The sequence below is a fragment of the Hibiscus syriacus genome, unplaced genomic scaffold (genome assembly GCF_006381635.1).
Source record: "Hibiscus syriacus cultivar Baekdansim isolate YM2019G1 unplaced genomic scaffold, ASM638163v2 tig00110864_pilon, whole genome shotgun sequence".
NCBI classification, from domain to species: domain Eukaryota; kingdom Viridiplantae; phylum Streptophyta; class Magnoliopsida; order Malvales; family Malvaceae; genus Hibiscus; species Hibiscus syriacus.
In genome coordinates this window covers 2,820,124-2,892,212 of record NW_024062893.1, presented here as the reverse complement: position 1 = coordinate 2,892,212, position 72,089 = coordinate 2,820,124, and the positions used below count along the sequence as shown (strand labels likewise).

Here is a 72,089-nt window from a genome sequence, read left to right as displayed (position 1 = left end):
GAGTGGTTTAGATTGGTTCTTGTAACCTATAAATATCTCATTTGTATTTGAGTTTTATCATCCAACAATCAAAGCTTAATTATAATCATTTGAAAGCTTTCTTAAGAGTTCTTCCCTTTTGCAATTTTGTGAGATTATTCTAAAGAGAGTTTTTCTTCTTCTCGATCAATTAGAGTTTTTACTCTATTTTGATTCAACAGTTCCCCAAGATTTCAGAGGAGGCTACTAGGATTCCCGAGGCTATGGTTACTAGAAAAAAGATTAGGGTAGCCTTTTTTGACATGAACACGTTCAAAGCTCCAGGCAAGGATAGCTTACACGCTTTGTTCTACCAAATCCAATGGGAAATGATAGGTAATTTGGTAAGTGAATGGGTCAAAGAAATCTTCAATGGTAAGCCAATTGGCCCCATTTAAAAAAAAAAAACTCTGATAATCCTTAATCTGAAAACTGATAACCGTGAAAGTTATGTGGACTTCCACCCTATTAGCCTATGTTTTGTGCTTTATAAATTAATTATGAAAATCATAACTAACAAGTTCAAAGCAATCTTCCCTAAAACTATTGCATCGAACCAAGCCAGCTTCATTGCAGGTAGAAGTATCACAGAAAATATTTTAGTGCCTCAAGAGACAGCCCACTCTATAAAGAGGAAGAAGGGAAAAACCAAATGGCTAGCGGTCAAAGTTAATATTGAGAAAGCTTATGATCGAGTCGGTTGAGACTTTCTATCGGACTCTCTACTCAATATGGGTTGCCTGACGAATATTCATTGCATTATTATGAAGTCAGTGACCTCTTCCTCCATGTAGATCCTTTGGAACGACACGCCCTCGGATGAATTCAAGACTTCTAGGGGAATTAGATAGGGATGTCATCTTTCACCTTACCTTTTTGTCCCCTATACGGAGCGACTTAGTCATAGTGTTAAATACGCTATGGACGCTGGCCTTTGGAAGCCAATCGTCATAGCGAGAGGGGCTCCCCCCTCTCACATATTTTCTTCGCTAACGACTTAATATTATTCTGTAGGACTAACCAGGACCAAGTTAATCTACTCGGGGTAATTCTGAACCAATTCAATAGATTTTCTGGTCACAGAGTGAATTATAATAAAACCAAAATTTTCTTCTCCAAGAATACTAATGAAGGAACTGCTGAGCAACTCTGTAGCTCCCTAGATTTCTAGTTCTCTCATGACCTAAACAAATACTTGGGAATGCCTCTTTTCCACAACAGAGTTACCAAGAATACCTTTCAGTTTATAATTGATAAAGTTTGCAAAAAGCTTGATAATTGGACTACTTCTAAGCTTTCTCTTGTGGGTCACGTGAATCTTACTCGAACTACCTTAATTGCCATTCCGAATTACTTCATGCAAAATGTCGCTATCCTGAAAGGAGTCTGTAATCAGATTGAACAAATCGTCCGACAATTCGTATGGGGTGGTTTACAAGCCTCCCCGAAAGCTTCTGTTGTTAAATAGGATACTTGCTGTCAACCTCAATGTCATGGAGGTATTAGAATCAGACCCCTTAGAGATCAAATTGATGCTTTTCTTGTTAAGCTCGACTTTAATTTCCTAATGAGACATGATTCTTTATGGGTTCAAATTATGAGAACCAAGTACAGGATCAATCAACCTATGCCATAACAAATCGAGGCTAAAAACGGTTCTTTCGTTTGGAAGTCCTTGTCCCGCTTTTGGAATTATATTTGGGATAATGTTTGTTGGTCCATTGGTAACGGTAAAGATGCCAAATTTTTGGTCGAATTCCTAGATTCTAAGATCTAACAATTTGTCGACTCTTGTTAATCCCATTATAATTGATGATCCGAACATCATGATTAAAGACTTTACCAGCGATGATGGAGCTTGGAATGTCCAAAAGCTTTAACAGACTCTGCCTGAAGATCTCGTTCTCTGAATATTAAGCATCCCTTGCCCCGATGATGATTTTGGAGAAGACAAGCCAACGTGGAACTGGGATAGCAAAGGTAAATGCATAGTGAAATCAGCTTTCTATAGGCTGAAGCATGAACATTGGGACCCCAAGGACGACACATGGAACCTCACTTGGAACTTCGACGGTCCTCAAAGAGTGCAATAATTCATTTGGCTAGCTATACGAAACCGTTTGATGACAAATGAGGAGCGAGCAAGAAGGGTTATTACGATTTATCAAAGTTGTCCCATATGTGGTGCGGTAGAAGAAAATACGTTGCATGTCCTGAGAGACTGATATCAAGCTCGTACCATTTGGAGGGGTCTAATTCCTAAAAGAATTGAAACGATTTTCTTGTCTTTCTAGTCCTTAATTGATTGGCTACACTTAATTTAAATAATGTTGCAGGTATATGTTGGATCATAAACTTGATCCATTATGGGAGCCTAAACCCAAACCCAAACTAAATTGATGTCATTACTTACATCATTTAATTAAAGATGTCATTGCTTATATCATTTAAGTAATGATGTCAATGCTTACATCAATTTAGTTAGGTGAGAGTTAGATATTTGTTGAATTTGTAATGGTTTAAATTAGTTTATTTGTGTGGTGTAAGATTGTTCTTGAGTAGTATAAATACCCCTTCCCATTTTAGTTTTAAGCATCAAGAAAATTAAGAGCTTCTAAGTGAGTGAAGAAGCAAAGTCTTATAAGAGTGAGTTGTAGTTCATGTTTTTGAGTGAGAGTGCTCTTGTAATATTTGTTTGAGTTTCAATAAAATTTGTTTGTGTGAGTGTTTTATTTCCAACAAAGTGGTATCAGAGCGAGTTAGAAAGATCGAAGGTCTCGACGAGAGGAATCCGATACCGCCATAATTTTTTTTCAATCTGAGTTCTGACACACCGCCACGCACCGCCAGAAGACTGCTGCTAGAAAATCGAGTTTCACTCACCGAGTTAGAGCCCCTTGACCGAGTTGTCCAAGTCCCTCCCAAAGTTTTTTTTTGGCGTTCTGGATTTATCCGTGCAATCGGATTTTGCAAATTCTCATTATATTGAGAGATATGGCAAATGGTATGGCACCATTCCAAGTTCCGACACTCAACAACAACAACTATGACAATTGGAGTATCAAAATGAAGGCACTTCTTGGATCACAAGATGTGTGGGATATCATAGAGAAAGACTATAACGAGCCTGCGGATGATGATGCTTTTGCTACTCTTACACCATATCAAAAGACAACTTTGAAGGATTCAAGAAAGAGAGACAAGAAGGCTCTCTACCTCATCTATCAAGCATTAGATGATAATGGTTTTGAAAATATTTCAAGTGTAAGCTCTAGCAAGGAAGCGTGGGAGAAGCTGTAAACCTCTTACAAAGGATCCGAGCAAGTGAAGAAGGTTCGTCTCCAAACATTAAGAGGTGAATTCGAATCCTTAAACATGAAAGCATCTGAGTCTATTTCAGATTATTTCTCAAGAGTAGTAGCTGTTTCTAATCAATTAAAAAGAAATGGTGAAAAGTTAGACGATGTGAGGATAATAGAGAAGATACTCCATTCGTTAGATCCCAAATTTGAGCACATCGTCGTGACGATTGAAGAAACTAAAGACTTGGAAGAAATGACGATCGAGCAACTCCAAGGATCATTGCAAGCATACGAAGAGAAGCATAAGAATAAGCATGAGTTTACTGAGCAACTCCACAAGCTGCAACTCAAAGATATGCATGAAAGCCAATGCAATGATAGAAACCAACGTGGCCAAGGCAGAGGTAGAGGCCATGGACGAGGTGGAACTCGAGGTAGTGGACGAGGCTGGAATTACAACAACAACAATTCTAACAACAACTATGAGAAAGGAGAAAGCTCAACACAAGGCCGTGAAAGAATCAATCCGAACTCAAGGCATGACAAATCTCAAGTGCGATGTTATAATTGTCAAAAGTTTGGGCATTATTCTTCAGAATGTAGAGCTCACAACAACAAAATTGAGGAGAAGGCTAACTACGTGGAGGAAAAGACAGATGGCAAAGAAACTCTTCTTCTAGCACGAAAGGAAACTGATGGTGGCCAAGCAAATTCCTGGTATCTTGACAGTGGTGCAAGCAATCACATATGTGGAAGGAAAGACATGTTCGAGGAGCTAGACGAGTCAGCAAGTGAAAATTTTCGTTTAGAGATGATTCCACAATAGCAGTGAAAGGGAGAGGTAACATTCTTATCTGTTTAAAAGATGGGAGACATCAATTTATTTCAAATGTCTACTATGTGCCCAATATGAAAAGTAACATCTTAAGTTTAGGGCAACTAGTAGAGAAAGGTTATGATATTCATATGAATAATTATAATCTTTCTATAAAAGATGATAAGAATAACTTCATTGCTAAAGTGCTGATGTCAAAGAATAGAATGTTCTTGATCAACATACAAAATGATGTTGCAAACTGCCTGAAAGCTTGCTATAAAGATGCATCATGGCTTTGGCATCTTCGATTTGGGCATCTCAATTTTGGAGGTCTAGAGCTGCTATCTAAGAAGGAGATGGTGAAGGGACTACCTCGCATCAACCATCTTGACCAGCTTTGTGAAGGGTGTCTAGCTGGGAAACAATTCAGGAAAAGCTTTCCAAAGAAGTCAGAGACAAGAGCCAAGAAGCCACTCGAGCTCATCCATACCGATGTGTGTGGACCGATCAAGCCAAGCTCTCTCGGTAACAATAACTATTTTCTTCTCTTCATTGATGATTTTTCAAGAAAAACCTGGGTATATTTCTTGAAACAGAAGTCAGAAGTTTTCGAAGTCTTCAAGAAGTTCAAAGCAGCAGTGGAAAGAGAAAGCGGTAGAAAGATCAAAGCCATGAGATCCGACCGAGGTGGAGAATTTACTTCCAAGGAATTTTAAGAGTTCTGTGAAGCAAATGGAATTCGTCGACCAATGACAGTTCCTAGATCCCCCCAGCAAAATGGTGTGACAGAAAGAAAGAATAGAACAATCCTCGACATGGCACGAAGCATGCTCAAAAGCAAGAAACTACCCAAAGAATTTTGGGTGGAAGCAGTATCGTGTGCAGTCTACTTGTCAAACCGATCTCCAACAAGAAGTGTATGGGGAAAGACACCACAAGAGGCATGGAGTGGAAAAAAGCCTGTCATTTCCCACTTGAGAACCTTTGGAAGTATAGCCCATGTTCACGTACCAGACGAGAGAAGAACGAAGCTTGATGATAAAAGCGAGAGTTTTATCTTCATCGGCTATGATGCTAATTCGAAGGGCTACAAGTTGTACAATCCAGACAATAAGAAGTTTGTGATTAGTCGAGATGTGGTCTTCAACGAAGAAGGAGAATGGGATTTTAACTCTCATACAGATGACTTCAATTTCTTTCCTCAGTTTGAAGAAGATGAGCAGACAATGAGGGAACAACTAGATGAATCTCAACAAGAGCTTGCAACTCCACCCACTTCACCAACATCAACCACTCAAGGAGACTCATCACCTTCATCATCGTCAAGCGGGAGTCAAAGTGAAAGAGTTGTGAAACGCACAAGAAGCCTTAGAGATCTCTATGAGGTAACTGAACGAAAAGATAATCTTACATTATTTTGTCTGTTTGCCGATTGTGAACCAGTAAGCTTTCAAGAAGCGGTATAAGAAAAGAAATGGAGAGATGCGATGGACGAAGAAATCAAGGCCATCGAGAAGAATGACACATGGGAACTTACCTCACTTCCCAAGGGATATAAGGCGATAGGTGTCAAATGGGTGTACAAAACAAAGCAAAACGCCAAAGGAGAGATTGAAAGGCACAAGGCGAGGCTAGTTGCTAAAGACTATAGTCAAAAGGCTAGAATTGACTATGATGAGGTATTTACTCCTGTTGCTCGATTGGAGATTATCAGACTAATAATTTCTTTGGCATCTCAAAACAAGTGGAAGATACATCAGATGGATGTAAAGTCTGCCTTCCTAAATGGAGTTCTTGAAGAGGAAGTTTACATTCAGCAACCATCAGGCTACGAAGTCAAAGGGCATGAAGACAAGGTGTTAAAGTTGAAGAAGGCTCTTTATGGGCTAAAACAAGCACCAAGAGCATGGAATAGTCGAATCGACAAGTACTTCCAAGAGAATGGCTTCAATAAATGTCCCTACGAGCACGCTCTATATATCAAGATCAAAGATGGAGATATTTTGATCATGTGCCTCTACGTGGACGATTTGATCTTCTCTGGAAGCAACCCAAGCATGTTTAATGAATTCAAGGATGTGATGATGAAAGAATTCGAGATGACAGACATGGGGCTCATGGCATACTACCTTGGCATTGAAGTTAAGCAACAAAAGGATGGAATTTTCATTTCACAGGAAAGCTATGCAAATGAGATACTGAAGAAGTTCAAGATGGAGAACTGTAAGCCAATAAGCACACCGAAAGAATACGGGATCAAGATGTCCAAACATGAAGAAGGCGAAAGTGTAGATCCAACATTCTTCAAAAGTTTGGTGGGAAGTCTACGCTATCTAACTTGCACAAGGCCCGATATTCTTCACGCAGTTGGATTAGTTAGTCGCTACATGGAATCTCCAACAACCACCCATTTTAAAGCTGCAAAGAGAATTCTTCGCTATCTGAAAGGTACAATTGACTTCGGCTTGTTATATTCAGTTTCTAATGATTACAAGCTTGTTGGATATAGTGACAGTGATTGGGGTGGAGACATAGATAATCGAAGGAGCACTATTGGATTCGTATTTTTCATGGGAGATACTGCTTTCACATGGATGTCAAAGAAATAACCGATTGTCACATTGTCCACTTGTGAAGCGGAATATCTTGTTGCTACCTCATGCATTTGTAATGCAATTTGGCTTAGAAATCTATTGAAGGAGATAGGTTTGATACAAGAAGAGCCTACCAAGGTTTGTGTCGACAACAAGTCAGCCATTGCCTTAGCGAAGAATCCAGTATTCCATGATCGAAGCAAGCACATTGATATTCACTACCACTATATAAGGGAGTGTGTTGCAAGAAAAGATATGGAAGCTAAATACGTGAAGCACAAGATCAAGTTGCTGATATTTTTACCAAGCCACTGACCAGCGAAGACTTCTTAAGATTAAGGAACCTACTAGGGGTCACGAGATCAAGTTTAAGGGGGGTGTCGGATCATAAACTTGATCCATTATGGGATCCTAAACCCAAACCTAAACTAAATTGATGTCATTACTTACATCATTTAATTAAAGATGTCATTGCTTACATCATTTAAGTAATGATGTCATTGCTTACATAAATTTAGTTAGGTGAGAGTTAGATATTTGTTGAATTTGTAATGGTTTAAATTAGTTTATTTGTGTGGTGTAGGATTGTTCTTGAGTAGTATAAATACCCCTTCCCATTTTAGTTTTAAGCATCAAGAAAATTAAGAGCTTCTAAGTGAGTGAAGAAGCAAAGTCTTATAAGAGTGAGTTGTAGTTCATGTTTTTGAGTGAGAGTGCTCTTGTAATATTTGTTTGAGTTTCAATAAAAGTTGTTTGTGTGAGTGTTTTATTTCCAACAGTATAACCAAGGGCAAATGGCAATGGAGCCATCTCTTCGACGTCCTTATATGAAAGCTCTGGAAAACCCGCAACGACTTCATCTTTAATGGTCGAGTTTGGGCAACTGCGGCCACTACCGAGCCAGCTAAAAACTGGGCAGGGGTTATCAAAAGCAATCAGACGCATGGCCCCAACATGGCGAGGGACAGAAGCAAGTTGTAGTGGCTTCCTCCTCATCCCGGGTATGCTAAGCTTAACACGGATTGCAGTGTTCACTCAATAACAATGAAGGCAACGAGTGGGGGAGTGCTTCGCAACGAGAACAGGAGCTGGTTGCAAGGTCACGCTCGAAACATTGGTCGTTGTTAGGCTGAGATGTGGGCAATTTTTGATGGCTTACAATTAGCGTGGGAGTATAGAGTGAACCAACTTCTTGTTGAAATAGATAATAGCCAAGTGGTAGATACATTCAATTCACCTTTATAGGAGTGTGAGCCTACTCTTACCGACGTGCCGCCAATCGCAAATGCACGGTTATATTTATATATACTCCTCGAGAAGCAAACCAGCTTGCTGACATGTTGACCAATATCGAACGAGGCATGAGATTAGGGCTATCGGTTTACCAACAACAACCCAACAAAGTTCAACGAATCCTTAGGCTGATCGAACACCTCTGAGTAGCAGAATTTCCCACTGTTACCATGGTGGTTCCTTTGTAAACCAAAAAAAAAGTATTTAGTTGGCTTATATTATAAATTAGTATTTAAAATATATTTTTTTCATCTAAGTACCCAAAATATTTTTTTAATCAAAATAAGTACCTAAACTTTATTTTTTTTTTGTCAAAATAGGTACTTAATGTATTTTATTCTTTCCATATAAATTCTAAAAAATTTAACAGGTACCATTTATTAAAGAAAATTTTAGGTACTTAAATTTATACTCTTAATACTCAAACTTTAATTTCATTTACCATTTTGATAATTTTAATTGATGATATTAACTTCTGATTATATAATAATGTAACACTACTAATTATTAATAATAATATTATTGTAAAATCTAAAAAAGTAATCGTAATGCAAAACTCAGGGTTTGTCGTGAACCCTAATACAACCGAGGAACATGCAGATCACCGAGCGGAGCTCTCTCCCGATCAGACGAATATTCCAAGAGAAGACCATGGGCTAGATGAAAAACAGATAATCCAACTTTCCAGGGTTCCAACGTTGGAGAGACCAGGTTCACCTTTGATGACAGCAGAGGAGAGGGAGACGAAGAAGGTGAAAAACAAAGATAAGGATATACAAATGCGAGAGCACGTCATGGATACAGATGAAGAGGGAACAGAAGACACAAACACAAAAGGGATCGAAAGTATAAAAGAGCTAAACCCTAGCTCGGAGGATACGAACAAGAAACCTAAAATATCGTATGCAGGAGCAGTCCGAAATTCTGGGAAAGAAACTAACCCACGAACTTGTATCGTTGCAAGTAATGGACGAAATAGTTTTGGAGGAAGGGGAATACCGAATATTTAACCGAGTCGATCCCTTTGATAGTCTTCTCAGAATCAGTGCACGAGAAAATTGATCATATCATGAGGACGGTAATAGTGCGAGTATTGGGTCAGAATATACACAACACTTCTGAATAGAATCCAGATTCTCTGGCAACCACGAAGAAAGTTTCAGGTAGTAGATCTTAAGAACAACTATTACCTGGTGAAATTCGAAAGCGAGCAAGACTATATACACGTTCTAAAGGATGGTCCATGGACGATTTATGGACGCTATCTGACTGTCCAACCCTGGAGCAGAACCTTCTCTACATCGGAGAATTATCCATCGCACGTTATAGTTTAGGTTCGCCTGCCAGGATTACCGTATAGGTACTATTCTAAAGCCATCTTCAGGCACATAGCATCATCACTAGGAAGAGTAATACGGACTGATTACAAAACGCACGCGGGGCGAACGGGGAAGGTTCGCAAGATTAGTGATCATGGTAGACCTCAACAACCCACTAATCCCTGAAATCAAAATCGACGGTTACATGCAAAAAGTGGATTACGAAGGACTTCAACAAATATGATTCAAATGCGGAATCTATGGACACACACGAGACTTGCAGACTCAATCTGACTGAAGACACAATTGTAGTAGGACAAACAGAAAAACAACATGACAAAGATAATAAGACTATTAAAAACAATGAGTCTATCTTTGGAGATTGGATAACAGTAGAAAAGAGTAGAAGAAAACCACGAAAGGAGAACAAATCATATCAACAGGGGACATCATGAACTAAAGGAAATAAGGAGCACAACCATAATAGGTTTGAGGCTTTGAACATAAAGGCAGCAGAATTACAAGACAAACATGAGGAAGCGATAACAGTCATAAGGAAGGAAACACGGGAGGAAGTTCTAGGACAGAAGATTAGCATCTCTATGGTTGAGAAAGTGGCGTCAATAGATAAGAAGTCAAACTAGATGAACAACAGGAGGGCTAAGATTAAAGAATGTGAGTTTCAAACAAAGGTGGTAGCAAACAAAGGGGGCGTAGTGTATGTCGCGATCGTCTTTCGGGTGGACCCGGAATTAGGTTTCGACTTAAATAAGTGGGTTAAAGTCGCCGCCGATCATTTAAATAAAATATTTAGGTTGATCGGACACCATCTTACCTGATCTACGTTTTACCAGAAATATGTCAGGCTCGGGAGTCGGTTACAGTGAAGGAAGGATTAGTACCCTTGAACTGCCCTTTCGATACCATTTAATTTGTCGATTGTCTTAATTGTGAAAATTAAAAATTTAAATTTAAATACCCGATTCAAAATGATTACCTTTTGTCGATTGAAATTACTATTGAAGAAAAAAAATCAAACAAAATATTAGATGACAAAATAAAATATTGAATGCTAAACAAAAAGAAAAAAATAAATAATATATTATCATTTCCTAATTCCTATTTATTATGACAAATGAACATGAGAAACACCAACATGTGAAATAAACACAACAAATAGAGAACCCATCCATTTCAAAACAGTCAGCGTTGGTATTTTATAAAGCAGAAGAAAACAACGATTTGTCCATTGCATATCATGGGGTTATCTAGCTCATTTTTTAAAGGCATTTAATATCCATCTAATTATAAAATTCCGCAAACAAACACGTTCTAAAACAACAAAAGCAATCTAAAAAAACCTTTCGAACTGCAAACGGAAATTAAAGTCCGTGTATTCAACTCAGCTACAAATCCTTAGTGTTTTTTCTTGCTTGCTTTTGCACCATTGGCCAGCAATATCTTAGCCCAGTCAAACTTCTTCTCGGGAGGTATTTTGGCAAGTATATCTAACGCTAAGAGTGAAGTTGAATATGCCTCTTGTGGAGCAATCTTTGTGGGAATGCAGAAAGTGATAACACTGATGGCATCAAATGCATCTTGGGGCCAGCTATGATCCACGAGACTCACATTATTATGGTTCTTCACCACAATTCCACTTAGTTTAAATCAAAACAAATCGGGGCTAAAACAAAACAACGAGTATAAGAGGACTTGGACACGGACTTTACGCGAGACGCTCATCCCCCATAAGGTGTGTTCGGCTTCCCCTTTTAAGCTTTCACTTCTGATCCTCGTTCAAAAACAACCCCCTCCTTGATTTATAGTGGTGGAAGGGTAGTGGTTGGTAGTGGACTAGTGGTGGAGTAGTGGGTTGTTGTTTTTCAACTTAGTGGGGTTTGAGCAAAAATCCTACAAAAATAATAATAATAAAAAATTAATAATAATAATAACATAATATAATGTTTTTTTAGACCCGGATAAAAACGGGTGTCTACAGCTGCCCCTCTTTGCACATTTTTGTGTTAACAAGAATAGGGCAAATACAAAAAAAGATAATCAGTTTTTGTCCGGTGTTCTCAAATGTGATTGGGCTTCCTGGAATTGGGCCTTTGTCTTCTTCTCGGTTTAAAGATTTCGGCTTGAAAACTTCCAGAAAGTAGTTCATTGTTGTCATCGAGCTGAATGAAATCGAACTTGTCAGATCTTTGGTTAGCAGATAACCCTTCTCGACTTAAGCTATGCTGCAAATGATGTGCCTTAGAGTTGAGCGTAGTCGAACTCGAAGGTCTTTGGTTGGAAAATAGCTTTTCTTGCCTTGAGCTATATTGCAAACGATATGCCTTGGAGCTGAGTGTAATGGAACTTGAAGGTCTTGGTTGGCAGATAGCTCTTCTTGCCTTGAGCTATGCTGCAAATGATGTGCCCTCGAAGCTGAGTGTAATCGAACTCGAGGGTCTTTGCCAGATAGACCTTCTCGACTTAAGCTATGTTGCAAATGATGTGCCTTGGAGCTGAGCTTAGTCGAACTCGAAGGTCTTTGGTTGGCAGATAACCCTTCTCGACTTAAGTTATACTGTAAATGATATGCCTTGGAGCTAGGCGTAGTCGAACTCGAAGGTCTTTTGGTCATAGATAACCCTTCTAGCCTTGAGTTATGTTGTAAATGATGTGCCCTCGAAGATGAGTGTAATCGAACTCGATGGTCTTTAGCAGATAGCCCTCCTCGACTTAAGCTATGCTGCAAATGATGTGCCTTGGAGCTGAGCGTAGTCAAACTCGAAGGTCTTTGGTTAGCAGATAACCCTTCTCGACTTAAGTTATGCTGCAAATGATATGCCTTGGAGCTGAGCGTAGTCGAACTCGAAGGTCTTTTGGTCACAGATAACTCTTCTAGCCTTGAGTTATGTTGTAAATGATGTGCCCTCAAAGCTGAGTGTAATCGAACTCAAGGGTCTTTGGCAGATAGTCCTTTTCGACTTAAGCTATGCTGCAAATGATGTGTCTTGGAGCTGAGCGTAGTCAAACTCAAAGGTCTTTGGTTAGCAGATAACCCTTCTCGACTTAAGTTATGCTGCAAATGATATGCCTTAGAGCTGAGCGTAGTCGAACTCGAAGGTCTTTTGGTGACAGATAATCCTTTTAGCCTAGAGTTATACTGTAAATGATGTTCCCTCGAAGCTGAGTGTAATCGAACTTGAAGGTCTTTGTTGGCAGATAACCTTTCTATCCTTGAGTTATGCTGCAAATGTTGTCTTTAAAAAAATGGCTTCCCTTCACATGTCTAAACCAGTCATAGTTCTTCAGGTGGTTCCTCTGAGCGGGTCTGAACCATGTAATGTGATTTTTGGATGACTCATCTTCACGGGAAAGCCCACTGATAAATTCTGTCAGTCGGATATCTTCTGTCGTGGAATTGAAATCTAACTTGAAGACATTAACTGGAAACATGCTGCTCATTATTGAGTTGAGCTGAACTGGATTTGATCTGAATTGGTTCTCAAACCTATCTGAAATTGATTCTGAGATCTGTAGATATGTCAAGTCGGTTGAGGTGTAGCTTCTTACTGCTGAATTAAGCAACCACCACCATTCTTTAAAGGCACTTTTGAATCGAGTATCCTTTATCCTAAAGTTGAAACTTGACTCTAAAAGCTGCAAAAATCATGTATGTTAAAATGATGAATGTGATGCACTTAAATATGTCTAAGATGCATGCAACATGAATGAGCTATGTTTTATCTCTCAGATGGAGTCTCGTGCTTTGTCTTCCAATCTGGTTCCTGGAATTGATCGTACCCCATTCTCTTTTCGAGCTTTGGCTTTACAGACCTTTCATATCTAAGATTGTTCTGTTTGAAAATGTTTTTCTCATTTTTCTTGTTTTAGGAGGGAAAAGGATAAAAATGTTGTAAAATATTGTTCGCAATTGAATCAAATTTTAAACGTGAGTTCAAAGAATATCAAAGGAATCAATATATCTTTTAATGCTTTCAGAGTTACAGTTCTTTGACAAATGTTCAAATGGATGAGTTGATTTTAGGTTGACCTAAGGTTTCAACCATAAAAGGTCATTTTTCGGTTATTGCAACATGTTTTTCTTTGGCTTGGCATTTTAAATGGATGCGGACAAAATGACGCAATTAGCATTATCAATTTCTATTTCGGTTCTCTGAAATCTTCCATTTGTTCAAGTTTTGTAAGCTCCTCTAACAAAGGTAGTGCAGAAATATCGGTCTAAAAATAAAATTCTTGAGTGCTAGTGTGTATTTGACTAAAACAGGTGTTCCTTAACTCCCTTAGTCCATTTTACCGAAACTCTTTATTTAAATTTGGCATTATCTGGCTAGCTGAATCCATAAAGCCGGGGCGTTTAACCAATTGCTCTAGAGGGACAGCTCAATATGTAAACACCTTTATTAGGTTAACTGAATCTTATCCATAAAGTCGGGCCGTTTAACCAATTGCCTTAGAGGGACAGCTCAATCTTTATTGTATAGTATAATCACCTTTATCAGGCTAGCCGAATATTATCCATAAAGGTGGGGCGTTTAACCAATTGCTCTAGAGGGACAACTCAAGCTTTATTGTATATATATAATATTATAATATGGGTATACGGATCCAATTTCTTAAGTTTGTCAAGAAGAACCTGTTATAGTCTAGGTGTTTTTTAAAGTTAAGGAATCTCATCTTTAGAGTTCAATTTTCGAGCAACTGACCTAAACTAGATTCACCTACTCGACTATTTCATCTGTGAAGATCGTTATCATCACTGAACGTATTAAACAAAAAGTATAGAAATGTCGTATGCAAAAGATACCACATGTTGTCTGCACCTATGCACATCTAAATATCAAGCCTCTTGTTCATACCCTGATGAGAGGATAAGGTTATATTGGTTCTTGTAAGTGACTGATATGGTGTTTGAGTGTATATTTCTAAAGTAAGATCAAAAGTCCTTGTTTTATCCGTTTTTGATCATGTTACGTCAAAGATCTGTAACTCTGAATCATTTATAGAGTTTTTTAATTCAGCTGATATTCAAAGAATTTCAAGTTGTAAATTTGATTCAGTACTCGGCACAAATTTATTGAAATGTCCTCATAAAAAGAAATATGTAAAAGTTCAAAAACAAGTTACAAAAATATATATGAGAATGTTAAAAAAACAAGTCCAAACATAAAGTTGTAAAATATAATAAATCCTCAATAGGATGCCCCACTTGCCCAAGGAGCATTCATTTGATTCAAGCCAGACAATCGTGAAATAATCTAGTCAACCAATAAGTCATGGTTCCTAGAGATGGAATCCAAGGTACATTTTTTATTTAGATTAATTTTTGTCCAGTTCCTTATGTAATCTTACCTTGTTCTCTCAAGTTGAGAAATCTTGGCTTCCATTTTCCTTTGCGTGAGTGTTGTGAGGAGGACACGTGTCCGAAGCTTGTGGAGTCCAATGTTTGTACCCCTTTGTTTATGAAAATCTTTTGTTATTTTGTGTGGATGCAATGAAAAAAAAAATTATGTGAAATATGCAAGAATGCATGATGCATGAAATGTTCGAGGCATTGATCCAAAAAATGTGTATGTTATTGTAAATAATTCTTATTGGGGACAAAAGTGTTACGTCTTAAGAGACAAAAAAACATTTTAAAAGTATAGACCCCGAACTACTTCTGACAGGTAGATTCATCTTCTGCCTTCTTTTGCCACTAGTTGAATACCTTGTTGAATCGTTCCGGCTTCTCTGGATAAGCCGTGCAAGTGACGAGCTGCTTGCCCCAAAAAGTCTCAAATGACTGCATCACCGGCTTTCACTCTGTGCTGAGCATGTTCCTTAATGGAAACGCCATTTGAGCCCTCCATTGTGAACTTCGTTTGCTTGTTTCTTGAATTTGTCATCAACGGCATCCAGCTCAGCTTAGGGTTTTGCCATCTTGTTCTCGTAATCTTCGAAATGACTATCCGGGTCAGTAACTTTTTTCTTGTCTTACCCCTGCAACCTTTGCCAACCCATTTTGGAAAAGTTAACTTTTGACGTGCTTGGTGCAAACCCGGTCCATTCTGAGTTTTTTCTTACCATAGCTGAACTTCTGAGCTTTTCATCTCTTGTATTATAACCCCTTTGTCCATTAATGCAGATTATTCACGTTTAACAAACACGTTTTTGGTGGATCAACACCTCTTTTGAATGAATGATGTAAAAAGATGAAAATAAAAATAAATAGAGAAAATAACCTCAGTGACCAAAAATGCCTTATAATATACGATTTTAACCAACTTTTTTTGGATTTGCCAAAATGACCAACTAAATCGCAATGCGATCGATAATTCGCAACGCGATCTCCGGTATCGCAAATCAGTTTCCAGATTCGCAACGCGATTCTGACCATCGCATTGCGATTTCCCAAATTCGCGTTGCAATTTTCCTAATTCGCAATGCGAATACGTAAATCGCAACGCGATTACGTAAATCGCAATGCGATTACGTAAATCGCAACGCGTATCTGTAAATCGCAATGAAAATACGTAAATCGCAATGCGTATCCGTAAATCGCAACGACAATACGTAAAATCGCAACGCGTATTCGTAAATCGCAATGCGGTTTTTAAAGCGCCATTACAATCGCTACGCGTATTTTATTTTCAAATTCCAAACACGGATATTAATTATCGGAACATTGAACCGTCCACAGTATATCCCGTAATCGCAACTCATAACCTAAAACCTAAAATCACAACTCAGTCCCATCTCCATCTCTCACTCTTTACGGCGAAATCCGTCCCCATCTCCGAAGATTTCCGTCCCCATCTCCGGCGAAATCCCTCACAACCAGTCACGGTCAGAAATCTCTCACAATCATTCAGAAATGGAAAATCAACCTCCGAGGGTTAGTTTTTTTAATTATTTTTATTTTGAAATTTTTGCATTATTTTAGGTTTTTCATATTGAAATTGATGATAAGTTTACTGGTAATTTCAATAATAGATTAACCATTTCACTTAGATTTCTTATTAAATTCATTCGATTGCTACCAATACTGCTAAACTGTTTAGTCTTTAACCCTGTGAAGTTAGTATTTGTCTTTGTTTTGTCTTTTGGTTGAAGTAATGCAATCCATTAAAGTTTCAATTTGTAGAATAAGAATAGTTTCTAAACTTAAAATCACAACATGAAAATGAAAATCGCAACACAAAAATGACTATCGCAACGAGAGAAATAAAAATTGCAACGAGAGAATCGTAACGCGAAATGAAAATCGCAACGAGATAATCGCAACGCGAAACCAAAATCGCATTGCGATTCTCTCGTTGCGATTTTCATTTCGCGTTGCGATTTTCATTTCACGTTGCGATTCTCTCGTTGCTATAGTCATTTCCGCGTTGCGATAGTCATTCTCTCGTTGCGATTTTCATTTCAACCAAAAGACAAAACAGTGTTGCAAATTTTAGTTTCAAGAATAAACTACTACTCTTTATGTTTATTGTTTTTGGTATATCTTCACAGTGTAGTTTTTGGTATATCTAACTTGGTATGTTTATTGTTTTTGTAGAAATTTTTTTCGGCTTCATTGACATTAAGGAATAAAGTTAGCCTAGCCACTACAATTGCTTCGAAGCTTTCACCTGCACAAAGAAAATTGTTTGAGGAAACCTACTTCGGGCCATGGCTAAGAGTACAGCATCCAGGTGGAGATGCTAATTTGACCCATTTGTGGCTTCAGACCATGACTAGAGATCTACCCGACAGTATACAACGTGGTGAGGAAGAGATATGGTTTTATTTTCCACCGGCGTATACTTGTTTTGGGCGGAAGGAGTTCTGCTTAATCACTGGTCTACGATTCGGACACGATGATGTAGGACGGTACACTCGTCATAGCACCCGTCCATCATGGTTATCCCGGGTTTTTCCTGATGAGTCAATAGAGAAGCCGAACTTACACGTCGATGACCTGAAGAAATTGTTTAATAAGAAAGATGGTTTTACTCGGATGAATGACGTCGATGTTGTCCGAGTATGCCTTCTAGTACTTTTGTATACCGGCTTTTTAGGTAGAGAGGCCAGACAACCTATTCCTCAGGAGCTAATATTATTGGTGGAGGACCTAAATGCATGGAATCTATTTCCATGGGGTTCGTATATATGGAAAGCTACCTGGACTAAGTTATCGTCTGCCTTTGATGACCGTAAAAGTTTGCGTGGCGATGGGTCGAAATATACTTTGTCAGGCTTTGTTTGGGCCTTTAAGGTAAGAATTTCTACATAATGTTTTCAAAATTATAATTAATTATTTAACAATTACTAATGTTTGTTATTATATTGTTTGTAGATTTGGATATTCGAGGCTTTCCCCAGCATGCGGATATATGCATTAAAAACTTCAAATGATATTCCTAGGGCTATTTCCTGGAAGAGGAAACGTCTGTTGGATTGGGAAGACTTAATACCATATGCGACAATAAATAATGTAAGTTAACACAAATACTATCATATATAAACAAGTTATTAATAGTAGACGTTTAACTTTGTTTGAGTTTTTATATTTTTAGGAGGCCAACACTCCATTACAGAGACTGACACCCACGGAGGCTGAGCTTGCCACTGATTGGTGGCAAGCTAGTCAGCATTTTTTTGATGGCACGATTGATGAGTAGCCTCCACTTCCTCCACTTCGAGAGCCATCACCTCACCCAGAGCCATCACCTGATCGACCCGACTATACACCTCTACAACGAGAGCCATCACCTATCTCGTCACATCATCGAGCCTCTTCTCCACCATCACCTCATGATAGGCGACCGGCAAAGATGCCACGACTTCTATCTCCCTGTTCTCCACCTCCACGGGATGAGTCAAGGGAGTTATGTGATGAGGTCAATGCCTTGCGTGAGGAGATCGGTACTCTACGTGATAACGATGGTGCATGGCGTATGGAGGTGTCTACTTTACGTGGTGAGGTTACCGCTCTACGTGAGATGGTAGTATCGTTGCAGAATGAGGTTCATACTCTACGCAACGAGGTAAGTTTAAGATTTTTCATATTTAACTTGATGATAAATTTACTCGTAATTTCACTTAGATTAACCATTTCACTTAGATTGCTTAGTAAATTTATTCGGTTGCTGCCAATACTGCTAAACTGTTTATTCTTTAACACTGTGAAGTTAGTATTTGTCTTTTGTTTTGTCTTTTGGTTGAAGTAAATTTATTTGGTTGCTGCCAATTCTGCTAAACTGTGTATTCTTTAACACTGTGAAGTTAGTATTTGTCTTTGTTTTGTCTTTTGGTTGAAAGTAAATTTGTTCAGTTGCTGCCAATTCTGCTAAACTGTGATTCTTTAACACTGTGAAGTTAGTATTTGTCTTTGTTTTGTCTTTTGGTTGAAAGTAAATTTGTTCGGTTGCCGCCAATTATGCTAAACTGTGTATTCTTTAACACTGTGAAGTTAGTATTTGTCTTTGTTTTGTCTTTTGGTTGAAAGTAAATTTGTTCGGTTGCTGCCAATTCTGCTAAACTGTGTATTCTTTAATACTCTGAAGTTAGTGTTTGTCTTTGTTTTGTCTTTTGGTTGAAGTAATACAATCCATTCAAGTTTCAATTTGCAGAAGAAGAAATAGTTTACTTTCGCAACATGAAACTTAAAATCGCAACGTGAAAAATGACTATCGCAACGCGAAATGAATCGCAACGAGAAAATCGCAACGAGAGAATCGCAATGAGAGAATCGCAACGCGAAATGAAAATTGCAATGACAAAATCGCAACGCGAAACTATAATCGCGTTGCGATTTTCATTTCGCATTGTGATTCTCTTGTTGCGATAGTCAAATTCGCATTGCGATAGTCATTTTCGCATTGCGATAGTCATTTTCGCATTGCGATAGTCATTTTCGCGTTGCGATTTTAAGTTTCAGATTCTATTCTTCTTCTGCAAATTGAAACTTGAATGAATTGCATTACTTCAACCAAAAGACAAATACTAACTTCATAGGGTTGAAAATTTAAGTTTCAAGAATAAACTACTACTCTTTATGTTGTCATTGAACCTGCACTAAACCTATATGTTGTCCTTTTAAATGTTTATATAAGTGCTTACTTCTGGAATGTTATCTGATGCATTTTGTGAACAATGATATAATAATGACTTGGGTGAATACCGTGCAAGTTTGAAATATATTTGTCTTTGTTCTCACTGTTTAATATCATGTCTGTTTATTTACTGATTTATGTATTAGTTTATTTTTAGTGGCCCACTAAGGTGGATGCTCTACGTCGGGTTTTTCTTGCAAGACGGAGTTCACGCAACAGACGACGTGCACGTGTCATTACGTCTCTATTCACCCCAATAGTGCGAAGAATCTGTAAGAAAAATCCCGACTCACCTGTCATCGTTCAAGAGGCCTCCCCTATCGTTCAAGAGGCCCCTATCATCTCTCAAGAGTCCCCTCCCACCGTTCAAGAGGCCATTGTCATCGTTGAAGAGGTCCCTCCCAACATTCTAGAGCCCGATTCACACGGCGTAATATATCGAATTATTGAGAAGCCCCCTCACGTGCCGGACATGATGGATGACTGTTGGCTTTCGTATAAGTTACCGGCCAGTACCATTCCGGCAGATGAAGTGGAGAGGAAATAACTACCGGAAACAATTCTGGATAATACCCTTTGGGCTAAGACCGCAGTTGATTTTTATCTACATGAGCAGAGCCAAGGGTGTTACGCTGACATATACAAACTCAACGATGATATGCATTTGTTGATTGAACGGTCTTGGTGGGGTGTATTATTAGGGGTTGAAGATAACGGCTATTTCGATGGGGGGTAAGTCTTATATTTCTTATATTTCAGTTTGATTAATTTTTTTTAAAATTTATGTAATTTACTAATATATGTCTTTTTTGTAAAACAGCATATTGATACATGGGTGACACGTCTTCTAATTGTAAGGAAATTGAAGAAAAATATTTAAAAAAATGCGATATACAATTATGCCGGCGTCTTTTCACGTAGTTCACTTGAAGAATCAACGACAGGAATTATATGTGTTGGCTAATGGACAAGCTAAACTTTATCCTGCATGGTGGGAGGTCGATAAGGTTAGTATATTTGTTTAAATATTTTAAAGGTGTTCATAAATAAGTGCGCAATTTGAATTATTACATTTCGATGCAGGTGTTTATCCTTGTTTTGGACCGTACTCATTGGCTTCTCGTCGAGCTTCAGCTCCCATCCCTAAAGACAATAGTATATGACAGCATGATAAATTACATATCATTGTCTGATTTGAGAGATATGATTAAGGGATGGAGCTCTCATTTGGCTAAATTCTTGGATGCAATTGATTATTAGACTAAGTCTGGAAACAAGAAGCCAAAGAAGTTCAATGTTACAGTTATCAGAGACGAGACCGCGCCACAATAAATGAAGGAAGCCAGAGAGGATTGTGGTCCTCTCGTATGCATGTGCTTGGAGCGTTTGATGACAGGAAGTACACATTTTCTACCTCCCACCGATAGAGATAGAGGTGCAGTAGGCTTGTGGTTTCGGCATTTTATGGCTAGAGTGATATATGCGAGACGCTGCCTACCTGCATCTGCGTTATGAAAGTGTCCATAAACAATTTGTTAGTCAAATGCAAGTGTTGTTAAACATATTTACTCTTTTTTGTTTGAAAATGTTTGGTTAAGTAGCTAGAATTCAATAATTTGCTGTTTGTAGGTTTTAGATGTGTAGAAAGTGTTGTTGATTCAATGTTTGGTTTCTGCAGGTTAATCCTGAAGTGAGCTACTTGAAATGGATGTATGGGTGCAAAAGTTGATTTCATTATTATTTTTTGACTGTTTAATTGATTTGTAAAAGATGATTTGTAAATGTTGATTTGTTTAATTGATGTGTACATAATATTTGTGCTTGTTTAATTGATTGAAATGTAATAGTTGATTTGTTGATTTCAATCAGCATTATGTTGAATCCAAAACAGACTATCGCAACGCGAAAATGACTATCGCAACGCGAAAATGACTATCGCAACGAGAGAATCGCAATGCGAAATGAAAATCGCAACGAGTGAATGACGCGTTGCGATTTTCATTTTCGCATTGCGATTTTCATTTCGCAACTTCACTACTTCTAGGTTCAACAACATACAATGTAAAATCATCACTTGAAACACTAATGTAAGCAATGAATCGTTCAACATCTTCATTGTCGGTTAACAAATAAACTTTACCATTTCTCTGATAAGATAGCCTAAATCCACTTAGGGGCTCTAAATTCAATTTATTTGCAACACGTAACATTAGAGTTTCATAAGTTAACTTTTTTAATGACAGTTTTAGTTGAAGATTCATGGGTAAAGGCATATATTGTAAAACACCATGAATATTCTCCCATGACCCTCCAAAACATAAATTTATCCAAACATGATCAACATCAGATGATTTCATTATTATAAATTAATTTACTAAACAAACGAGCTGCGAAACTAAAACATGTTACCGAATGGGGAAGGATGTCGTTGGATATAGGAACGGATGTCATCGGAGAGAGTGATATATGGAGATGGAATGAGTTGCGATTTAGGGATTTAGGTTATGAGTTGCTGCTGCTGCGTAGTTATATACCCAAAATATTTGTGTTGCGAAATTAAAACCTGTTGCGAATTCAGAAATCGAGTTGCGAATTTGAAATTCAGTATTACGATAGTCAGAATCTCATTGCGATTTACAGATTCGCGTTGCGATTTACGTATTCGCGTTGCGAGTTACGTATTCGCGTTACGATTTACGTAATCGCGTTGCGATTTACGTATTCACGTTGCGATTTACGTATTCGCATTGCGAATTAGGAAAATCGCAACTCGAATTTGGGAAATCGCAATGCAATAGTCAGAATCGCGTTGCGAATCTGGAAACTGATTTGCGATACCGGAGATCGCGTTGCGAATTATCGATCACATTGCGATTTAGTTGGTCATTTTGGCAAATCCAAAAAACGTTGGTTAAAATCTTATATTATAAGGCATTTTTGGTCACTGAGGTTATTTTCTCAAATAAATAATAATAATAAATAAAATGGAAGAAAACAAAAATGAAAGGAAAAAAGTTAGTGAGATAAAGATGATAATCAAAATAAAAGTCCTACCCCACATGATATCTACCTAACATGCTTATTATTCCTACCCAGACATTATCTCTATCCCACATGCTAATTTCAAACAAGTCCTAACCGTATAAATTTCTAGTTCATATGCTTTGAACATAAAAATAAAGCAGGAAATAATTCAGGCATCCTAGGGTTTAAAATGAGGTTTTGGGGTGGGCTCTAATTCTCTGTATTCTCCCGGTTTAGGTTCTAAAAAGTACCCAAGTTCTCCTCGCTGGTGCCTCTTGGGCTTGCCAGACCCTTAGTCGTAAGCCCATTACAAGCTTATGTGGACTATGTTAAACTCGAGAGGATACATTCTCTTATGCCTATGCGGTGAACAAATTCATACGAAGACATAAGGTATATGAATCCTGAAGGTTACTTGCTAGGCCTGTGCGGAGAATAAATTCTCATGAAGGCGTCGCTTTCACCCCCACTTAAAAAATGGTTCAGAGCTCGGGTATAGAGCCAAAGATAGAAACATTTCAAAAATCTGAAATCATTGAAAAAAATGTCAGTACAACTATTTATTTGAAAAATAATCAAAGGTAAATAATTGGAATCGAATAAATAAATTTAAATTTAAATTTACTATTTTCGCATAAAAAGACAACAAAAAATTAATTCTGGCCTGACTCACTTACCTGTCCCCAGCGGAGTCGCCAAGCTGTCGCGACCGTCTTTTGGGTGGACCCGGAATTGGGCTTCGACTTAAATAAGTGGGTTAGAGTCGCCACCGATCATTTAAATAAAATATTTAGGTTAATCGAACACCATATTACTTGATCTTCGTTTTACCTGAAATATGTCGGGCTCGGGAGTCGGTTACAGTCAAGGAATGATTAGCACCCTTGAACTGCCCTTTCGGTACCATTTAATTTGTCGATTGTCTTAATTGTGAAAATTAAAAATTAAAATTAAAATTTAAAAACCAATTCAAAATGATTACCTTTTGTATATTGAAATTACTAATGAAGAAAAAAAATCAAACAAAATGTTAGATGGCAAAATAAAATATTGAATGCCAAACAAAAAGAAAAAAATGAATAAATAATAATAATAATAATAATAATAAATAATAATAATAATAATAATAAATAATAATATATTATAATTTCCTAATTCCTATTTATTATGACAAATGAACATGAGAAACACCAGCATGTGAAATAAACACAACAAATAGAGAACCAATCTATTTCAAAATAGTCAACGTTGGTATTTTATAAAGCAGAAGAAAACAACAATTTGTCCATTGCATATCATGGGGTTATCTAGCTCATTTTTCAAAGGCATTTAATATCCATCTAATTATAAAATTCCTCAAACAAACACGTTCTAAAACAACAAAAGCAATCTAAAAAAACCTTTCGAACTGCAAACGAAAATTAAAGTTCGTGTATTCAACTCAGCTACAAATCCTTAGCGCTTTTTCTTGCTTTCTTTTGCGCCATTGGCCAGCAATATCTTAGCCCAGTCAAACTTATTCTCGGGAGGTATTTCGGTGAGTATATCTAATGCCAAAAGTGAAGTTGAATATGCCTCCTGTGGAGCAGCCTTTGTGGGAATGCGGAAAGTGATAACACTGATGGCATCAATTGTAATACCCCAAAAATTTAGACAATGACCAAAATGAAAATTTTGATAGTTTGATGGTCAAAGTAGAAAATTGAGAAAAAGTTAAGGAATTAAGTGATAAATTTCCTAAAGAGAATTTTATTCCATAAATAGATGGTTTACTCTTGAGAGTGGAGTTTTTATAGAAATCATATTTTTGGATTTGGAATTTTAGTAAAGAAAAATTAGAAAGGGTTAAAGCCAGTAAGGAAATCGGTATTTCAGATCGAATTGGAATTTTAAAAAAATTTGAAGGATGTTATAAAATGGTTGGAAATATTATTTTAATATTTTTGGATCAGAGAAATTTGCTTTGGAATTGTGCAATTTTTCAGATTTGACCGAAACAGTGGAACTTAGTGACTAAAACGCAATTTTTGAAAATTCAAGGTGAATTTCAGAAGTAAAAGTCAAAATAATTCATGTTTGTCTTTGTAATATGATAATGATCAGGTTTCTTGGTTTTATGGTGAATATGGAAATTCATTAATGGCAAAAATGGAATTTCCTATTGAAATGAATAAAAAAAATGTCATTATACTATATATTGCCATGTGATAGATTTATTTATCATTAATTATCAATCATGGAAGAGCATTTTTCAGCTTCTTCTTCCTCCAAGGGCCGGCACTTTCAAGCAAGAAAGGTAAACATTTTTAGTTTCAATTTTGAACCTATTTCTTGAGAATTAGACTCGGTGTGGTTAGGAAAAGTGTTCTACGTTCAATTCTCTACGTTTTGACATGAATATTACTAGGGTTCATGTTCATCTTGAGTTGATGAAGGGGATGTTGATTTTTTTGTTTCATGGGTTTTGAAGAGTTAAGTGATTTTAAAGAATTGGTTGTAAGAATTGATGAAGAACTTAAAAATGAAGTTAAAGAAAACAGTTTGGCTTTTAAATCTGGCAGTAGGTTCGAAAATTCACCAGAAATTATATAAAAATAATTTCGAGGTTATTTTTATATATTTGTGTTCATATATCAATCTAGTTTCGTTTAAAACAAACGGGGATCAATTTCAAGGTGTATATAAAAAGATATGAATTTTTAACCAAGGAAATGTCAGAAAAATCGGACAGCAGATTTTGTAGATCAACTTTGAAAATTCACCATAAATTGTACAGAATGAATTAGAAGGAGTTCTTTACATGGATAGATTCGTATTCGAGTCTAGTTTTCAATGAAAGAAACGGAATTAAATTCCAGTGTGTATATCAGTACAGAATACTGATTCTTTAAAGGTAGTGTAAGTTGTCGGAATATGGAAATTTTAGAAAGTTTGGTGATTGTAATACAAATTTCGAATTGTTGGGAGTGTTATTGTAATTATGCCTTTGGGTACTTGGTTGATAATAATTTCAATACTAGAATTTTTGGTATTAAGAATCTAAGTGATAAAATGGTGAAGGACCATTTTGAGTAAATTGGAAAAGTGGATTCCAAAGTTAAAAGGAATTAATAAGTACTGAATTATTTGGTGGAAATGAGTTTGAAGTATGTTATGGAATTATTTTGGGATATGTTTATGTTAGTACAATACTAACATATATATCATTATGAATTTTTGATTTATACAGATTATGATTGATTTGTGATCGAAGCAAATCAAATATAAAAGGGCTTATTGTGGACAATAGTGAGGCACATATATTTTGAAAAATATAAAGTGTCAAGGTGAGTGCAATACATGCATGATATTATACATGGATGTTTTATACATCATCAGGAAGACTTGCGATAAGTCGACCTTGCTTATGTTGACATGATATTTATGTCATTTATCATATATTTGACATATTCTAAATATGTCAAAGGTTGAATATAAAATGCATTGATCACTGATTTTTGCGTATGATGTTATTATGAACATATATGATTTTTATCATGAATAGTATTGTGGGTATGAACTGCCCAATGTTAAATGATATACTTTGCCATGGATGGATCGAATAAATTGATTATATGCCCAAGTATGTTATTGAGGATCAGTGGTATTAATGGCATGCCATAGAGTCTAGCAGCTGCAATATTAGGTAGCACTAGAGTGTCTAGAGAAGGCACATAGTGCAGGCCTTAGTGTCTAGTGAAGACACAGTACAAACACTACGGTGTACTAGGTGGGTAAATCCCGACCTCAGCACTACGGTGCATTATTAGGTGAGCAAAGCTCGACCTCAGCACTTCAGTGCAATATTTAACTCCTATATCGGGTTCCTCATACAATTATATTATGGGCTATGATTTATGGTTTATTGGTTAATAAATGGTAAGTATGCAAATAAGCTTACGAGCTTATGGTATAAATGGTTATATATGGTAAAATAAGCTTACGATCTTAGGGGATAAATGGTAAGTATTTTGGTAAAATAAGCTTACGAGCTTATGGTTAATAAATGGTAAAATATTAGATATGCAAATAAAATGATTTTATGGCATTTTGATTTTGACATTGAAAATCATGCATGAATTGTATTGCATTGTTTATTGTTTTAAATTGCCTCACTAAGTATATACTTAGCGTGTGATGATTTTCACGCGTAGGTAAAAAGACAATAGTGGATTAAAGAGTTCAAAGTGACATGAAGCATCGAGAGGTATATTTCAATATCAGTAAGACATCCTAAGATGGAATTTGATTTTAGATAGTGACATGTAATTTGAAAATGTTCAATTTATTTGTTGAATAAATTTTGGAAATTTTTATAGTGATGAAAGGTTAATTTTTATGAATTTATATGTATTTTCGGAAGTTACTGTAGCAGTTATTGTAGCATGAACAGTAACTACGGTTTTAAGCAAAATTTTTCAGAATGCTTTTGGGGTACCGATTCCCCCAACAGGGAACTAATTTCCCGTACTGTTCATCGCCACTATTACTATTCACTATTCACGGATACTGTTCACTATTCATAAAAAAATCTTTTGAATTAATTTGGTTACAACGAAATATGATTTTATGATATGATATTTTTTAAAAATATCAATTACAAATTAAGGAATTAAAATTCTAAATCGAGTTTTGGAAAGGAAATGGTTTTCGAGAATTCGGATAACATCTATAATCTGTATAGGTATAATTATACGGGTTATGGGTGTTACATCAAATGCATCTTGGGGCCAACTATGAAGACTCATATCATTATGGTTATTCACCACAATTCCACTCAGTTTAAATCAAAACAAATTGGGGTTAAAACAAAACAGCGAGTAGAAGATGACTTGGACACGGACTTTACGTGAAACGCTCATCCCCCATAAGATGTGTTCGGCTTCCCCTTTTAAGCTTTAGCTTCTGATCCCCAATCAAAAACAACTCCCTCCTTGATTTATGGTGGAAGGGTAGTGGATTAGTGGTGGAGTAGTGGGTTGTTGTTTTTCAATTTAGTGGTGTCTGCAAAAATAATAATAATAATAAAATAATAATAATAATAACATAATATAATGTCTACAGTGCCAAAAGTTCTGACACACGTCATGGACAAAACTTCAGGCAACCATACGGCGGTGATGATTGATGAAGAAGAGAAGCAAACACAAAGAGGTAAAGGTAGACGACCAGGTATCCAAAAAAAAACCAGACAAAACACGGAAGAACCAACGAGTTCAAATGCACACGAGCAGCCAACTACCGTCCGTACCTGTGATGAAGGAATGGGTTAAATCGAACTTACAAGTGCTTGAACCTAGCATACACGGAGTTAATACTACTGTGATAGATAGATCACCAAACATTGAAGATGAGTCAGTTAGTGGGACACAAGAGAATCTAGACCCTAGACGAACCGAAGAAATGGAAATGCAGGTGGCACTTTACAAGGAAAAGGTAGCTGAAGATCCTATTATAGGAGCAGAACGATGAAGTTGATGATGATGATTAACATCATTTTTTGGAATAGTTAGGGCGTAGCGAGCCCAAGTTTCCGACGACGTTTCTCCGAATGCTGTAAGTTACACAAGCCGGAGATGGTAGCACTGTTTAAAATAAGGATAAGCAGACTTCCAGCGGACAAAGTAATAAAACGATTTGGTTTCCCGAATTCCTTTAGAGTTGAAGCTCATGGATTCAGCGACGGTATTTGGTTAAAGTGGAAGAAATCGGTTGAGGTAGATATCTCCAACCAATTTATACATGGGTGATTGAAAACATTATAAAGCAAAGAATGGTTAACATTTACGGTCGTATATGCAAGCCCAAACGCCATGATACGAAAGCAGTTATGGGAACAACTTTTGAAATTAGAACCCACGACAACCAGTACATGTATTATGGGGGCATCCGAGATTAGCAGAAGGTTCAATGAGTTTGTTTTCGATAGTGGTATGATTGAGATTGAGTACAGATCTAGGTGCGGATTTTACATGGAAGAGAGGATGACTAAGCAAATGTTTAGATCGATGCTTCATTAACCAATATGGAGCCGAGAAATTTCCTATGGCAACAGTTTTACACTTGGATAGGGTACGCTCGGACCTTTACCCTCTTCTTCTCAAGATCGAGAACACAGAGAATGCAACAGCATCACGGCCTTTGAGATTTCTAGCCGCATGGCAAGAACACCCAAACTTTGGCAAATTCATATCAGAAACGTGGGATAAGGAAGGAGGCACCATGAGTGGAACACAAATGTTTTCGGCCACATCGATAGAAAAAAGTAGAAACAACTAGCACGTATACTAGGGATAGACCGAGAACTCAGACACACACAATCCGACCGACTGGTAGAGCTAGATCAGCAGCTGAAGAAAGAACTAGACGAGATGCTTATATACGAAGAAAACTTGTGGTTCAAAAAGTTAAGAAGCAATTGGATATGACAAGGCGACAGAAATACTAAGCTCTTCCATGCGAGCACACTTCAACTACGAAAGACGAACCAAAATAACAGCCTTGAAAATACAGGACGATTAAATCTGCTCGGATCAGAACATGTTAAAAAAAACGGCTGTGGAATTCTTTCAACAACTTTACACAAGCAACGGAAGAGACGGCTATAATTATTCAATCCGGGGACTATTTCCGCAAGAATCCACGAAAGCTTTACAAGATTTACGCCGGTCAGTAGACAATGACGAGATAAGACGAGTAGTTTTCAGCATTGACCCATTCAAAGCACCGGGAATAGACGACATCCGTGCAATGTTTTATCAAAGGAATTGGAATGTCGTAGGAAGCAGGTTTGTCGATGCATAAAGAAATTTTTGAAGGAAGGAAGTTCAACAATGCAATCAACCGAACCCTCCTTGTACTAATACCGAAGGTCAAAGCTCCAGAGTCTATCAAACAATACTGACCGATAAGCCTATCTTCGGTGCTATATAAAGTGGTAACGAAGATCATAGCGGACCCATTAAAACCACTACTTGGTAAATGGATTTCACACAATCAAACAAACTTTGTTCCAAGCTGAAATATAGCAGCGCAAGGAGTAGTACACGCCATGCAATCGAAAAAAGGCAGGAAAGGATGGATTACAATCAAAATAGATCTTGAAAAAGCATATGATCAACTTGAATGGTCTTTCATTGATGACACACTGAGCGATGTTGGAATCCCAATTAAAATCCGGGAACTGATAATGAGATGCGTTTCGTCGGTCTCCACTTAGATTCTCTGGAATGGATCGGCTACGGATGCATTCAACCCTACGAGAGACATAAGATAAGGCGGCCCCTTATCACCTTATTTATTTGTGTTATGTATGGAAAGACTAACACAAACAATTCAATGCAAGGTTAACATAGGGAAATGGAAACCAATTCCGTTATCTAGAAACGGACCGATCATCTCTCAATTGTTCATTGCAGATGATATAATACTATTTACGGAAAAGGATGCAAGCCAATTGTCGAGCATCAAAAGAATTTTGGAGGAATACTGCAACGTATCAGGAAACAAGGTAAATGTCGAAAAAACAACTATTTTTTCTCCAAGAACGTTGAGGAAACAATGTGACGAGAAATTAGAACACAACTCGGTTTTCTACCTAAGAAAATACGTACGAGTTTCGTTATTGAATGAGCGTGTAACAAAGTCATCATATCAATACGTAGTGGAAAAGGTAAGGGACCGACTTTCGGGATGGAAAGCTTGTAACCTCTCCTTAGCAAGACGGATCACCAGGGCCGTAGCTAGGTTGTTGTAGTCTATGTGCAAATTCTTGTAAAGGGCCTTTAGATTTCGATCTTATTTTTCTGAAATAATAAATAACTAATTTCATTAACTTAAAAAAATTGATTGATATACTCTATTTCGGAGCCTCTGTACAAATTTGAACTTGTTTTTCCCAAAAATAATTTTACTTATTAACTAGATTCGAACTTAGGATCAATAAAATCATGGACCCAATGATTTAACCACTGCTCTATACCTATTTTTCTGCTTTTTTAATAGCAACAACTGATAGATATACTCTATTTCGAGACTCCTGTTTATTGAGGCCCTATGTTGTCCCGCACTGTGCGCAGGCTCAGCCACGTCCCTGCGGATCACATTAGCAAACACAATTCTCTCTACGATCCCCTACTACACCATGCAATCAACAATGCTACCAAAAGGAATATGGGAAGAGATTGAAATAATTATCCGTAAATTTGTGTGGGGTGTGTCCGATCAAAAGGGAGGAGTTTACTTAGTAAATTGGCAAGAGCTATGCAAACCAATAACGATGGGAGGCAAAGGATTTAAAGAAATGCACCATCAAAACGAGGCATTCTTGATAAAGCTTGGATTTAATATGATAACAAAGCAAGAGCAACCATGGGTGCGAGTCTTGAGGTCGAAGTATAAATGGAGAGACGGCTTACCAGATTCCCTAGTCCAAAGGCAATGTTCACACATTTAGAGACGCATAAGTCTGGTGTGGAAAGATATACGAAGGGAATAACATGGAACGTAGGAGATGGAAGGAAAGCGGATTTCTGGTGGGATCCATGGTTGGAAGACATGGGACGGCTAAGCTCGTTAGTGTTCAACCTAGAATTAGTGCAACGTTTACCGAACAGGCCCACACAAATGTCACCTCCATGGTTGACGAGAGGGGAAGATGGAAATGGACTGAATTTCAAATCCTGTTACCCTAAAGGGTGAACATGAGAATCACGTCAACCACGCCACCAAGTCAAGATTCAAGTGAAGACAGAATAGGATGGAAGTGGAAATCAGATCGATGATTTTCGGTCAAATCTGCATATGAGCAAAAAAGAGCCAACCCGAATATAAGCATGGTAAAGGAAGACATTATATTTCTATAGCCACGTCTCGAGGAATTCCGAGAATCAAAACCTTCTTATGGCTCATGGCACATGAGAGAATCCTTACAAATAAAGAAAGGGCTCGTAGACATTTAACATCCCAAACAAGATGTGAGGCATGTGGTGCAGCGGAAGAATCAATACACCATGTTTTTCGAGAGTGTCCGATCGCGTATACAACATGGAAAAGCGTAATCAGACAGGAGAAGATGAAAGAATTCATGGAATTAGAAACAAAACAATGGATTTACATAAACATCGTTAAACCGGAACAGTTCGCCATAGACATAGATAACTGTGACCTTTTATTCGGATCAATCATATGGTCAATATGGTTACGCCGAAACAAGAACATCTTCGATCCAGGCTACGTGGAAAATGGAACGATACTGGAACGCAGCGGGTGACTGTTAGACGACAATGTGGCAACACTACAGTAGATGTGAAAAAAAGGAAACGAAACACGGATTAGAAGCATGAAAACCACCCCCACAGGGATGGGTTAAACTGAACACGGATGGCGAACGTCATATCACGGATGAAACAACTTCATGTGGGGAAGTTATTAGAAATAGCTCAAGATGCTGGGTTATCGGTTTCTCCATAGCAGTCGGGATATGCACAGTAGCGGAAACAGAACTCTGGGGAATATGGGAAGGACTCCAACATACATGGAGATTAGGCGAACGCAAAGTAATTCTGGAAATAGACAGTCTGGAAGTGACACGTCTCTTACAAACAAGGAACGCATCATTCACACTTGTGAATAAGATATATGAATTACTAGATAAAGAATGTAGTGTGGATGTCAAGTATGTATCAAGGGAGTCGAGCTTCATTGCAGACAGACTGACTAATCTCGTCAAGATGGATTCACAGGACCATATCGTGCACAGAAATCCACCAGCGGAGATTGGCTAGCTGGTTCAGCTAGAAGCTAATGCTTATAGGAAGGAATAAGTTGCTTTAGGTTCTTAGTCTTTATTTACCCAAAAAAAATTATTTATATAATTTTAATAAAAAATTAAAATTTATAAAAATATTTAAAATTCAAAATTAAATATATTTGAAAAATAAATTAAAATTTCCAAATTCTGTAAATTTAATAACCTAAAATTTCGTTGGAACTATAGTCAAAACAAATGAACCGTTCAGAATCAATTAGGTGGATTCAATTGTCTGGTGATTGGAGCATTGATTTATTTTATTTTTATTTGGTTCACATCTCCATTTAGAAGAGAAAGAAGGTCTCATTTCGCTAATATTAGTTGAACCACTTTAATTACTGGATCACAAACGCCAAAAAAAAAGATGCCTTCAAGCTGCGAAATCTGCTGTGAACTGCTCATCGCCATTTTGCTCCCTCCTTTAGGTGTTTGCTTAAGGCACGGTTGTTGCAGCGTAAGTAAAATTTGTCCTTTTGTTTTGGGTTGAGGTTCCGATTTTTGGTTTAAATTTTAAATTGGAATTGTGGGTTTTTGCAGGTAGAGTTTTGTATATGTTTGATTTTAACGATTATGGGTTATGTTCCTGGGATAATATACGCTCTTTACGCCATTGTTTTTGCGAATCGAGATGAGTACTTTGACGAGTACAGGCGACCACTTTATTATTCAAGTGCTTAGTGTTGTTTAATTTTGAATATTTGTGATGCTTTGATTTGGTTTTTGAGGTCCTTACGGTGTTATGAATGATAATGGATGCTTGGTCTTTCATTTTGATTGGTGAAGAATGCGATGCTTTGATCTTATGTACTTATTATACATTTCTGAATTATGACATAGGATGCGAAAATGTAGTCAGAAAACTTTTCTTTGAACACAATATCTCATCATGGTGCATGAACAAGTCACAAGCTTCTAATCTAAAAGAGAAACACTATATCCTATCCTACCAGGGAAAAACAGAAGCCAAAGTTGATACTTCTGTCTAATAATAATAATAATAAAATTTAGGGATAATGGCACATATGGACCCTGAAGTTTAGCAAATCTTCCAATGTGGTGCGGCTTGTCTAGTTTTAACTACTCGTTACTCAAAAGTCGAAACCCAGCCAACAATAGGATATATGCTGCGTTGCGGTTTTCATGTTGATTAGCCAACAATTTATATGTAGGGAAGTTGTATTGTCTGCGTCGCCTTGATGTCTAGTTTCGCTTAGATCCAGGAAAATTTATTGTTGATCTGAGGTGGAGGCAGCCATTAATGCTTCACTTCTGCTTCTTGTTGTAGAAGCAGACTCAAAGCATTAGCCTTATCGCGAAAGGATCAGCAGTATAATTCAATGCCGTAGGGCAACACTTGACCTGAAACTATAGCATTTGGATGATGAACATGAAACTGATTCTGCTACTAAAATGTTTGTAGTAATGAGCACTTTTCTTAGAAAAGGTGTGACTACTTTAATTATATTGAAAAATTGGAATATAAAAATAAATGCAGAAAAGAAAGCGTTTCTTTCTCTCTACTAAATCTATTTTATTTATTTTTCCAAAGCTGGAACAAAATGAAAAAAGAAAGGAAAAAAACGACGAAAAAGTGAACAAGGTTCTCTCCAACCTTTCTGCCGCCATTCTACTGCACTTTCTGTTTTCTTCTATTTCTTCTTTGATCTTCTTCCTTTTTTTCTTCCTATTTTCAGTTAATTCAGCCCCCGCAGGGCACAATAAGCGCGCTTCTGCCGTTATGCGCTGCACCTGTGCATCCGAAGGTGATTTTTTCGGTCCCTGACTGCGCCCGGTGCCTTAGGCGCACTTTTTAAAACCACAGTATCACATGAAAGAGAAAGCATCAAATAATACACGAACCTTAATTGATAAACATGTTTTGCATAAACTTTTAAACTGTTGAGTAGTACATGACCATAAATTCTTGTATGGAAAAATGTCATTTATTATTCCAGCAGGCTCAGCTAGGCAATACTCAGTGGTGTTCTTAGATTTTTCCTACATTATACATATAGCAAGAAACAATCTTCTATTTGGCTCACCAAGAGATTTGCTACTGAATGCAATCACCAAAAACATAACATCAATTTTTTGTGTTGGCATCACTGGTTGAGTTCTTGGTCTTGTGTTGGCATCTCTTTTCTTGCTGTCATCTGTTCAATTGTACTGAAATATGCAGTCAAAAATCGAGGTTCCCTGTTTTGGAGGAACTAGAGCAACTACCTGATGTTCAGTACGAAGATCCACTCGAACCATCGACGGGCCTGATTTAGGCATTCTAACACCAAATACCAACGCTAGTGCAACTTGATTGAGAAGGTTGTTGCCTCAAGAATCACAGGAACCTGATAACGTTTCAGAAAAATAAGGTATAAGAGTATAAGGAATAAGATCAAGCTGTACAAAACTAGGATGAAGATTAATACTAACAAACCTGTGTGTTGATGCACGCCACTTTGTGCACATTCAGAAAGCCAACCATATCCAGGTAACCATTGAGGAGTTGTGCCAACTCCTTGTCTTCATCTGCATGAAGAATCCAAGAGATTAATAAGTTGGTACAAACTTGAAATCAATAAGTGCAAATGATAAGCACGAGGTAGACTGACAATAAACCTTGAATTGCTTTGACAGAAAGCAGCGTGTCTGCCATGTGCTGCCACTTTTACCGAAGGATAGTGAAAGAAGGAAAGGAGGAAAAGGTTATTATGGTGACCGAATTCGAAGACTGTACCATGCTTTTGAGAGATCTAATAAATCAAAGCATCTCCCACTCCTGCAATAGTTTATGACCCTTTAAAATGGCATACCATCAAAGTGACTTCTAACTACGACTTCTACAGTTTGAATGGTCCAAAAACATTTTAAATTTACTCACTTATGAAACAGGAATTTGTAATAGCTCATTAAATCTTAAAAATCTACTACTAACCATGTTAGAATATGAACACTGTGGAGCACAAAATGATTGGATAGCGATACAACCAGCACAATAAATACTGCCATCATTTCTACAAGATTGCCAAAAAAGAGGAATGATCGACAAGTATACCAAATGGAAAGAAGGAAAAGAAAGGTAATGGCAAGTTAGTCGATACACTAAAATAAGATTTTGGAACTTCATACAGGATTATTCATGTGGCTATAAGGGAGATGATAAAACAGGTAATAATAAAATTAAACATTAATATTTATAGCAGCAGGATTAAATGTTTCCCACATCATTAATATATGAACAAGGAAACCAATCATACCCTGGCAACTGAGATAAAAATGTTGCACATCTATCTTGAAGAGTGGAAAGATCAGAAGAATCTTGGATGCTAACACAATCTATGCACTGCCCAACGATTAAGTGCCTCTCTAGGGGCTTCCGCAAGTCAAGTTCATTAGAGTACTCACGTTTTCCATCTGCACCATGTTCACGTAAAGAGATACAACTAGTACTTTCAAAAAGAAAATAGCATGAACATTGATTAAGAACAGGGCACTTTCAAACAAACAACAGAGAAATGACGGTAGAAAGAACATTGATTAAGAACAGTGCACTTTCAAACAACTACTGAAAGGCGATGAGTGTAATGAAGGATAAACTACCTCTTTGGCCATCAAAATTGAGCTTTTTTTCACCAAAATACTTCTTATACTGCCAAGCAATTCTCAGGCCTTTCTCCTGCAATTTTTTTGAATATGACATTCACATTCGGAGAATTTAAACAAACAATATTTCAAACAAACTGAAGAACCCAAAGAAAACGGAAATCAAAGATGAAGGGACCTGATATGGACCAGGTTCCCGGGATTTTTTATCTTTGGATGCAGCGGGACTAGGCAAAGTACCCAAAAACCCCTTTGGATCTCTTGCTGGACTAGCATAGAGAAGAGGTTGGCCGTGAACAAGTCCCTGAGCCATGAAATTCCTCAACAAAAGCATGTGATGAGGTGCTTCTGCATCTTCCATCACTATAACTAGGCTTCACAAAGGGAACCCACCACCCAGTACCTCTGCATAACAAGTAAAAACTATTCAATAAGAGAACACGTCACTCAAGTCAGTGACAATAGAATGGTAGGCAGTTATGTGTATGCATTACTGTCGAGGTCGGGTCTCCCAGAAGATAGAAAGACAGTGCCATTAGGCCCACACTTAAGTCCAGGGCATAGAAATGGAGCTGCACTGGAAAGGTTTCAAGAGATGCTACTCATCCGAGTCTTGACAGTAGTCATAGCAGTGGCAACAGTCAAAAATCAAAACACCACACAATGCAGTGATCTAAGACTTTCCAGGTTCTACTCCAGCAAGATTGTTCAAGCAATACCTTGTTGCACACTAAGTCAAAACAAAAATCTAAAAAACCAACAACAGTTATCACTAAGAAATAGCAAGTCATGTAAACTGACTTAGTTTCTTCAGTAGATGGTAAAGGAAGACACATGATTAGTTAATTTGAGGAACAGCTGCTTGGCTCTCATTATTCACTGACATGAAAAGAGAGTCACACTACTTCACAGGATTCAAGGAATACTAAGACCCCCACCTGAAAGGTGTTATTGGCAATAAAAATTGTTTTCGTAAGTTCTTTCACCTATGAAGTATAATCAAACTGAGAATACAAAATATCTGAAATCAAGAAGGCTCCTCCTATTTCAACAGACAAACAGTTAAAACTACTAAAATCTGTGCAAAATAAGTACAAAAATTAAGATGCAAGACAAACGGTTGAGGTCTATATTTATCTTTAACGTTACCAAAAACACTGAAAGCATCATGAAAAGAAGCAGAACACTAGCAATTCAGATACCCTCCCCCCCCGTCTATCTATCATTCATAATCATTAGAGCTTAGACTGCAGCTTTATCAGACCCTAGAATAAACTAAGAGTTCATGTACAATCATTCATCAAGTTATGCCATCCAAGGTTAAATAACTCAATTTCTTTCTTTTGAATGGACAGATAACAAAGCTGTAAAACTCTTCTGTCGTCTCCAACCTCAGCAAACATCATTCTATATAGTACCTAATAGTAAAAGGGCTTCCGGTTTCAAATACCTTTCTTTGATAATTTGTGATTTTACCTCATCAAAGAAATCGTGCATTGTAGAATAGCATTTAAACATATAAGTAGACCTTTTGTCTCTCATTTAAATTCTTTTTTTTTATTTGCAACAAATACCCATAAGCCCCAAAGTAACAGCAGCATGAAAGCAACCAATACCAAATATCATAAAAACAACAATAATGATATCAAATCTTCACATCCAGATTGAACAAACAACTGAATCAACTCTTATAGACGTCCGCTAATTTATCTACTGTCCAAAATGCAAAATCATCGATAATGAAACAATTTAACCAAAAAAAAGAATGGGAGATGAACATGAACAATTCTGAATCGAAGATCAATCAGTTTAAACAACAAAGGAAACAAATAAAATTAAAGGATAAACATAAGTTCAAGCAACTATTTCCTTTTATTTTACAAGCAGACGCATGAATTAGATCACGCTAAAACACATATACATAATATTATTTTATTATATTCATAAACAGAGAGATTTGATATAGGAAAAGAAAGGGCCTTACGACTTAAAAGAAAGAGGTAAGAAGTTCAGGCGAAGGAGATCGCAGTGCCGACGAGATTCCGATGAGGATTCCCATGTGAAAGGGCAGGAAAGGACTGCAATGGAAAACTCAGAGAAGAAGTAACGCGAAAAATAAAGTTCAGAACTATATATGGGAAAAAGCAAGAAATCGTTTTTTTTTTTTTTGGATTTTAAATTTGGGGTAAATTATGTGTTTAGTATATAAACTATTAAGATCCGTTTTAGTACTTAAACTTTTATTTTTTTCAAAACTATACTTAATATTTAATTTTTATTTCATTTTAGTACTAATTGTTAGAAACTTAATGCATTTAGTGTCTAAACTGTCAATTTTGGTCTGTTTTAGTACCTAAACTTTTATTTTTTTCAAAACTTAATTTTAAATTTTGAATGGGGTACTAAAATGAAATAACAATTAAACTTTAGATATGGTTTTAAAAACTTTTAAAGTTTAAGTACTAGAACAGACCTAAATTGATAGTTTAAGTACTAAACGTGTAATTTATCTTTAAATTTAACTTTTTTTCTTGGGAAAACTACGTGTTTATTGGGATGGCAACGGGCCGGGTTTGGGTCGGGTATTGGTCTCCCCGTCCCCCTTTAAAAACCCCATATCCGTCCCCGTTTAAAAAACTACGGTGATTTAAATGGGGATCCCTATCGGGTAATCGGGGAAAACCGCGGGGAAACGGGTATTCCCGTTTAGCATAAACGGTTATTTAAACTGGTATCGGGCCGGGTATCGGGTCGGGTATATATATATTTAAATTAAATATATAAATATTATATATATTTTTTAATTTAAATTAAATTTATTAATATTATATATATATATATATAATTATTTTTAATATTTATCGGGATGGGTATCGAGCCGAGTAATCAGGTAATTGGGGCGGGGATTACCAAACTCGTCCCCGTTTAGCATAAACGGTTTTTCTCCATACCCATTTAATTCGATTTTCAATTTTTCCCATCGGGTTCGGGTTTTTTTGTCATCCTTACATGTTTAGTATCTATCAATTATTAGTTTTTGGTCTGTTTTAATATTTAAAATTTTCAAAATCATACCTAATATTTTGTTTTTATTTTATTTTAGTATATCATCATTAAAAACTTAACATGTTTGATACTTAAACTATCAATTTCATTCCGTTTTAATATAAAAACTTTCAATTTTCTTAAAACTTAACGTTAAGTTTTTAACGTGATTGTAAAATGAAACAAAAACTAAATGTTAGTCATGATTTTATTGAAAGCTTAAATATCAAAAGAATCAAAACTGATAGTTTGATACTAAACGCATAGTTTACCCTTTTTCTTTTGCGTTAACTTATAATTGTTAACTTATAATTGCAATAATGTAATACATCTTATTGTGACCGAGTATTCATTGAGTTAATTGGATTTTTTTAAAATAATTAGATTAATGGATAAACTATAATCATTTTTATTTTTCATATTTTTTCATTAAATTTAAAAAAATATATAATATTTGATTATTTTTATTTTTATTTAATTAAGACAATATCGCTTTTATTTAATTTTTTCATTAAATGTAGTTAAAATTGTAATGACTAAATATTTAAAAGTCAATAAAGTAAGTGATTATATCTTAACTAAGTAAAAACAAATATGACTATATATTAATCAAATAAAAAGAAAATTATCAAATATTATAATTTTTATATAAGTAAGGAAAATTTTCAAAACTTAAACGAAAATAATTAATCATGTAATTCACTCTTTATTATTTTAAAATTTTATATAAATTTTTAATGAAAAAAGTAAATAAATTTATTTAAATAAAATTAAAAAAATAAATATATTAAATTTAGATTTTATCATCTATTTAAATAATTTTCAAGTTAAAACAAAAATTAAAGAGCACGTATATAAAAAAATTCATAGTAATAAAAATAATTTAATATGATAAATTATATTTAATTATTTACTTGTTTAAACTTTACAAATTCAATTAATTTAAGAATTCATTATTATATAATTTAATTTTTTTAGAATACTTTAGTTTTTAATAAAAGTTATGGAAATTATATATATATATATATATATATATATGTGTATTAAAAATTATAAATTTAATATTTTTAAATAAATTATGAAAATTTCTATATTTGTTTTTTGAAAATTTGATAGATTTGTTTTTGTTAAGATAGAACATTATTCATTTTCTAAATAAACAATGACTCAATAAGTATATACACCATTTTGAACTTGAGAAGCTTGAGTATATATATTAGTAATTAAGCATATGTGAAAATGTCACCTCAGTAATATGTATTTATTATTAGTTAACTAACGATTTTTTTTTCTGCATGAAATATTTTAATAAAAAATTAAAACATTGAAAACTAAAATACTCAAAAAAAAATATTGACCAAAGTGATAATTTGTGTAGATATTATATCATTATATCTTATCGGAAATATACTTATAAATTAAAAACGCATCTAATGATGGATAAAAAAATTATGCAAAATAAAATAAATTTAATGAATATTTTATAAATAATATTATTTCGATCAATATAATCGTAAAATTAACGTTAATTCTAAAATTATTATGATAATTTTGATATTTATATATTCAAATAAAAATGATTGAACTCAATTAATATTGTTCTTTTAAGAATAAATAAATAATATTTCTACGGGGGAAAATGATAAATATAAAAATAGGCAAACATTAGATTGTCAGTATGTTAGGAAATAATCTTTTCTTTTTATAGTAGAAAAATAGAGGAATCAAGAGTTTAAATAAAATTTTAAAAAATAACTTGATTAAATATATTTATTTAATTTAAAGAATAAATGATTCAATAAGGCATCTTAAAACTACACAACCTTTCGATTTAATATACAATTTAACAGATAAACTTTAATTTGATATATCCAATGCGCTAAGTGATGAGAAATAAACGAGTACAAGTAATTTTCCTATAACCAGATTAGTGAGAATGCGAAATAAAAGCGGAAATATAATATCATAAATTGATAACGGAGTTCAGCCAATTATGTCTACGTCTCCGGACTGCTGCAGATCTTTTATTAAGAGATAAAATTTACAGGTGTTTACAAAACACTCATTACTCATAAGAAAGCTCTCTAGTATTGGGAGAAAGAAATGATTTGAATGATTTTGAAGCTAAATGGGTTAGGATATTTATAGTTGAAGCTTAGGGATTAATCTCGTAATTAACCCTATTTCAATTATAATTAAAAAAATTGGAGCACCAAGGTGCCCCCATTGTTGAAAACGTGCATAGGCAATGCCCCCTTCTCCCACCATTATTGACTTTACAATCTCCCATTTGAAGACTGATTTTATTCTGTCTTCACACCTCGATCGATGCAGCAGCATTCTTAGACTTGTTACTCTAGCATGCCAACTGAAGCTGAACACAACTTCAGTTTTTCCGTAGTCACCGTATTTGTTAACATGTCTGCCGGATTTTGAGCTCCACTAATCTTTTCAAGTTTCAAAATCCCATCTTCCAGAAGAGACCGGATAAAATGATATCGCAATTGTATGTGCTTCGTCCTGGAATGAAAAGATGGATTCTTTGCTAGATGGATAGAAGTTTGACTGTCGCAATATAAGACATTGTTTTCTTGTTTCTTGCCTAACTCTTCCAAGAAACTTTGAAGCCAAACCATCTCCTTGCTGGCTTCCGTAACAGCGACATATTCTGCTTCAGTTGTGAAGAGAGCAACTATCTTCTGTAGTTGAGAAACCCAACTCACTACAGTTCCTCCTAGAGTATAGACATACCTTGTAGTGCTTCTTCTGATGTTGACATTTCCGGCTAAGCCAGCATCTATATAGCTTGTCAGTATCGTATCTCCATCTTTGAAACAAAGTGCTTTGTTTGTAGTACCCGGCAGATATCTGAGGATCCATTTGACTGCTTCCCAATGTACCTTGCCCGGATTATTCATGTACCTGCTAACAGCTCCCACTGCATGAGCAATATCTGGTCTAGTACAAACCATGGCCTACATCAGACTTCCAATTGCTGAGGCATACGGCAGCTTCATCATGTGTGCACGTTCTTCCTCTGTCTTTGGTGATTGTTCTTTGGAGAGTCTAAAATGAACACCTAAAGGTGTACCTACTGGTTTAACATCTTGCATATTGAACCTGGAGAGTACTTTGTTGATGTACTCAACCTGTGATAACATCAAAGTCCCTGACTTTGTGTCTCTCTTGATCCTCATCCCAAGAATCTGCTTTGCAGCGCCCAGATCTTTCATTGCAAACTGCTTCGACAATTTTTGCTTCAAGTTTATAATCTCTTGCCTGTATGAGCCTGCAACGAGCATGTCATCAACGTACAATAATAAAATAATGAAGTTGTTGTCGAACCTCTTGATGTAGCAACAATGATCTGCTTGGCATTTGATAAAACCACTACTACTCATGAAGCTATCGAATTTCTTGTACCAATGTATAGGAGCTTGTTTTAAACCATACAACCTTTTCTTCAACTTGTATACCATGTTTTTCTTGTCTGCCTCTATGAAGCCTTTTGGCTGCCTCATATAGATTTCGTCCTTCAAATCACCATGTAGGAAAGCTGTCTTCACATCTAACTGCTCAAGATGTAAATTCTCTGCAGTTACAATTTTCAACACTAGTCTGATTGTAGACAGTTTTACGACTGGAGAGAAAATTTCATTGTAGTCAATACCTTCTTTTTGCTGGAAACCTTTGATAACCAATCTTGCTTTGTAGCGTTTGCTTCCATCGTGCTCTTCTTTGATCCTGTAAATCCACTTGTTATGGAGCGCTTTCTTGCATGGTGGTAATTCAACTAATTCCCACGTCTGATTTGACATAAGCGAGTCCATCTCCACTTTCATGGAAGACTCCCACTTGACTGAATCCTCCACCTGCATTGCTTCATCATAGCACTTTGGTTCACCATTGTCAGTCAGCAATAAGTAGTGCAAAGAAGACGAATAACGCTGGGTTGGTTTAGGAATTCTGGAGGAGCATCTTAGTTTCAGTGTTCCTGGTTCTTCTTGAACTGCTTCAGGACTGATTTGAACATCATTTCCAGAAATCTCCTCGAACTCAGCTAATTCCTTTGCTTCAGCTTCGGTATTGGAGCTACTTGATTATATGGTTGACATTTCTTTGTACATCACAGTCTCATTGAAAATGACATCTCTTCTTCTGATGATCTTCCAATTTTCATAGTCCCAAAACCGGTAACCGAACTCATCACCACCATAACCAACAAATACACATTTGTTGGACTTGGCGTCAAGTTTACTTCTTTCAGCAAAATTTATGTGTACATAAGAAATACAACCAAACACTCTTAAGTGTGAAAGGTTTATTTCTTTTCTGCTCCAAACTTCCTATGGTATTCCATCATCCAAAGGAACTGAGGGCCCACGGTTGATTAGGTAAGCTGCAGTGTTGATAGCTTCAGCCCATAGCGATTTGGGCAATCCAGCATGTATCCTCATGCTTCTGGCACGTTCATTCAGAGTTCTGTTCATGCGCTCTGCTACGCCATTCTGTTGTGTGTCATGGGAACTGTTGTCTCCATCTTGATCCCATTGTTTGCGCAGAAATCTCTGAATCTACTGTTTCTGTACTCTCCTCCATTGTCAGACCTCAACCGCTTGACTTTCAAACCAGTCTCATTTTCCACCATGACTTTCCATTTTCTGAAGGTATCAAAGACATTTGATTTCTTCTTCAGAAAATAAACCCACACCTTCCTTGTAGAATCATCGATGAAGGTGACATAATATAGTGAGCCCGCAAGAGATGGAACTGTAGATGGTCCCCATACATCAGTATGAACTAACTCTAACTTTTCTGCCTTGGGTTTCTTGCCAATATTTGCAAAACTGGCTTTCTTTTGTTTGCCAAATATGCAATCTTCACATAGTCCGACATCTACATTCTTTAGATCCGACAGCTTCCCTTTTGACAAAAGTGTATTCATCCCTTTCTTGCTCATATGGCCAAGCCTTTGGTGCCATATGTTTGATTTTCCATCAGCATCTGCTACTGCAATGATATTTTCTAAATTTAAGGTTACATAGAGAGTACCAGTCTTCTTACCACGAGCAATGACGAGTGCTCCTTTGGTAATCTTCCATTCACAGCCTGAAAAGGTTGTACTATAACCTTCTTCATCAAGTTGTCATACAGAAATCAAATTTCTTTTGAGGCCATAAATATGTCTCACTCCTTTCAGTGTTCAGGTGGTCTGGTTTGGCAGCTTTAATCATATGTCTCCTTTTCTGACTATCTTCAAGATTTCATCATCAACTAGATGAATCTTCCCAAAATCACCACTGACATAGTTCTCCATGATTTCTTGGCATGTGGTGGAGTGGAAAGATGCCCCTGAATCCAAGATCCATGATTCAATCGGACTGTTGATGCTTAGAATCATGGCATCACCTATCTCCTCTGTCATATTGGCAGATTCCTGTACCCCGGTATCTTTCTTCAGTGCTCGACAATCTCTTTTAAAGTGACCATTCTTGCCACAATTATAACAGGTAAAATCTTTCTTTCCCGTTCTTGATTTTCCCGTTCTGGATTTCGATCTTCCACGATTTGAATTTCTTTATGAAGTTTTCCCTCTAGACTCCGTGTGCAAGGCTGAGGAGGTTGATGTTTCACCCGATTCTCTCCGTCGAATTTCTTCACTTAATATCAGATCCCGAACATCGTCGAATTTTAATTTGTTGTTTCCCGACGAGATGTTGACTGCTGTAACAATAGCATTCCAACTGTCTGGTAGAGATGATAATAGAATTAAAGCTCAAACTTCATCATCGAATTCAATTTCCATGGAACTCAACTGGGTTGTGATTGTGTTGAGTTCATTTAGGTGTTGAACCATTGATGCCCATTCCGCCATCCGCAAATTGAATAATCGCCTCATCAAATGAACTTTGTTTGAGGCTGATGGCTTCTCATACATACTGGAGAGAGCCGCCATAAGACCCGCCGTGGTCTTTTCCTTTGCTATGTTGAAAGCAACATTGCGGGATAACGTCAGTCGAATAACTCCGAGGGCTTGTCTATCGAGAAGAGCTCAGTCTTCATTCTTCATGCCCTCTGGTTGCTTTCCTGAGAGAGGTTAATATAGATTTTTCTTGTACAAAAAATCTTCAATCTGCATATTCCAAAAACCAAAGTCCGCACCATCGAACTTTTTAATTTTCACATTCCCTTCGTCTACAGCCATCGCTCCCACTTGAATATGGCTTCTTTTGGATCGTTTCCGATAATTTTTGCGAATCACTGTGTATTAGAATACCTCCGTCGACAAATTCGTATCGCCGATTTTTTTTACTATTCACGAAATTTATTATTCATGTGAATAGTAACTTTGCAAAAAAAATGACAAAATTCACAACCAAAAGCTCTGATTACCAGTTGTTGGGAAATAAACCGAGTAACGAGTAATTTTCCTATAACCAAATTAGTGGGAATGTGAAATAAAAGCGGAAAAATAATATTCAAAATTGATAACGGAGTTCAGTCAATTATGCCTACGTCTCCGGACTGCTGCAGATCTTTTACTAAAAGAGAAAATTTACAGGTGTTTACAAAATACTCACTACTCACAAGAAAGCTCTCTTAATTGGGAGAAAGAAATGATTTGGATGATTTTGAAGCTAAATGGGTCAGCGTATTTATAGTTGAAGCTTAGGGACTATTCTTATAATTAACCCTATTTCAATTATAATTAAAAAATTAGGACATTGAATTGTTGAAAACGTGCATAGACAGTGCCCCTCTCCCACCTTTGTTGACTTTACACTAAGAATTAGTTTTCTTCTCATCTTTAGAAATGTATAATCAGAATTAAAATTTCACGTATACTATTAAAAAAATAAAATATAATTACACAAAATTAAAATTCACTAACTACATGTGTTATTTTGAGATTCTTGTAACTGGATCACTTTAAATTACAAGGACTAATTTGAACTGATCCGATAATACAGGAACCTACAAGCTAATTTAATGCACGTAAAAATCACAAAGCATCTCTCATCAGTTCACCAACTTTTGAAGTGATCACTCTGCCAAACACTAACGCACGTATTTCTCTCTCACTTCTTCTCATTTGTTTAGCGTAAAATATTCACAAAATTTTAGAACTCTTGGTGATTTCCTCTTCATTTTTCTCTCTCACGGAGACGATCCATTTAATACATAAAAAATAGAAAATTCCTTCTTTTCTTTCAGATCTGCGGTTTCAGTTTTAGATTCAATCAGGCCAAGGTTCAGGTTTCGATTTTTTGTTTATTCTTGTTCCCCCGCTCTTTTTTAGATCTGATTCGTTGCATTTTATTGGATTCGGATTTCTGAATTCTGATGTTATTGATTTGATTTTCATTTCTCTAAATATAGTTTAATTTCTTTCTGCTCATTTTAATTATTTTTTTCTGTTTTTTCTTGAATCCATGATTGTTCTAAAACGTTCCTGATTAATGATTGGATTTTTTCCTGATTCTGATGGTTTACATTATTTGTTCTATCAATTGTTTGCCACTACCAAGATTCTTAATGATACGACTTTAATCTCTAGTGATCTGTCAAAATATTTATGCTATATAGATTTTCATCCAAGCTGGTTAGCTTCTTTAGTTTAGTAAATCAACTCCTTTTTAATTTATATATTAATTGGAATGTCGTATGATTGGCTTTTTATGCAAGTTTGATTTGATTATGTTGCCTGTAAATGATCTTGAAATTTTCTTTTGAATCCTTTGGCTTTTATTTCTTTGCAAAATTGCAATGTTTCTAGCTTTACGGGTTTTGATGACTATAATTTTATTCCATTGTTGTGCTCGAAAGTTGTTCAAGACCCTCCTATTCTCTATTATGTGACAGAGCTGGCTCATTCTGAAAGCAGGGGCGATGAAGAAGGTTTTTGGTCAAACTGTTAGAGACCTGTAAGTGTATTATTAGATACAAATTCTCATATCATGATAATATTGCCGAATTTCTTCTGAATTTTGAAAAATGTAAAGCAATCCCTTGGTAGAAAATTTCTACGAAAGATGATTGCAATCTTTTTTGTTTTTTAAATCAATTCGTTCTATTCCTGCTCCTTGATATTTTTTTTGCAATAAACGGTGGCTAAATGATCCTTTTTTTCCATTTGTTTTTTGCAGTAAGAGAGGGGTTAATAAGAAAGTTCTTAAAGTTCCTGGAATAGAGCAGAAGGTAAGAATATTATTTAGCAATTTCATTGTCCATTTGAGTGTTAAAAGTCAATTTTTGCTTGATTGAAGTATCTGTTGATCAGTAGTGTCAAGCAGAACATAGTTTTCCTTTGTCTGGGGGATTTACTAAACTATCTAGATATTGTTTTAGTTGACGGTGAGACTATTGTTTAGCAATTTCACTGTCCATTTGAGTACGATAAAGTCAACTTTTGCATGACTGAAGTATCTATTGATCAGTTGTGTGAAGCAGAATATCGTTTTCCTTTGGCAGGGGGATTTAGTAAATTAGCTAGATATTGTTTTAGTTGACATGCTATGTGAGATGTTAGACTAAGAATGTGCTTCTGACATTGAGCTGGATTTTAGTTGCAAAAATTGATTTCCTTTCAATATTAGTTATTAAAATGATGATTCTATAATCTGCATATCCTAGTAATAGAAAGGAAACAGAGAGGCTTAGAGAGGAAGAACAAGCAACACTTAAGGAGTCATAGTTCTGGGAAGGGAAAGAAGTGGGGGTGATAAGAGGAATTCAGTGTGTGCACATTTGTGAAGGAGTTCATTCAGACAGTCGCAAGGTTCAATGTTATTTGTTTGCGTTATGGAGAGGTGACAGTGAGGGGATCAAATTGATATTGTTATCAGGAAATAAAATAAAAAGTGTAAGAACAGAATCAAGGTTAATGAAGTATATGGAATAGTAGCTTGATGGCTATCTATGTTATATGAGGAGCGTTCTTCACTAGTCACAGGCATACATATGGACACTTCTCAACCAAACACTATGTAGAGAGAGGTTGGACAGTTGGCTAATTTGATTAGAAGAGCATAGTAATATCAGCCATCAAGCATCTTGTGGTTGCCTATTGCAGCTAGTTTTGAACCATTGATTGAATGTTGGGAGTTCTTAACGGAAGGGTACTAAAGGATTGATTCTTACATTTTCTGAAGGATCCATTTTGCCATGTAAATCCTTCTCAAGTTCTATTAACTAGCTGTGTCATCAAGGTGTGTCCTTAGGTGTGTCTTGCTTTGTGCTGCCTTGCCAGACAACAAAGCACCTCAGACCCTTCCAAGCAAGGGCAATTTGATTAGGCACAGTTTTCTGCAGGGCAGCAATAGGCATAAAAATAAGTCTGCCTGATTGAAGTTTTCTTTATTTTCTTTTACTTTTCACCATGCATATTGACCATTAAAAAATTGTGCATTTTGTTGATAAACTAGACCACACGTGAGAGCTTATTATACTATTTCTTAAGCTTATACTAATGTAAAACTAAAATAGTTTTAAACATTTCTATAACTGTTTATTCGTTTTATGTTTGATGGTTATGAAGGGAGTTTTTAATGAGACCTCCCATTTTTATCAAAAAATATTTTATAATCCGATCATCATACTTCATTTTCTATTCATGTAGATCATACACATCAAGATTTTTTTGGAAATGAAAAGGTCTAACTATGCATTTGATATACAGAACTTTCAGTCGATAAATATATATTGATAAACTTGGCATTCTCAATGAATATGATAGAGATATCATATCGCTTTGAAACCTTTCATGCATAACAATTACCATTAGATTGATCAATTCAACAGCTGGATCGTTGAAATATTACTCGTTCAAAAAGTTATCAAAGTGCATAAGTGGATCCTTTCTCATATATATATATATATATATATATGCACGTAGAAACTCATCTAAAAACTCACATATACATATTGTGATTTACTTTGCTTGGGCTACCACTATTTTTTTGCAATATGCACGCTCAACAAAACTATGATTTAGTGCCCTTGATGCCGATGGAGCCGAATCTTGATTGAATACAATGGCTCCAAAACATTTTGTTTTTCAGGGGAGGATGTTGTCCTCGAAAGTTCTTATAGAAACAGTGTTCTTGATCAACAGATCTAAACAACAAAGTGACACTATTCTTGTTATACTGTTAAAAGTATTATTTCTCTTCTTTAAGTAATGTATATTATTTCCCTTCGAATTTCAGGTTCTTGATGCTACTAGCAATGAGTCCTGGGGTCCTCATGGATCACTCCTGGCAGATATTGCATTGGCAACAAGAAGCTCGTAAGATTTTGAAAAATATATATGAGTTTCATTATTATTTGTTACATGGAAATTCATTTCCTTTTTTTAATATTCATGCAGTCCTGAATACCAGATAATCATGGCAGTACTGTGGAAACGTATGAATGACACTGGAAAGAATTGGCGTCATGTATACAAGGTCAGCAATGTGTTGAGGGGTCAGTTGCGATGTTGCATTTATTTACAATTTGGTTTATGCAACTTAGAAAGTGGTTGCCTAAAAACTCATTAACTGTTAAAGTAGTTGCACATTTTTTGTACTATACTATACTTTGCTTTGTGTTTTCTTTTTATGAATTTTACTTTTCCTCCACTCCCCCCATACCAAACTCTACCAACGTTGAAAGGCTATTTGCTTTGGTGTGCTCCAGGCTTTGACTGTTTTGGACTACCTTGTTGCTCATGGATCAGAGCGTGTCATAGATGACATCAGAGGACATACGTATCTAATAACGGTATTTGTGGCTTCTTGATGCTATATAACAAATTTCATTCAGTATTGATGATACAATCTGCAGCTCACTGTATTTAAACATTTTTGTCTAATTATGTATTTCCTGTGTTGCAGACTTTGTCTGATTTTCAGTATATTGATTCCAGTGGAAGAGACCAAGGTAGCAATGTCCGAAAAAGATCTCAAAGCCTTTTGGGCCTTATAAATGATAACGAAAGAGTAACTGAAGTAAGACAAAAGGCTGCAGCTAACAGGGACAAGTGAGTTGGCAAAATGCCTTTACATTTTAATCTTCTTTGCTCTGTTGAACCATCCTCCCAATAAGTGTTTCTTATACTGAGCATCGGAGAAATTGGTAATTGTTTTGATATTTTGTGCAGTTTTCAATATCATATGTACATTAGCATGTGTACTTACAACATGGCATTGACATGTGTTTCAATGCAAGAAGTACATGTCTGCAAGAGCATATTTACTTTCAACTTCATAATTACATGTGTGATAGGACCATTTAGAGGGTGGGAGGGACCCTGGCCCACCAACTTTTTCAGATTAATTTTGACTTAGTCCCTGCCAGTTTAAACATTAAGCAAATTGAGCCTTGCTCCCCAAATTTCTCTGTTTAAATGCTTCTTAGGCCCCTGTCAATTTCAGAATCAGACAAATTGATGCTGTTCCCTCCAATTTTTAATTTTTAAATTGACAGATTTCAAAAACTTTTCACAGTTTATCTGCATCTTTGCTTATCTTCTCCATTTTCACTTTGCACTAAAATTCTGTTATCTGTTTTCACTTTCCAAGTTAATATACACTTGTGATTTTCGTTTTCCCTTTTTTCTTATAAACTGACAAGTGATGGTTCGTATTAAAATACAAAATTTTAAAATATTCTCTTTTTTATCAATCTCTTTTTTTTCTTTTCCTTTTGTAATTTTTTTTCAGTTATTAAGTTTGATCATGTGTGTTTACTTTGCTATATGATTTCTTACTGATATTTAATTTTCAATTGTAATTCCTTTTTATTTATATACTTTTTATATTTTTAAAAAAATATTTATTTAAATATTTTTTCAATTCTTACTGCTTATTTGATAGGTTACATCTACTATTAATAATTAGTATATAAACATATATGTACTTTTCTATAGATAAAAAGACCATCTAAAGTTGATGCCTTTTTCAAAAGAAAAAAATGTTTAAACATTAACCGAGTAATCAAATACATGTACGAATCTCAGTCCTTTAATTGCTGACAGTAATCCTACTAAATCTTGAAGAATTGAGGTGAATTAATGTTTTGATACCAATTCATTAAAGCTTGATAACAATTCACTCAGAGATGATCTTCATGACCTGAAAGAGCGGTGCATTCTATTTTGATAGGTTATGTATTTTGAAATTGTTTTAGTAATGATTGTTATTTGTTATTTCATTTTGTTTGATTCTTGTACTGTTTATACTTGCCCCCCACCCCAAAATTTGACCCTGGTTACGTCACTACACGCAATCAAGAGCATGCACATATAAAAATGTATTTTATCTCTGTACTTGGACTTTCAATTCGTTCTTGGTTTATGCCTATTTTTGCATCTTTCTGAGCTATTGCATGGTAGTCTATCTCTGTCTACTAATAATTTTGAATCTATTTTCTTCAGTCATGGTTCAATATCACTATCCTAATACATAATATAGCTGAAAAAGGGTATAAACTTATATAAATAATATTCTGCCTTTCTCTAATTTGAGTTCCATTTTTGTAAGTTCTGATGACCTCTCTTTTTCATGATCATTGTTATCTGTATAAAAATTTTGCCACAGAAATTAGTTTGGATATGAATACATAGATGAATGGACATGTAAAATTCTTCCATAATGCGTAACTGGTTGCAGGTTCCAAAATAATTCAGCAGGTGGAATGTGTAGGCAGGGTTCAGGGGGATATGGCAACAGATATGATTATGATCACCATGGAAGCAGGGAAGAGAGTCAGAATGGTTATGGAAGAGATGGAGAATATGGCTTTAGAGATGATGATCGGTACGGAAGATATGCGGATTCAAATGGTCGCGATGGAAGAGATCATGAAGATCACAACAGAAGAGATGGTTACAAGGACAATGACTACAGGGGTAGAAGAGTTGATGGTGATCAATATGGAACAAGAAGTAGGGTCTCTGATAGGGACCGAGCTTTTGACGACGATGGTTCTTCATCTTGGTATGATTTTATTTACTTTTGAGACCTTTATATTACTATTTTTGTTTCCTTTAAAAAACATGTTAATATTTGTTGATTCATATATTTTACCATTTTCTCAATTTTTTTTTTTAATTTTTGGATACAAAGTGGAAGGTGTGAATATTAGTATTTTCTTTTGCACCTAGATTAAGATACTTAAATGGTGCATTTACTTGACATTTTTCCATGGATCTTTTGTATCACAGTGAGATTTTGGGTGCCAATTGACTAAGTGATATATCTTGATTTAGTAGTTTTAATGATCCTCCAATTTGAACTTTAGTTATGGTTTTCTCATACCTTCATTAGATGCTTAACATGGAGAATATATAATTAGCATGGCTATCTTTTCTGTAGGGGCAACGGTGCTAGAGTTGATGATCATTCTCAGGATGGAAGGTAATGGTTACTGGATGCATTCTCAATTTGTCTTAGGTGATGATTTTTTTTGTAGAAAACAATTGTTTCTTGTTTCTAAAATTTCTCTGGAAATCATTTTTGTGCAGGCAGCTTGAACAGAAATTTCCTGAACAAAATATTGGTGCTCCTCCTAGTTTTGAAGAAGCTGTAAGTGAATCTCAGAGTCCTTCCCATACTGAAAGGTATTGCCTTTTATCTTAATTTTTCATAGGCATGTTGCTTTCAATTGTTTCTTTCTAGTTGATGGTTCATACTGCAAAGATTGATTACAGGGATGGAGAAACTTCAGCAGCAGCTGTTTCCATGGCTTCTTCTGCTAGCAATAACCCTAACCAAATAGCCTTTGATTTTGGTAATTCAGCATCTCCTCCAGATCAAAAAGTGAAGGCTTTTGATGAATTTGATCCACACAGTTCAGTTTCAGGTACAAATTCCTGTGTAAATTCTGTGGTCTGGATGCTCCAATGGCATTACTTGGATGATCATAGTTGTCTTTCTTTTGGAATTTGTGCCCTTACTGCTTATCCAATACGAACATTAGACAATGTAGTAATATTGACTTGAACATTCACTGTAAAATGTAAATTTCTAAGTCGTCCAAGCATTAAGTTTGATAGAATCTTCTGTTTCGTTTCTGTTCCATTTTTTTTATTTCATGTGGTAGGATTTTTCCCCCTCTCTATAAAATGCTTATTTACTGCAGATTGGATTTCATCATTTATGTATTCATCGCAAGTTTCCAGGTGCTAAACTTGTGAAGTTGTTGATATACTAGTTAGAATTTTGAACTAATGTACATGATGTTATTGGCCATGCAGCCTTAAAACATAAAAGGGCTGTCTCGGCGACTTCATGTTTACAAAATTGTTTTTATTTACTTAATTTCAATGAAATTGCTGGTTGGAGTTTTATGTGATTTTGTGGATAACTCTCCTACTTTGGAGGAGTTTTGATTGGATAATTGTAGATGCTTTTGCTTTTATCCATTACAACTGGAACTTATTTTCCATCCTTTGCTTATCATCTATTACAGCTGGCCATGCCTCTACTACTATTCCTGGTGCTACACCCGCCCCTGCTTCTGCTGTTCCTATTGCTTCCAGCTATGCCGAAATAGACTTACTTGGTGATCTATCCGGTTCATTGGCTATTGTACCAACGACTCATACAATGCCTTCTGATGAGGGTGATGCCAGCTCACACTCAGGTGCTATACCCACCTTTGCTGCCAATCAATTCGCGTCTGATTTTGGCGATCAGGTAGACATGATTTGTTTAATTGATTAACTTACTAATTTTTTTCTTGGTTTAAATATAAGGATTCCATTGCACCTGTTTATATTATGCCTATTAATTGAACCATGAATGTGGATATGCTGTTCTGTTTTTGACTTATGTGCTGTATTTCTTCATAGTATCTTTGTTTAAATGGCATGTAAAACAGCTTGGGTAGTTAAAGTTGAAGCAATTTTGTGGAACCATGAGATCATATGCATAGTTACATAAAAGGGGTCTATGTTATTCTGATTCTTTGCGGGTCATAACCCACATGCATGTCTTAATATATGTCGTAAATGGACACTCAGAAAAATTCAGAGCCAAAGCAACATAGGAAGGGTTAATATAAAAAGTGTTGTAATGAATTTAAAAAATTAGAGGTACTCTTTTCCTAACTTCCGCTACTTGTCGGAATACTCTCGCAGCGTTCCGTGAAGTATGAAGGGGGTTTTTTAACGATACCTCCAATTCTTATCAAAAAAATAAAATAAAATAAAAAATTATATATAACAAGAATTTTGTTACGGTTGCTTAATCAGGGTAAATTGGAAAATGGTGTGTCAATCGTACGAGGAGGGTGGCTTGGGAGTTCTGGACTTGTCTTTGACCAATAGAGTGCTACTTGGGAAGCGGGTTTGGATGTTTGCGAATGAGAAAGATTCACAGTGGAAGAAGATGATTAGTTGCAAGCACAATATTAGTAACTTATCTCTATCAATTAATAAGGCTACAAATCCTCAAGATTCATGGATATGGAGAGGAATTTGGAATAATTATGAGAAGAAGGATGATATCGAGAATTGTTTGAGGTCAAATTCAAAGATTCAAGTGGGGAATGGTAGATCAATTGAATTCTGGAATGATGTTTGGGTTAATAATTTTACTTTAAAAGAACAATTCCCTAGGATTTATGCCTTATCGATTAATAAAAGGGGATTAGTTGCGGACTTTGGCTGTCATGAAAACAATTGTTGGGTTTGGAATATACGATTAAGGAGGAATTTATGCGATTGAGAATTGGAGCAATGGATTTCTCTAATGACTTTGATTGATAATATTGTTTTGATTGATTCAGTTGATGATTTTCTATCTTGGTCAGGGATTGGAGATGGTTTGTTCTCAGTGAAGGCCTACAGATCAGCACTTACATGTAGTTCTGGTGGGAATTTTCAGTGGAACAAATGGGTTTGGACGGGATTGACTCCTTCGAAAGTTGAAACATTTTTATGGCAATTATCTCATAAAAAATTAGTTGTTAGAGTGGAGTTGCAGAAAAGAGGTGTTACCATGGAAGATTTATTATGTCCTTTATGCAAAAAGGAGGAAGAAACAATTCAACATATTTTCATTCTATGTCTTGTTGCCTGGCAGTTATGGAATAGGTTCATCATGATATGGGATGTGTCTACTGTTCTGCCCAAAGATCCTATGTTTTTACTCTGTTCCTGGTCTGTTTTAAAGGATTCTTCTTCTATTTGGAAATTTATTCCGGGTGTTGTTTTGTGGTCACTATGGAAGGCTAGGAATTTAGTGGTTTTCGAAAACTGGAGTTCTGAGAGCTCTACACTGTTCTTCATATGCAGATTCAGGCTGGCAAAATGGTTTTTAGCCAAATTTCCTAAGGCTAATATCCAGGTTGATTTATTAGTAGGGGATCCTCGGCTTGCAGACAGACTAGTAGTTATATCTCACAAGAGGAAGAACGATCAGTGTTGGTTTCCACCTCCACCTGATTTTTATAAATTCAATGTGGATGGGGCGGTTAGAGGCGATGGCTTGCAGGGTGGTATTGAAGGTGTACTGAAAGATTCGAATGGCTCTATCTTGATTTCTTTTTCTAAGGTTGTGGGACCAGGTCCTCCTTTGCTTGCTGAGTTGAAAGCTATTAAGGAAGGCATGGATTTGTTTCTTAATTCGGGTTGGGTGTTGAAGGGTAGACTTATTCTAGAGAGTGATTGTAAAACAGTAGTGGATTGGATTTTGAGGCCTTTTGATGCCCCATCGTTTTGTTGTTTGGTTGGGGAAATAGGGGATTTAATTTCGGCTAAGGACATTTTGGTTAGGCTGGTCCCTAGGGCTTGTAATTGGGAGGCTGATAAGTTAGCTAAGGAGGGGATTGGTTGAACGTTCTTTTAGTGTTTTTATGGTTATGTTTAGTCTCTTATTTCGGGTGATGTTGTAATTAAAGTCTTATGTAATTTTGGGTTATAAATATATTGAGGTACTCTTTTCCTCCTTCCGCTAATTGCCTCTTCTTAAGAGGCAACTATGAGGGAGGTTTTTAATGAGACCTCCTATTCCTATAAAAAAAATTATTATTATTTTGTTAGGAAAGTATTAAAGATATTAGCTAGGAATCTATTAGAAGTCTTTCGTTAGCTGGAGTCCTTGTTTTTAATTATTTGCGTAGAAAGTATAAAATTGAACTAGCTAACATCTCTATGTAAGAAGCAAATTGAGAACGGAATAAAGGAAGTCATAATTTTTATCAAAACCCTTAAAAGATCTTGGTCACTGTCTCTCTTTTAATGATTCCTAAGGGTTTCAGTCTCTCTTTGATGAGCTGAGAGGCTTCGGTCTCTCTCCGACAACCTGAATCATTAATCGGAAGCATAGGATCGCAAGATTGTAAAAAATTTAGTTTAGAATCATATCAGTGAATGTTTCTTAGTACTAAATTATCAAAATTAAATCCATTTGGTTTAATATGCTCCATTTCCTCTTCTTTCTCCCGCATATCACTCCCTTTCCTATTTTCCCCTTGTTTACCCCCAATGAACTTTGTTATTTAATTCCAGTAGATTTCAATGTTTTTTAGCATTATTCTACTGTAAAACGATAAGTTAGTTTTGTTCTTGATACAGGGTTTTGATGATCCATTTGGTGACGATCCTTTCAAAGCATTTCCTTCAACTGATGGCCAATTTCAGCAACAAATATCAACTTCTATGCCTACTTTCCAGCCTACAACGAATCAAAATATGGAAGTTCCTCTGGCACCTTCTACAAAATCCAAGACAATTGCAGACTTCAACTTTGGAGACTCGTTTTCTGCTGATGCTTACTCCAGCTCCAGTGTCTCTGCTTTTCAGCCTCCATTAGCAAGCTCTCAATTTTTTCCTCAAGAAATGTCAACTCCAATTCAGGAAAGTGATCTTTTGGAGGGTATCCTTCCACGTTCTGGATCTGCATATGACGTGGCTTCTCATGCAGCATTTTTAGCTCCAACCAACCAATCTTCTCCACCAGTACCTACTTATAACCAACCAGCACAGCAAGATACCTATGGTCAACTGACACAGTCACGTGCTCATATGTATAGTCAACTGACACAGTCACGTGCTCATATGTATAGTCAACCCACACAGCCAAGTGCTAATCTGTATGACCAACCTGTGCAGCCAAGTGCTTCTCCACATGACCAATCTGCACTGTCAAGTGTTAATCCTTATGGCCGACCACCAAAGTCAAATGATGATCCTTATGGCCAACCCGCACAGCCAAATGCTAATCCCTATGATCAACTGGCTCGGCAAAATGGCAATCCAAATGACCAACCTGCACAACCAAATGCTAATCCATATGACCAACCCACTCAGCCAAATGCTTACCCAAATGGCCTACCTGCACAGCCAAATACTTGCCAAAATGGACAACCCGCTCAGCCAAATGCGAGTCCAAATGGCTTGCCCGCTCAGCCAAATACTTACCCAAATGGACTACCTGCACCGGCAAATGTGAATCCAAATGGCCAACCTGCTCAGCCAAATGTGAATCCAAATGGCCTACCCGCTCAGCCAAATACTTACCCAAATGGTCAACCCACTCAGCTAAATGTGAATTCAAATGGCCAATCCTCACAGCCAAATACTAATCCATATGGTCAACCTGCACAGCCAAATACTTACACAAATGGACTACCTGCACCGGAAAATGTGAATCCAAATGGCCAACCCGCTCAGCCAAATGTGAATCCAAATGGCCAACCCACTCGGCCAAATGTGAATCCAAATGGCCTACCCACTCAGCCAAATACTTACCCACATGGCCAACCCGCTCAGCCAAATGTGAATCCAAATGGTCAACCCGCATGGCCAAATACTAATCCATATGGTCAACCTGCACAGCCAAATACTTACCCAAATGGACTACCTGCACCAGCAAATGTGAATCCAAATGGCCAACCCGCTCAGCCAAATGTGAATCCAAATGGTCAACCTGCACAGCCAAATGATAATCCATATGGCCAACCTACACAGCCAAATACTTACCCAAATGGATTATCTGCACCGGAAAATGTGAATCCAAATGGCCAACCCGCTCAGCCAAATGCTAATCCATATGCCCAACTTGCACAGCCGAATGCTTACCCAAATGGCCAACAGTCTCAGCCAAATGTGAATCCATATGGCCAACCTGCACAGCCAAATGCTAATCCATATGCCCAACCTGCACAGCCAAATACTAACCCAAATGGCCAACTAGCACAGCTAAATGCTAATCCGCATTGCCAACCTGTCCAAGCAAGTTCTAATCCATATGCCCAACCAATGGAATCAAGTTCGAATATTACATATGGTAATTTTAATACACAGACTGTGTCTATGGGCCCTCAAATTTCAGTGTCTGCATCACGGAGCAGCAATGGGAGTTTCATCTCTCAGGTAGGTTCTAACACTCCTGTTAGTTCACACGGGGCTGTTCAACCTCAAAATCCTGCTGAACCAGCTACCCAGGTTAACACTGGAAACTTCATTCCGCAGAAGGGTTATGGTGTGTCAGTTGCTTCGCAGAGTGCTAATCAAACCACAAAAGCACCGGGTGCACAAGATAACAACAATATCGTAGGTGGCTTATTCTTGCAGCCAGGATCAGCCACTTCAATATTACCACAGGCATCTCCTCAGTCAACAGAACTTGCTATTGTTCCGCAACCATCAAATAAAAAGTTTGAACCAAAGTCAGCAGTTTGGGCTGATACATTAAGCAGAGGGCTGGTCAATTTGAATATATCTGGACGTAAGTGCTTATATTTCTCTTGTTAAAAATGTCATGTAAACTTTCTGCAGGAATAACTTTATTTTGTTTCTTCGTGCAGCTAAAACAAACCCATTGGCTGATATCGGAATCGACTTTGATGAAATGAATAGGAAGGAAAAGAGGATGGAAAAGCCTACCCTGAGTACAGTAACTTCTACTGTCACCATGGGTAAAGCTATGGGGTCTGGGTCTGGGATTGGTCGTGCGGGTGGTAGTGTTCTCAGGTCTTCAGCAACTCCTATGATGAGTTCCAGCATGGGCATGGGCATGGGCATGGGTATGGGTATAGGAAACGGTGGTGGACCTGTTGGGAGTATGGGCATGGTAGGCTATGGTGGTATGAATCAACAACCTGTGGCCATGGGAATGGGGATGGGGATGAACAACATGGGTATAAGTCCAAGCATGGGAATGGGGATGAACAACATGGGTATGAGTCCAAGCATGGGAATGGGGATGAACAACATGGGTATGAGTCCGAGCATGGGAATGGGGATGAACATGGGTGTGAACCCGAGCATGGGAGTGGGGATGAACATGGGTATGAATACGGGCATGGGAATGGTACAGACAGCACACATACAATCACAAACTCTAATGCCTGGCAGTTATAACCCTATGATGGGCACAAATGGTTATTTTCAACAGCCATATGGTGGCAGTTATCGATGAGAATGATTTACCTCCCCAGATGGATTAGGAAGTTGCCATACGCTTATGATATAGAATAAAAGAGATTGAAATATTAAGCCCAAGCATTGCCGATGGATCCTCGAGTCAAATTATGTAGTCACAAATTGTCTTGCAGGGGCCTGATGTGATCCATGTTTATTCATTCCAATTTTTCTCATTCTTTCTTAAGCAATCGTACTAGTCGTAATCTTTTGATTCATTGGTGGTTTGAGCTGTTCTGAAATTGTGTAAGAATGAGAGACAACGTCTTTCAGGTTACCTTCTTTCTTTTGTTTCATGTTCTTCCGATAGATCTTTACACGAGTGTTATGGAATAAAAAATCTGATCATATTTTCTCATTATCTACTGTGTCATCGGCGACACTAATAAGTGTATTTACAGGGACGGAGCAAGGTAGAGTCAGTTAATTATCATTGGCCTGTTTGATCATGGATGTGATCAACTACAAGGTTAGAATCACTGTATATTTGGGGGATGCTTAATCAGTTCTCTTGTGGGATTTTCACCTAATTTTAAGTTCTCAAATTTTATTATGGTTCAGATAATGAATGTGTATTTATGTGGCACATAACTTTATCCTCTTAAACGTATCATTTTCCACGGTTAGATTAGGCATTCCCATAGCATTAGTTGAGTCAAGTTCTTTTATAGTAGATCATTCCTGTATTCCATGCATAATTCAGCCAATAGATTTTCCTTTTCTGGAGATTCTATTTGAAACAGTGCTGTTATTTTATCCAAAATAAATTCAAAATTTTTTAACTTTTTCTTTATTCCGTTTCTTATGGTTGGGTCAAGTTTGCCGTTTCTTAAAAAAAAAACACTTTCTATGGAAGTGAGTATTGATGCATTAAGTTTTTTTTGTCATCCAAAACAACAACGTAGGAGGACAAAGCCTAGCAAGATATTGTTAGTAAAGAGACTGTTCTAAAAATGTATATTAGTACTGATTATTATAAAAATGACAAATAAATAAAATAATTGGATATAATTATTATACCGTGTAGTCACTACGTTTGAAATAATTCGTTTGGATTTATGTAATCTCAAAAATTTAATGTTGTTCTTAAGATTAAATAGTAATTTATCTTATAAAGAAAGCTTGACGACTACCAAAAGAAACACTCGAGAGAGAATATAGAAAACCAATTGAGAGAAAAGAAGATAAGATAAGAGAGATGTGAATGATGAATAAAGAAAAGCCTCTATCGTAACTGAAAAGTTGGGAGTAAAACCATCCAAAGAAAGGGAAAATATCACCAAAAAAATATCCCGTCAACCCTATAATTTGCATGGATTTTTTTAATGATGTGTGTTAATTTGATTTGAAGGACTTAGCCCTTACCGAGGATATGACATCTGATAGGAAATTATGGAGACTTAAGGTCAGGGTAGCCGAGTAGTACGGGTCACATCCGTAGGGTGTATCATCTCTGTCTTCTTTTAATGTCTTTGTAGTAATTTATATGACTTCTACTTTTTATACGTTTCTGTCAATGGAAATTATGGAGGGTTAGAATATGGTAGCTGAGTAGTGTTGCCTTTGTTTAGGTTTTAAACCATTTTATTTATTCCTTCTCGTAGCTTGCTATCGTTGACTTTTGTGTATCATTCTCTTCATGTTTCCTCTTTTTAAATTTTGTCGGGTCTTACGTTTCTGTCTTTTGCAGAGAATTTTATGCAGGGGTTACTTCCCATTTACAGACGCACATATTGAAGACTGCATTATTAACACTGTTCAACTATATATTTATTTATTTAACTATACATGCATTGCATTCTATCTTTATTTTTAATTTTCTGACTGCCAGAGATCTTCCACGGAAGCTACTTTCAACCTTGCGTTGGGACAGCCTACTATCCTACCTCCCCGTTTCTCCATTATATATGAGAGTAGGGTTTTATTGTTGTGTGTTAATTTGGTCAATTGAAAAAAAAATTAATATTGCTTGGTAAAAAACTTTAATACGAATGAGGCCAAAAAGATATGCGTGTAGATGTGTCAAAGACAAATGTGAACACAAATATAAATACAAATGTAAATCAAAATTGATGAGAGAATGACAACACATGCGTGACTGAGCTTTATCCTCTATTATTCAACAGTGAGTAAAGAGAAGAGTTTGTAGATAAACCTTTCACCAAAATAGTATCTCACCGATATGAGATACACACTACTTTACATTACATTATTTTACCAATAATCTTCCACTAAAACAAAGGGATAAAAATCCTAAAAGAAAGAATAAAGAGAAAAGATTAATGTCAAAAGTAGTAGCATAAGCATTGATATTAATTAGGTTTGAACTAGTACATATAAGTAATTTTTCTCCTAACAAATGAACGAATCATAAACTTGTTAAAATATAGGTAAATTTATGGGTAAACTTATAACACATAATTAATATCAAACCTATTTGAATTTCGTGATAGTTCAACAATTAGTCAAATATGTCTCGAGATGCTCATAAATTCTTTAGAAATACTATCCAAAATCTTTTATATATGGTGGTTAGTCTTTTTATATTTATGTACGTGATTTCATCAAGTCTATTTGAATATAAACACACGAATTAGGGATATTTAATTATTAATAGCATTTACTAAACTCAACCTCTCATTTGAAATTTGATGAACTCATCAAGTTAATTTCACTATGAACAATCAAATATTTGAATATGAATTTATTAAGAGTGAAAAACCTAATTTCTCAAGTTGATAAATTCATCGAGTCCTCACTAAGACCACTAAAATCTTAGACTACCTCAAATCTTAGACTACGAATTATTTCCAAGATTCTATTTGAGCACATTGAACTTGAAATAATAAGTTACACATTCATCATGAATTCTTCGATCAATAAACTTAAGACTCATCCATTTGACGAATCACGGACCACACATCTATTCCATAGTAGTTCATACAAGTTATAAACATAAACAAATAAGCAGACATATATTTTTATTCTATAATAGTTCATACACGTCATAAACAGACATAAGCAAATAAACAAAGATATGTTTGTTGGACTTGCGTCTTCTTAACAGGCAAGCACTAATAGTGGTTCCCCATTGGAGAACTTCTGGTTTCTCTATTAGTGCTCGTCTATTAGTTCAAAAGTCTTCGAGTCCCTTCTCATTTCTCTGTTCTTAGGATTTTAAGATTTCGTCGTGAAATTTGAGTTTCCAGTTTCTACAATCAAAGGTACGGCTGATTTCTTTCTGGTTCCGTTTCTTTTAATGTATTTGATCCTTCTCGTTGATCCCTCCCTTAATAAAGAAATTTTCACCATATTTTTTTATTATATATAATCTTTAAATGTTCTAAATAATTTAGGGTTTCCGCACTGTCAGCTTGTTTTTTAGGGTTTTTAGAAATTATGGATAGTTCAGTTTATTTCTGGAGTGACACACACGCACATACAGACAGAAGTGCACGTGAAAGTGTATGCTTGAAGATTCGAGGCGATCGAATTTGATTCTGATAACGAAAGAGTGATTTAATTGCGAATTATGAGTTTTAGGAACCTAATTGTCTGATGAAAGATGGAAATGTCCGAATCTTTGTCATCTATTACATTCAAAGGCTCAATTCCTGAAGCAATTCTTGAAGCTAAGAACCAGAAGAAGCTTTTCGTGGTCTACATTTCATGTAACTTTTTCTTCTTTATTTGATCCCTTTTTAAATTTTTTGATCTAGGTAGTGTGAACAAAAAATCACGTTTTTTTTGTTATTTCATTGTGATTATGATTTCTAATTGTTATGCTCATTGGGATTTAAGGTGAAGATTCCGAGTCAAAAAACGTGGAGGACTCTAGATGGACTGACCTAAAAGTATTTCTTTCCCTTTTTTATCATTCATTTCAAGGATTTTCGTCTCAAATTAATCCTTTTTTCATATAGTTGTGCTCTGTATCTTATCATGGTGGATTCAGGTGAAAGAGTCTTTGTCAAAGTATTGCATTCTATTGCATATCCGAGGTGGAAGCACTGACGCTGCAAAATTTTCTGCCATATGTATCCTAGTTATCAAGTGTAAATTATATTATTAGTTTATAGTTACACTTAAGGGTATGCTTGGAAGGATGGGAAAATACAAGGGTGGAAAAGTGGAAAGAAAATTTAGTTTTCGTGTGCTTGGTCAGAAGTAAAATTGTGAGGGGGAAAATGGGAAGAGTATTGTTTTCCTCATCTATTAAACAAAAACAAATCACTTCAAATTGGACAAAATAGATGACAGTAAATGAGAGTGGAGTGAGTTGATGTGTATATTTACAATATGTCTAATCATTTTTTAATCTTCAACTTACATTGATTATAATGGTAAAACAGTGTACTTTTCCCCCTTATTTTTCAATCTTTCCAAGCAATGGATGGGAAGAAAATAATTTTTTCTTCACTTCTCTTTCCTACCAAACATACAAGGAAATGAAAGATTTTTTTTTCCGTCTTTCTATTATTCTATCCACCCAATCAAAAAAAGCCTAAAAAAGCTAAGTTTTAGGACTTTTAGCCTTTTACTGTTGATGCTAATGGAACTTCTGCATCAAGATGTGAATTAAATATTTGACGTTGAACTGGTCTTATACTCTTCCTTATATGCATTTATACGCTGTTGAAAACCTACTTTGTTTAATTGCTGACTAACATCTAGTGGCAATGCGTAATAATTGTTATAGATATGTTGCCTTTCTTATGCCATGTTTTATTAAAAAGAACAGATGGAAAGTGGTGGATGGGAAAAGGTATAAGAAAGCTTTCATTTAACTCTTTACATGTATTCTTCTTACTGTGCTTCCGAACATGATAGGTTTTTTTAATTCTCTTATCATTCTGGACTTCATGTCACTGCACTTTCCATACTAATACAGTAACACCTTGCCACTCGTAAAGCAGGGGGCACCATGATTCTTCTTTCATTTGTAGATAGAACTTGTTGCTGTTTTTTGGTATCAGGCTGAGTTCCCTAGTCCACCATTTCAATGGCCACTTTATAGTGTTAGACTTGTTTAAGTTGATAGTTCTTGTTTCGTATTGCACATATATGTTACCATTTTTAATGAGAGAACAAATCCTTGCATCAAGTTTATACAGACCCGCTGAAATCTGCCCCATGGTAACAGCAATTGGATATGATGGTGTACAAGTTTGGCAAAGTGGTATTAATATTTTCTGCTTCCTTTTTTCTCTATTTTTGAGCAGGCACGTAATATTTATGGAAAGATGTTCTAAATAAAATATTTTTCTATATTTGATAAAGCATGTAATATTTAGGGAAAGGTCTTCTAAATAAATTATTTTTCTTTTGTGGAACTCTTCCAGAAGGAATTGTCAGTGCTGAAGTACTGGCATCCAGTTTAGAGAAGGCATGGTTGAGTGTTCACATCCAGGTTTGCTAGTGATGATTGAGCTTAGGAGTTCTCCACTTCGGGAGAAGATGCTCGATGCTCATTTACTACAATCAGGTTTTTAATTTTTTGGGTTTTTTTAGCATTCTTAGTTACCTGGTCAAAACTGCAGGAAACAACTGCAGCTGTTCTTAGTGCTGCACTTGCTTCAAAGAAATATGAATCATCCGATTCTGGAGTGTCTACTGTTAGCCAGTTTGAGCAAGGAAGTTCTTCAAGTGCTTGTGTTCCATCAACCACAATGGATGATGTTGACTGGAACTTGGCGTCTGACCTAACTGTTACTTCTGGGGTGATAGAGGAAAACAGAGATAGTGGAACCACAGTTCAGGTAATTTCGAGTGCTGGCTGTCTTGAAACTGCGTTCTAGTTTTTGTCTTACCATCGGAGTTCTGGCTGGAGGAGGCCACTTGGACTTCAATCCAGGTTGTGGTGCTCTTCACCAGGAAGAAGGGAAGTACCTTGGAAGTTTAAAAACTTTGCTTGATAGAAGATTTTTTCTGTCCTGACATAGCAGGAGAAAAATCCTGAGTTGGTTGAAAAGATCAGTTCTGAATCATTTAGCTCCAACAACTTGGCTAATATTGTGGATAAACAATGTGATATTACCAATGAAGGAACAAGAAGAGTTGTTAGTTCTGTCACTTCAAATCCAGCAGGTCATGCATCTGAGAATGCTTCCTCTCATCCTGACGATGATCGTCTCATCCCAGTAAAGGACATTGATCATCAGCCAATTTGTCCCGGTGGAAGTTCACCAGTGATTGCTGAGGAATCAGAGAAAGCCATGCAACATGTAAAGGATAAAGGAATAGATGATGCATTTGAAAACACTACAACTGCAAACCTACCAACTGATGTTCATTTAAATATCCGATTACCTGACAGTAGTATCCTACAGGAGAAATTTCCTGTGGCATACACTCTGGGTATGATTAAAGACTATGTGGATAGAAACCAATCAAGTGGCTTGGGCTCCCATGATCTTGCCATCCCTTATCCTCGCAAGATATTTGGTGATCAAGGTATGCTATGTGCTTGCAGTGTACATGTTTAAAATCAGTGTGGCAGGCTTGTTTAGTTTTATCTTAGTTCAGGTATTGCATTACTTTAGCTGAGTTTAGAAGAATGTTGCAAATTAGTAATATTTATCTTAGTTTTATCTCAAGCCGGTGTTTAGAAGAATGTTGCAAATTGGTAATATTGAATATATGTGCAGATTATAGGATGTTAGATGCTCAATTCAGGTGCTTTAATGCAACTTTTTGGCACTTGAAGGTCACATTCTTTCAGTACTACGAGAGATGATCCCTTTTTTTTCTTATTGTGAACACTTTTCTATGGTGATCGCATATTGGTATTTACTATTTCTGATGAACTTTAAAATATGCTTATGCAAACATTACTTTTCAGATGTCTGCCATTCACCAGTATTGCTTTCTTCTTTCCGGCAGATTTGAGTAAATCTTTGTTGGACTTGGGTCTTCTTAACAGACAAGCACTAATAGTGGTTCCCTGTTGGAGAACTTCTGGCTTCCAAGGGCAAAGATCATCCGATGACTAGATATTTGACAGCTACTGAAGCTTCTCCAGGAAGCAATGGTGGATATTTTGCTTACATCAGAAGCATCTTGTGGTACGTAAATCCTCTTTCGTATCTTGGTGGTGGTGGTGGTGGTGCCAGCTCATCAACTACTGGACAAGAATCTCAAAGTGGCATCTGGGAATACAGTGAGTCACTCTGTTGTTAAAGACAATTTCTTTATTCTGCTGGGTTGAAGACCTTAATTTAAAATGTTTATTCTATGACCTATTTAATATCTTCTAAACTAATTAGATGAAGTATACATGTCTTTGTCACTATACATAATCACATAAACATGTTTTGTATGTGGAGAGAGAGAGAGAGCAAGAGAAAGAGAGTAATCCCATATATACACTAGATGTACTTAGAAGATAAGGGTAAGTAGAATGAGGATTAGAACATACTGCCTATAATTGAAGGTGATATACCTGAATACTACTCTTTTCCCCTTGTTTTAAGTCAATCTGTAGACAGTTGTATTAATTAGGATTTCGAGAACCTTAATATAGTCTCAAGAAGGTAGTTGCTATCTTATTTAACAAGAACGTCTTTCTTAAGTAATCTTACTGTTATACATCTTATTAATTGTATCTCTGTATCCTATGTTACTTGGACTCAGATCAAATATCCATACGTATACGAGCATGTTTAATATTTTCATGTATTTGGAGGATCCTTGTTGGGGCATATTTCGATACCCGTGTCTGAATATACGTCATATGGGTACTAAAAAAATTCAGAACAACAGTGTCACAATCATTAATGATCCAAAACTTGGATCATCATCTGATACAAATTAGTGAAATATAAGAAAATCATTGTTGAAGGTGTTAGCCTGAATTTTGGTAACAGTATTGTCTGTTTAATTTTTCTTGTATGCAGCTTTTTTCTGTTACATCTGTTAGGGAAATACAGGAAAAATTGCCTTGGAGAAGTCTTTTCTCATTTGTCTGGCTTGGTTGCAATTATAGGTCCAAATCCTACACTGCAGAGTAACTTGTCTGGAAGAAATATATGCACTTCAACAGCCAGCGATGACAGTAGGAACAGGCGACCTGTGACCACTCGATATGGCAGCAATATTCACACTCTAAAACGTGATGAAGATGATGATCGTTTCTATAACATCCCAAACTACAAGTTAGTGATCAAATTGTAAAATTTCATAATTTGGTGATTAAAGTGGAAAAATTGAAAAGTTCAATGATTTATTTGAAAGTATTTCCTGAAAGATTGTTAGTAATTATTGAAAGAGTCCGGGCAAATAGGTCATTGAATAAGAAAAATAATTAAATAAAATTTAGTGGGTGTTATAAGTTTCCAAACTTATCTTCTTTCCTTCTTCAACGTGCTCAAGCTAGAGCAAATGTGAGTTTTATATTTTGTTGATTATTTGTTAATTTTAAGAGTGAGTTTTGATCAATAGGTGATAACTAAGCTTAAGGAAAACTTAAGTTATCTTAAAATCAAAAGATGAAGAAGTTACGAAAGATTAAAGAAAATGAGTTTTTAGGTGGAATTTTGAATATGAAGATTTAAATAAATTTGGAGGATGAATTTGACTTGTCATCTATGAGAATAAGAAGTTAGAAGTGTTAGAATTAAGCTTGGATAACATAAAAAATTTGGTATGATTATTGATTTCTATATAGAGAATATAATTTTGAGGTTTAAGATGAAATAAATAGATATAAATAAGTTTAAGCATGCATATTTGAGTTAAGAATATGAAAGGGAATGAAACTTGAAGAATTGAAATTGAAAGAGTGAATTTTCGTGCAATGAACAGTGATTTCTGGGTAGGTGCATCGATGTATGGATATTTTGAAGTTATTTTGTGTATCGATGCAGGAAAAATTGAAATTTGGTTTATTTAATTAGCCTGAGTTATTAATATTAAGTTATAAGGTTTAGGGTTTTGATAATCGTTTTGGAAATTATGCTTATGTGGAAATTATGCTTATGTAGAAATTGAGCCTAAATAAGTTTCGGAACAATCAAAGAATTATGATCGAATCAAAGCAAGGCTAAGGTGAGTGCATATGCAAAGCATGATTATAGTAGTATATTTAGTTCTAGACTTGTGATAAGTTTAGATTTAATACTTTGATATATGATTCATTTCATATTATGAAACATGATATGAATTCATACCATATACATTATGTGACATGAATATGCAGGAAAAATTATATGAGCTATATGCTAAAGGGATGAAAATGATATGTCTATGAGATATACTAGGTGATTCTTACGTGTGTATGAATAAATAGAAATGGGTATATGTTATTATATGTGACATGATCTACATGCTTATATGTATATGTGATAGGTGATACTGAACTACATGAATATAGAAAATTATAATATAAGCTATGTGGTATTGACATAAGTGATTATGTAATAAAGTGAAATAAGTCCAATGATATTGAAGTATGTGAATGATATAATAAGAAACTATGTGATAAGAAGATATGTGTTTATGTGATATAAAAGTATATATGTGAAATGTCATGATAGGTGATAAAAACCGTGAGCCTATATGAATATGTGATATATGTGATGTATGAGAAACATATGAGAATGAGAGATGACAATGATTTACATGTCATATGAACACAAGAGAAGTGTTATAAGGTAAATGACATATGATTATGAAATCATATGGAAAGTGAAATGCACATGTGAATATGTGAAATGATATGAAATAAAATGCCCATGTTATGTGATATGAGAGTTATAGGTATAGTTGGCATGCCAAGAGTCGAGGGTTTACCTATGCTCTACTGAACATATAGACAGAATTATCTATGTCTTTCGGGACATATGGACAGAATTACCTATGTATTTCGGGACATATGGATAAAATTACTTATGTCTTTCGGGACATAAAGACAGAATTACCTATGTCTTTCGGGACATATGGACAGAATTACCTATGTCTTTCGGGATATATGGACAGAAATACCTATGTCTTTTGAGACATATGGACAGTATACCTATGTTCTCAGAAACATATGGACAGTATACCTATATTCTAAGGAACATATGAACAGTTTACCTAAGTTCTTCGAGACCTATGGACAGTTGCCGAGATTCTTTATGACATCTGGATAGGTTTTTCGGGACATTTATATAAGCTGTGGTAACAGCATTATAGTGCACAACCTCAATGTATTCACATACCTTAAGTTCTCAAAAGTATACATGGCCTAATACACGGTCTTTAAAGAGAGTAAATAAATATCTTGATATGATACTATGTGTGTTCTATTGTGAAATGATATGGATGCCCGATGGTGAGTATAGAAAGGTTCAGTATATGCTTATATGATAAAAAGAAATTAGTAATAGTAATATAAGTACAGATAAGCATGTTAATGATATATGTATGTGTGTGAATTAATTATATGAAAAGATACACGATATACAGAAATGGAAAATACAAGATCACATGATAAATGGGTTAACGATTATGATAGAGATAATGATAAAGATAGTATATGTGCATGTATGTAATTTAATATATGGAATGTTTTATGATTTTTATTATATGTTTATATGTCTCACTAAGTCTATGACTTAACGTGTGACTGTTTCACACTTAGGTTCCGAGAAGAAGATTGATAAAAGTTATGCAAAACAGGTCAGTCCCCTATTTCTAAAGATCAGAAAAGAAATGTATAGTATGTATTTTGTAATAAGGAAAGTGTTCGGCATGTAAATAAAGGATTAAATATGATATGTTCTAATCGGTTTTGAAAAGTCATACGATTGAGTTTGTAATGCTTTAAACATGTATATGTAAATGACAATTGTATAGTAATGAACGACTAAATTTTTATGAGTTTTATGAACGTTTTACGAAAGTCACTATAGCAGTATTGTAGTAGTGCATTGATGCACTATAGCACTGTTCATTACTATTCATGATACTGTTCACATCGTATTTTACTGTTCATAAATACGTTTTTATCTCAAAATTTTATACCAAACACAATTGAACAATATATGATCGTATTTTCTTAAAAAGAGTTCAAATGTTCAGTTATTTTACAAGAATAAAGGTTTTAAAATGTCAATGTGACATATCGGACTCGTATCCGGGTCGGGTACGGGTTGGGGTGTTATATTTAATGGTATCAGAGCTACGGTTTAGCCGATTATAGGCTAAAAACGAAGTCAAAAGTGTTTTAAAAATTATACATGCCAACATAAAGTGAAAAATTTTCTGATCTAATAGGGTAAGGAGTGTGTTGTCTTGTTAATAGATTTAAATTGTTATGTTATATAAGATAAGTGAATAACTGAGAATGATTTATGAAATATATATGTTTATATGATATGATAGATGATATGTGAACATATGTAAATAACATATGTTATATGATATGAATTGGATGGTTATATGCACACGTGATATGTGATAGAAGAAATTATATGAGCACATGAATATATGAGAGCTTCCAAAGTGAAGCACCTGGCGATATACCTGAAGGTAATAACATTTACCTGGCCAGGCAGGGAAAAGAGCGAACACCTTAGGGAGTGCATTTATAAGATTAGAGAATGATTCATGATGTTAAATGATAGTCTGATATGTTTTCAATTTTATACTTCTATAATTCATAGAATGAATATATCGAAAAAAGTTAAGAGCACCCGAGCTGAAGAGTGAATGTGGGGAAGGTTATATTGTTACAGACCTTTGGATAGATGATATTAAGATAATGTTAGAAGGTTTTTATTTCTCCAAAGTGGTGAAGTTAAATTGAGAAGTTTCGTTATTACGTGGATAAGATAGAATATGGTGAATAAATGTCACCATAAGAACGTTAAAAGATCAAATGACGTGGTTAGAATTTGTAGAAGAGTTCAATAATAAGTGCATCAGTGATACATTTATAAGATGAATGAAATCAGAATTATGGATTTGAAATAAAGGGATAGTACTATGTATAAGCAATAGTGTGGACATGATAAGGGTTTGTACTATAGAAGAAAGAGTTAGCGTTAGCTAATAAGATTACATGATGAAAAATGTGTTGATTATATGAATATGACATAGTGAAGGAAATGAAGATTCGTATGGTTGAGTAAAGCGAAGGATTGATAAGAAGAGTTTAAGAATAAGTATTTGTATAAAATTAAGGAAGAAAGTATCAGTACAAGAGATGGTAGAGGAAGAGGTTCTGTATAAATAAAGGGAATTATCAAAGTTACAAAGATGCGATGAAGATCGATAATCAGTAATAAGTATAAGCGATGTGTTAAGCGTATGAGAGTCTGAAGAAAAGATATGATATATGTTACAAGGAGATTTTGTTTATGGTGGAGTAAAGAGATAAGGAAATTAAATGGAAAAAGGAAATTAAAGGGTTAATTATGATAAAGGTTATATGGAAGTGTAGATGATAAGTTCGATATAGAAATACAAAAAGTATGTAAGGTGATGAAAAAAAATTGTTTGATTTTATAAAGTATATGTTTAATCACAGTTAAAGAAGATTTAAAGTCGTATTTTGGTCAAATGATGATGGAATAAGAATTTGGTTACTGTTATGAGGAATTAGAGATGGATTTATGATATTGAGTAATGGAAATGGATGTTAATGTTTATGTGATAAGTGACATGATATGAAGGTATAAAGGAAAATGCAGAATCGAAGGAGAAAAAGACAGAAATGGATGAGGTTAATGGTTACTA

The 72,089-nt window shown here is 35.8% G+C and overlaps 2 protein-coding genes and 2 pseudogenes across 2 annotated transcripts; 3 read left to right on the top strand and 1 right to left on the bottom strand.

The window, feature by feature from the left end:
• The first annotated feature begins 32,599 nt into the window (after positions 1 to 32,599).
• Positions 32,600 to 33,042, top strand: LOC120143804 (UPF0057 membrane protein At4g30660-like). The gene is made up of 2 exons (XM_039158035.1): positions 32,600 to 32,765; positions 32,849 to 33,042. Exons 1-2 carry the CDS (start codon positions 32,676 to 32,678, stop codon positions 32,987 to 32,989), a joined length of 231 nt encoding a protein of 76 aa, XP_039013966.1. The 5' UTR covers positions 32,600 to 32,675; the 3' UTR covers positions 32,990 to 33,042.
• A 1,196-nt stretch (positions 33,043 to 34,238) lies between these two features.
• Positions 34,239 to 43,899, bottom strand: LOC120143838 (annotated as a pseudogene).
• A 2,116-nt stretch (positions 43,900 to 46,015) lies between these two features.
• On the top strand, positions 46,016 to 59,587 carry LOC120143768 (clathrin interactor EPSIN 3-like). The gene is made up of 15 exons (XM_039158004.1): positions 46,016 to 46,213; positions 46,820 to 46,881; positions 47,104 to 47,155; positions 49,165 to 49,244; positions 49,326 to 49,404; positions 49,637 to 49,720; positions 49,834 to 49,979; positions 51,610 to 51,936; positions 52,315 to 52,356; positions 52,464 to 52,559; positions 52,650 to 52,801; positions 53,411 to 53,637; positions 56,520 to 57,182; positions 58,041 to 58,674; positions 58,754 to 59,587. The coding sequence occupies exons 2-15, from the start codon at positions 46,847 to 46,849 to the stop codon at positions 59,365 to 59,367; spliced, it is 3,231 nt and encodes a 1,076-aa protein (XP_039013935.1). The 5' UTR covers positions 46,016 to 46,213; positions 46,820 to 46,846; the 3' UTR covers positions 59,368 to 59,587.
• A 2,905-nt stretch (positions 59,588 to 62,492) lies between these two features.
• On the top strand, positions 62,493 to 68,372 carry LOC120143775 (annotated as a pseudogene).
• Positions 68,373 to 72,089: the final 3,717 nt, after the last annotated feature.

Coding starts and splice junctions, on each gene's coding strand:
- LOC120143768 (XM_039158004.1), top strand. CDS start 46,847: ATGAAGAAGGTTTTTGGTCAAACTGTTAGAGACCT. Junction 49,245..49,325: donor GCATTGGCAACAAGAAGCTC/GTAAGATTTTGA, acceptor ATATTCATGCAG/TCCTGAATACCAGATAATCA. Junction 52,802..53,410: donor TCCACACAGTTCAGTTTCAG/GTACAAATTCCT, acceptor CATCTATTACAG/CTGGCCATGCCTCTACTACT.
- LOC120143804 (XM_039158035.1), top strand. CDS start 32,676: ATGCCTTCAAGCTGCGAAATCTGCTGTGAACTGCTCATCGCCATTTTG. Junction 32,766..32,848: donor TAAGGCACGGTTGTTGCAGC/GTAAGTAAAATT, acceptor GGGTTTTTGCAG/GTAGAGTTTTGTATATGTTT.